The sequence below is a fragment of the Mobula birostris genome, chromosome 9, assembly GCF_030028105.1.
Source record: "Mobula birostris isolate sMobBir1 chromosome 9, sMobBir1.hap1, whole genome shotgun sequence".
NCBI lineage: Eukaryota > Metazoa > Chordata > Chondrichthyes > Myliobatiformes > Myliobatidae > Mobula > Mobula birostris.
The window spans coordinates 15,919,293-15,991,381 of NC_092378.1; the positions used below are offsets into that span (position 1 = coordinate 15,919,293).

Consider the following 72,089-nt stretch of genomic DNA (forward strand, 5'->3'; position numbering starts at 1 on the left):
TCATGGTCTGAGTCAACGTTCCCACCCCCCCAATCTCTGGTTCTGGATATTAATTGCTTATTTATTTAAATTTTTTTCTTTATTTGCAAAAGTTTGTCTGGTGCAGTCTGGTAGCCTGGTTGAACACCCTAACTGGGGAGCCTTTCGTTGATTCTGTTATGTCTATTTTTCTATAGATTTGAGTATGCCCACAGAAAATGAATCTCAGGCTGAATATCGTTTCATGTGTGTACTTTGATAATAAATTTACTTTACATTTTGCCCTCGTAGATAACTTTATAGTATTTGTTACAGCTGTGATGTTTATTGTGGCCAGTGCTCTGTAGCTCTGTACGGTATAAATTGAAATGTGGTTATCTGGATGGGTTTAGAGAGGCACTGGTATAGCTTGGATTGACTATTATTATCTGCCATCTTACTGATCTGCTATCAGTTGTTGAAAGGCCTGGTTAGCCTGAATGTGGAGAGTCTGTCCCTGTAGTGGGGGGGGGGGGTCTTGAGACCAGAACACAGTCCCAGACTAGTGGGATGCATATTTAAAACGGAGACGAGGAGGAATGGCCTAATTCTGCTGCTATATCTTAAGGTCTTATCTTCCTCTTCCCAAAAGATCAAGTCAGGAGTAGTCCACTGCGATAGTCTTGTGACATTGAGGATTTTTTTTTAAAAAAAAAAGCTAAACAATTACTCTGAATATAATGCAACAATACCTTTGAAAATGTTGAAGAGACATAACGGGGGTGGTGGTCGTGGTGACAGTTTTACTTTATTCATTGTCTAATCATTTTAGGAGACAAGAAACGAGTAGAAATTGTGCACCCTTTATCCGAAAACCTCCAAAATCTTAATTTGTTTTTGAACGCTGACATGATGCCACAAACGGAAAATTCCACAAAGCGCTGGGAAATCTCACCACAAACAATTGAGAAGGGGCAATTGTTAGTTTTCACCAGTGATCATAGCGAATTTCGTTAATGTTAATCACAAAGGGTCTCGGTTCGGAATGTCGACTGTTCACTCTTTTCCATAGATGCTACCTGGCCTGCTGAGTTCCTCCAGCATTTTGTGTGCATTACCTTCATTATATTAATGGAATGCAATAATTACTGTTAGGTGCAGGTGTGTAAAACAAAGACTGAACTGCTTACATGTCGGTAAATTCAGAGTCGCGAATGATGGCGATGCCAAACGTATACTGACTGTCCACCTGGGCGCCCGAGGTCGTGATAGTTTACCTTTCCGCTGGTTCAATGTACATATTGTTTCATGCACAGAACTATGGCATGTATTAAATAAAACTACCTTCAGGGTATATGTACCATATAAGCTGTAAATGTAATATAAATAGATTTTGTGTTTGGCTGGGTCCCATCCTTAACCTATCTCATTATATACTCAAAATCATAAAAATCAGGGCACTTCCGGCCCCAAGCATTTCAGATAAGGGATGTTCAACCTGTATACACCTCCAACTTTTCAATTTCTCACGGCACAAAGTTTGCTCCTGCTTCGAGGGCATGGTATGTGACTGACGGACGGTCACGCCCAAAGCGAATGAGAAGCGACTAGGATTTGATCAATGTTGCGTCTGTCTAAAGTCCAGTGGGTTGCAGAGCGTTCTAGCAGAACTGAATCAGTAAATCCCAATCTCGCAGTGAGTGTTGGTCAACTTCAAAGTATTTTACAATTGGTATATTAGAAAAGCTTATTGTGACATTCTGGAGTTTGTTAGTTAAATTAGTTATATTCCTCTTGGGCAGTCTCTTGGGATTGTGGATCTGTTTTCGCTTTGCTGTCAAGACGAGCGGTAAATCACTAGGAAGGTGGTGCTGATCATGGAGGAGGACAGGAGTATAGAGTTCTTCGATCGCGCACCCAGGGCTTCTGTGTGTCTTTGGATGTTTGGGTTTGACGCTCTCAATTCCATCCCGGATATTCCTCCCGACTTTGAACTTTGTCTTAACACAAAATTAAGAGCTTGTGAGATAATTGTAGAATGTCGGCACTGCGTGTGTGTGTGTGTTGGTGGGTCTAATGCGGGATTGTAGGTTGAATTTGGAGTCACTGCATACTTCTCCGTGGGAGGTGGTTTCCGCGGGTCTCTTCCTGCCCCCGAGATCTCACCGGCGGCTGGACGCTACGGAATCCCACCTCCCGCGGTCGGCACCGACATTCCCGCACCGGCTCACTGCGGACTCTCGCGATACTCTCCACTTCTTTAGAAATATTAACTTCTATGAATTTCTCTGCCACAGAGTTGGTTTTCGGTTGAACGGTACAGATGAGACGCCTTTACCAAAGGGTGGAGTCATTGTTGGGTGGTATGCGGTTGGATTTGGGAGGAAGATTCTGAAACAGCTCGGTTCGACGTGGTGCAAGTCCAGCGAGGGATGGCGTGTTGCTGAGTTGGGGCCGTGCCCGCAAAAATACCATAATTCAGACCGCATGCTGGAAGGCGTAACTAAAGCGCATGAGACACCTACCATGCTCAGTGTTTAGCAAATGTTCTGTGCACTGGGTCCAGCCAACGCTCGGGTTTTATTGGAAGTCATTTACAAATACCACAGCAGGCTTCATCTCGCAGCGTCGACGTTTTATCTACTGTGATTTAAAGGTACATGTTGGAAAGGCACCTATTGAGGATGGTGCTTGGGTTTGGACAATTGTTTAAGTAAGTGCTCAAGCGATTATCTCTTTGCTCAGAAATATGTGACCGTAGCATCCGCTGCTGCTGCTAAATCAACGTTACATTTTAAAGATAGGTCGAACAACTGTCCCCATTTCTGAAATTATGTTTTTAACATCTTTGGAGTTTAGACGCCAGATTAATTATCCTGAAGCTTGCTCTCATCTGCTTTTGTAAAGCTAGACCAGCCTTTCGTCTGAGAAGCGTGAGGCACTTGTTTCCATGTGAGTACAGTACAGAACATTTTGCCAATATACTGTATGTAACACAGAATGAAGTGGAAAAAGTACTGGATATAGTGTACTGTACTGACACTACAATAAATATTAGCAACTATTTGTATTGGATGGAGAAGAGTACATTCAAGAAGTCTACGAAAGGATGAACCGTTTTCCTTGCATCTTGGAGCAAGCTGAACAGGAGCAGTGCTATTTATTTACGCTTATTTCGAAATCGGTCAGTTTTGGTGACATATCTGCAACCACAAAATCACATCAAAGCTACTTCCCAACATTCATACTTACATTAATAACCTTGACTTGGCTTTAGTAGGGCATGGAAATTTGTCTGTTGCAATGAGCATCCTTCTAGATTTGAAACAAGATGACAGTAAAGATTTCTGCTGAAGAGTCTCAAATAAGTCTTCCTCCAATACCAAAACCATAGCCCAACTTGTAAAAAAGAAAAGTTCAAAAGTTCACGCCAGACATAAACTTGAAGATACCATATTTCACATTAAAAAGTTTAAATATGAAAATTCAACATAATGTTTTCCGGAAGTGGAATTTCAAGTAGATTTGAAAGTGTATAACAGTTTGTAAAAAGAAGTTATTGCATGTGATTGTAGTTGCGTATTGCCCTAGAGAAGCTGCTGGAGTATGAACTGCCGCAGACCTGCTAGTGAGGGCCTGTCCACAGTGTTATTCACAAGGGTCTTTAGGACGTGGATGTGCTGATCATGAAGAATAGTTATTCCAGTTCTGGATGGTATGTCATTTGGAGCTGAATTTGCTGGATGTAGTGTTCGCATTTGTCTGTTGTCCTCCGTAGTACAGTACTGGAGATTACCGATTTAGTGGTTGTGATGTAACTGACCTTGGCAGGTAACTACAACACAGTGCAGTTTATAGATGGAAGGACAGCCAATTTGCAAGCTGTTTCGTTCTGGAAGGTGTCGGACTTTGGAGTTTTATTCGAACTACAATTTTTCAGGAAGTTGGCAAGTAATCCAGTGTGATTGCCAGTCAAATAGTCTTCGAGCAGCTCATGTTGTCACAATATCGAGATGACTAGACTTGTTAAATTCCTGGTGAATAGGGAACACAAGACGATGATTGAATACTGTGTCATGGTCTGAATTACAAGGTGGGGGGGATATAAAAATCCTATCGGAGGCAGCTGGTGTTTGGAACTTGCATTGTCAGGACCTTGCAGTACCTAGGCATAGTGTGCACAATGCATGGAATTGAACTTGGAAACTGAAGAACCTTTTCTCATGATTGTCTGCCAAGTCTTTTTGTGGTATATCTGCCAGGTTGCTTGAAGGAGCCCATGACGTTAATCTTTGACATGGTGTTTGCAGCAGTGTCCAAGGAGTTAACAAAATCTCCATGACCAAGCAGGTGAATTGGTAGCCTACCTGCTGCTGTTGACAAACTGATGTTACCGTATAAAGAGTGTTTGATTGTTCTCGCAACACACATCAAAGTTGCTGGTGAACGCAGCAGGCCAGGCAGCATCTCCAGGAAGAGGTACAGTCGACGTTTTGGGCCGAGACCCTTCGTCAGGACTAACTGAGGGAAGAGTGAGTAAGAGATTTGAAAGTGGGAAGGGGAGGGGGAGATCCAAAATGATAGGAGAAGACAGGAGGGGGAGGGATGGAGCCAAGAGCTGGACAGGTGATTGGCAAAAGGGATACGAGAGGATCATGGGACAGGAGGTCCGGGAAGAAAGACAAGGGCGGGGGGAACCCAGAGGATGGGCAAGGGGTATATTCAGAGGAACAGAGGGAGAAAAAGGAGAGTGAGAGAAAGAATGTGTGTATAAAAATAAATAACAGATGGGGTACGAGGGGGAGATGGGGCATCTCTCACTCTTCCCTCAGTTAGTCCTGATGAAGGGTCTCGGCCTGAAACGTCGACTGCACCTCTTCCTACAGATGCTGCCTGGCCTGCTGCGTTCACCAACAACTTTGAAGTTTGTTTCTTAATCTTACCAAACTGCAAATTACTGAGTAACTTGTAAATTATTTCACTGAACTTTGCTTTGTCAATTCAGTAAAGTGCTGTATTTTTGCATCTTCATTTATCCATCAGATTTTCAACATTCTTAAAACTATTATAAGAAAAAGTGAAAAGAGAGTTGCTGAGAAGACTAAATTAACTAGTGAACGAAAACTGCAGAAGGAGATGTCTGTAAGTCCAATTAGATTATAAGTGGAAATAATAGTCTAAATTATTTACCTAAGTAAATAATTCATTTCTGGTAATACTTTATTATAAGTTTTATAAAATAAACTTCTTATAAAATAGACTTTTTCCTGTTGAAATACATTAAATTTTAATGTCATATTGTTGGGAGTGTGTGTTTACTGTATCATTTTTAACATTATTTCTGTTTGTCACTAAAAATAGTAGGCCTGTAACAATTAGTAATTAATATTGCACCTAGAGTCATCCCAGGCTTCAGTTGACAGTTGTGAAATCAGATCCACATTTTCAGAATAAATTTAGTATTGAAACAAAAATCATATCTTTTTATGCCAGAGTCAGCTAAAGACTGACAATGAATATTGCGTCAAGTAAATTTTGTGGTTACTTTTGCAATATATTTATCAAAATTTCATACAGTGAGTAATGACTATATCTACCAACATAAAATACACATTTCTGACTTATTATAAAACACAAGGGATTCTGCAGATGCTGGAAATCTTGAGCAACATTCTCAAAAATTGCTGGGGGATCTCAGCAGGTCAAGCATTCACCTGACTTGCTGAGTTTCCCCAGCATTCTGTGTGTGTTGTTCCTGACTTACTGAGCTTGTTTGTTGCACTTTTTCAGATTCTCAATGGTATGATTCAGTATTTGAATACTGAACTTTAAATTTTAACACATTCACAGAATCCTATCAGACTGTACAAAAGACCGATAAAATCGCAGGGACAGTTGAGAGTTGCAGGTAAAGTTGAATTTTATGAATTTTAAATTTCATGCAAGTTTTTCAACGTGACCTTACCTGCAGAAATCAGTTCATTGTTGTCTTTGAGACTAATTAAAGTGCTTGCATTTTTCATATTCTTATAAAAATATCAGGATTGGCTCTTTAGATTAACTACACTTGCAATAATAATCAACAACTAATGGGAGATTTACTCTATTTGAAATACTGAGATGGCGCTCAGTACTCACTGTCGGAGAGCTGATCAGAGCTCGAAGTTTTCGGATGACTCAGAGTCGGACCGTGGTCGGGTATGGCAGGGAGAGTTTTTCTTCCTTCTCCCATCTGCCTGAGATGTGGGACATTTGAGAGACTTTGAACTTTTACTGTGCTCATGGACTTCTTCATCAAGTTATGGTATTGTTGCACTGTTGTAACTATATGTTATAATTATGTGGTTTTGTTAGTTTTTTTCAGTCTTGGTCTGTCCTGTGTTTTTGTGATATCACACCGGAGGAAATATTGTATCATTTCTTAATGCATGCATTACTAAATGACAATAAAAGAGGACTGCGTGTCTTCATAATCACAATCTAAAATAATGTGCTATTTTAAGAATTCATTACACAAAAGCTATCTAGGTAAGTACAGTACTGTGCAAAAAGTCTTAGGCACATATATATAGCTAAGGTAAAGACTGTAGTAATTTTATATATTGCACATAAACATGTCTTATTTGAGTGATGATGAACCTGATTCTCATATAGGTTTCTTTTGTGGACTGAGAGCGGGAAAGGGTCAGGGAGAGGGAAATTATTGTTGGGAAAAGTGGAAGGCACAGGAAGCAGAGCAGGAGGCACCAGAGAGACCTTCTGTAATGATCAATAAACCAATTGTGTGGAATCAAATGACCTTACCTGGCGTCTCAAGGCTGGGTGTGTCTCCATCCTCGCCAGCCATTTTCCCCCCCCCCCCCCCAAATTCCAGCACCCCTTCTCTACTACCTGTCCCAAGCATAATATTTTACCTGCAAATGCTGGCTTTTAAATTAAGCCTCTAATTCATGACTACATCCAGCAATCTTGGGCAACAATACAGGCAATGGGATAGTTCAGCTATCAGCAGCCGCTAACACCATCCAAGTACTCAAGTCAAAGGCAAGTTTATTGTCATATGCACACATACAATGCAAAACACAGTTGCAGCAGCATCACAGGCACATAAAATCAAAAAAAATATAAATTAAACATTTTTATTATTGAACTATATATACTATATACAACCTTGAGATTCGTCTTCTTGCAGGCAGCCACAAAACAATGAAACACAATAGAACCCATTAAGAAAAACCCACACAACAAAGACCGTCAAACACATAATGTGCGGATAAAAAGGAACAAATTGTGCAAGCAATAAAAAGTCAACAAATTAGATAGATACTTTATTGATCCCAAAGGTAATTACAGTGTCACAGAAATTACACCCAGAATATTAACCGCTGAGCCCACAAAAGTTGCATGGGGCCAGTTCTGCTCTGTGCCAAGTTTGTGAATCCACCCCAATTTGTACACAAGCAAAAGTAGAAGAATCCCCTGAAGTTGAGCATCGGAACTAACCCTGTGCAGAACCTGCCCTCCACACACAGCTCACACTGACAATTTGAAACACATCCACAACACTTCCTGTGTTGTTCCCTCAGATACCCAACCACAGGCAACTGAGGTGTATCAGTGCTGACCTACCTCTCTCCCCTTCTCTCCAGTACAAACTGTGCGTTACAGCACTTTTCCTAGTCCAAGACAAGGCTGTGACAAGCCATACAAATCCTGTTTGGAGGCAATGGTTCTTTCTGTACTTGTACTCTTTCAATCAAAAAGTGCCGGTTGTGACAGATTTAGTGGCTAGAAGTAGAAGTTAACTATTTTCTACATGCACATGAGACTACAAATAAGGAGGGAAATGGACAGTTGACATATCAAGTTGAGATCCTTTGTTCGACCCAAAATGTTAACTGTGCATTTCCCTCCATAGGTGTTCCCTGGCTCGCTGAGTGCCTCCAGCACTTCATGTTGTTCTAGAAACTAACACCTGCAGTCTTTTCTGTGTACGTATCAAATCAGGCTTGCCATTTGCTGCGGTCCTTGCTGCCTTGCTTTGTTTCCTGGTACCCCAGAGGCTCCAATATAAAATTCTAATGCCTATGTCCAAATCGATTTGGAGTTGCAGAGAGGTTAGAGGGGTTTTGAAATTTTATTAACACTCATGGAATGCTGCTGGCCTGGTATTCACTGCTAGATGAGTGGTTGAAGCAGGAAGCCTCATTGCATTTCAAAGGTACTTGGGTGAGTAGTTAATATTTTGCAACCAAGAATAATGCAGGCTGTGAGCTTGGAGTGGGAACTGGGCTTGGGAGCTTCTTTACAGCCAGAATGGTTTTCTAATGAGTCAAAAACTTGAAAATTTAATATAAAATAAAACATTTTAATGTTGTGGCAAGTATGAAAATTCACCAAGAAAAATATTCCAGTGCAATTCTGGGCAGAATTACCAATTCATTGCTAAGGAAAATGGGCAGAATTGCAACATTTTTAATTCCTCTGGAGATTGTGGGAATAAAAGGTATGCTTCCAAGTAGGAATAAGAAACACAGATCTTGTTTTTTTCCACAACTTTTTAAATATAAAAAACACATGTTTTAGATGACTTATTGGCTACATCAAAGCATCCTCCTAGTGGTGTTCCAGAAAGCAGAACCAACATGCACACGACCATCCCACATCTTCCAAAAATCAACTCTGCTGTTGTTCAAGAGAATGACGTAAAAGAGCAGCAAGTGCCAATTTCTCATATTGCTGACTACTTTATGGCGAGGAAGAAAACTCTTAAATTGAATGGATTTCATTGGCAGAGGGAATATGTTCCCATACCCAGCAATCTGCCATTGGCAATAAGGTAAGAAATTTCATCTCTTATACTGAATCTGAAAATAGATCAGAGTTCTCAATGTTTTGCTTTCAGGGATGTTTAAATATTTACCTTACTAGCCTTTGTATCTAAAACCAGAAATTATTTTTAATTCTGTTATCTTTCAACATTAAAGTTCATTACTTTTTTCACATTTGCCTTCATTTGATTTCAATAATTAATGCACAGTGCTCTTATTGTGTTTAGCTTATGTACTGGTAAGTGTAAATTTAGGCCCTGAAAATATAAGAACTTTTATTAATAATTTAACATACTCAATTGGATTATAGTTTTTGATATTAGCTTGGTTAATCAACAAATTAAAGGCAATCACTAAATTTATAGTGAAAAGTAATGTTTATTGAACAGTCTTTTTCCTGGCAGCACTGTGAGGCAGCAGCAGGCAAGCCTGTTGTCATGGTCTTACAGCCGCATTTCAGATCTTGGGTGCTGTCCATGTGAAATTTCTCCATTTACTTTCAACTTTGACATTCTTCCCGCAAGTCCTTAGTTTTCCCTTTAGTGCATCTGTTTCCTCGCACATCCCAAAGACCTATTGGCAGGTTATTTGGTCACTGAGTTGTTCCTGTTTTAGATGGATGGATGAGAACTGAGGAGAGAAGATGTGGGGAAGAATAAATGAGAGCACGTAGGATTAAAGTGTAGTGCAGCCTCCTTTGTTGTAAGGAAATTTGAGATATTAAGCTTAAGGATTTGATATATCATCGCAGCTGTAACAAGGCCAACATCTGAAGTACCAGAAGACAAAAAAAGCTGTTTTTAAAGTAATATAAGAAACACAAAGCTTGAAAATAAACTTTGATTTTTTAAAAAACATTCATCAGCATATAGAAACATAGAAAATAGGTGCAGGAGAAGGCCCTTCGGCCCTTCGAGCCTGCACCGCCATTTATTATGATCATGGCTGATCATCCAACTCAGAACACCGCCCCAGCCTTCCCTCCATACCCCCTGATCCCCGTAGCCACAAGGGCCATATCTAACTCCCTCTTAAATATAGCCAATGAACTGGCCTCAACTGTTTCCTGTGGCAGAGAATTCCACAGATTCACCACTCTCTGTGTGAAGAAGCTTTTCCTAATCTCAGTCCTAAAAGGCTTCCCCCTTATCCTCAAACTGTGACCCCTCGTTCTGGACTTCCCCAACATCGGGAACCATCCCCCTGCATCTAGCCTGTCCAATCCCTTTAGGATTTTATAGGTTTCAATCAGATCCCCCCTCAATCTTCTAAATTCCAACGAGTACAAGCCTAGTTCATCCAGTCTTTCTTCTTATGAAAGTCCTGCCATCCCAGGAATCAATCTGTTGAACCTTCTTTGTACTCCTTCTATGGCAAGGATGTCATTCCTCAGATTAGGGGACCAAAACTGCACACAATACTCCAGGTGTGGTCTCACCAAGGCCTTGTACAACTGCAGTAGTACCTCCCTGCTCCTGTACTTGAATCCTCTCGCTATAAATGCCAGCATACCATTCGCCTTTTTCACTGCCTGCTGTACCTGCATGCCCACTTTCAATGACCGGTGTATAGTGACACCCAGGTCTTGTTGCACCTCCCCTTTTCCTTATCGGCCACCATTCAGATAATAATCTGTTTTCCTATTTTTGCCACCAAAGTGGATAACTTCACATTTATCCACATTAAATTGCATCTGCCATGAATTTTCCCACTCACCCAACCTATCCAAGTCACCCTGCATCCTCTTAGCATCCTCCTCACAGCTAACACTGCCACCCAGCTTCGTGTCATCCGCAAACTTGGAGATGCTGCATTTAATTCCCTCATCCAAGTCATTAATATATATTGTAAACAACTGGGGTCCCAGCACTGAGCCTTGCGGTACCCCACTAGTCACCGCCTGCCATTCTGAAAAGGTCCCGTTTATTCCCACTCTTTGCTTCCTGTCTGCTAACCAATTCTCTATCCACATCAATACCTTACCCCCAATACTGTGTGCTTTAAGTTTGCACACTAATCTCCTGTGTGGGACCTTGTCAAAAGCCTCTTGAAAATCCAAATATACCACATCCACTGGTTCTCCCCTATCCCTCTACTAGTTACATCCTCAAAAAATTCTATGAGATTCATCAGACATGATTTTCCTTTCACAAATCCATGCTGACTTTGTCCGATGATTTCACCGCTTTCCAAATGTACTGTTATCACATCTTTGATAACTGACTCCAGCAGTTCCCCACCACTGACGTTAGGTTAACTGGTCTATAATTCCCCGGTTTCTCTCTCCCTCCTTTTTTAAAAAGTAGGGTTACATTAGCCACCCTCCAATCCTCAAGAACTAGTCCAGAATCTAACGAGTTTTGAAAAATTATCACTAATGCATCCACTATTTCTTGGGCTACTTTCTTAAGCACTCTGGGATGCAGACCATCTGGCCTTGGGGATTTATCTGCCTTTAATCCCTTCAATTTACCTAACACCACTTCCCTACTAACATGTATTTCGCTCAGTTCCTCCATCTCACTGGACCCTCTGTCCCCTACTATTTCTGGAAGATTATTTATGTCCTTATTTATATAGTTTAAAAAAATTATTGCAGTGACCAAAATATTAGAAATCCATTAAGAGATGTGTTTCTTTCAAAACATGGGGGGGGGTGGGGTTAGGTGGGTGGCTTTGTGTGTGTAGTATGACACCAGAATTTGTCAAATGTGAATTTCACAATATACAATATTTTCACATTTTGTTTCAGGGGTTACAGGACTGGGAATCGTGATAATATGACGCATAAAGAAAAATGTATAGGAAATAGAAAAGGAAGAAAATCTGGTCTTTCAGAAACCTGCACAACAAGGTTTGCATGTTTCGACTTTGCTCTTTTCATAACAAAAATACAGCACAATGTACTAAGGTACATTTGTATGTAAATAAAATAAAATCCTAACTGTTTTACTTTTAAATACTGGAAGAAAAATAGTTGAGTCTAAATCTGCAAGAAGATCTGTTTCTATTTTTTTTTAGAAAAAATATGCAAAGTTCTGCAGAAGGATCAGCAGGTACAGATTCAAATAATACTGGCTTGGACAGCAGTGAAGCTGAGGACAGCCCGCCTTTGAGACAATACAATGGACCATTAATAACCAAGTTCCAAACAGTATGTGATGACAGAGTTTTTAAGAAAATTTTACTGTGAATATTATATGTTTCTGCTGGTGTTGTGGTTTATCCCAATGCATAATTTATAATAAGTAAATGTAGATGTTCCCTTTACCACAGTTTAGTGAGCAGAGCAGTATTTGGTAAACACAGTCTCACATAAGTTGACTCTTGCACCTATTTTTGTTTTGTTGTACTTGGTTATGCAGCCCCAAATAAATAAATATCCACATACAAATTAATCAAGAAGGAAAAAAAAGACAATGCATTTTCTGACAGATTAAAATACTAAACCACTTGGTGCATGTTGATCTGCGAACTAAATTTACTGAATTCATATTATAGATTCTAATATGGCCTGTTGCAAATTGCAGCATAGTGCAGATTTACAATGATCCAGCTGAGCGGATGATTGAAATATATTACCGAAGAAAACAGCATAAGGTATGAGCAGGCCATTTCCCCATTCAAACATCTGATAAAATTGCAGGTGGTTATCTATTTCAATTGCACATTGCTGTAGTATCTATATGTCCGTTCATCATGCTATTATCTAAAAATCTGATTAGTCTTCAACATATCCATTGTACAATCACCACAAACGTATGGAAAATCAAACAGATTTCATTTTATTTCTGTCCTAAATTCTAAGCAGGAATCCGTGTTCGGAGAATGTTCCTGCCAAGCCCTTTAAGAATTTTACAAGTTTAAGTGTGAACTTCTCCAATTTTTCTAAACATCAGGGAATGTAGATCCTGCCAACTTGATCTTAATTCCAAGGTCAATTCTCCCAGTCCCAGAAAGAGATTGGACAACGTCAACTGTGCCAGCTTTGAAGAGTATTTTCTTCCTTGGGTTAAAACTGAACGGCATATCTGGTTTCAACCCAGGACCCTATAAAAGGCATTTAAAACTCCTATTTTGTTTAAATTCTCTTGTAATAAAGACATTTGCTTTACTAACTGTTTGTCACACTTGCAAGTCAATTTTGTCAAAATGTGTAGCCATTGGGATGAGTTGCAGTGCAATAAAGTTGCAGTGAAATCAAAGCAAAAAGTATCAAATACTGGTCTTAAGGTGTTGTACTTAAATGCACGCAGCATAAGGAATAAGGTGGATGATCTTGTTGTACAGCTACAGATTGGCAGGTATGATACTGTGGCCATCATTGAGATCTGGCTAAAGGATGCATGTCTCTGGGAGCTGAACGTCCAAGGATACACGGTGTATTGGAAGGATAGGAAGGTAGGCAGAGGGGGAGGCGTGGCTTTATTGGTAAGAAATGATATTAAATCATTAGAAAGAGGTGATATAGGATCGGAAGGTGCAGAATCTTTATGGGTTGAGCTGAGAAATAGCAGGGGTAAAAGGACCCTGATGGCAGTTATTTATAGGCCTCCAAACAGCTGCAGGGATGTGGACTACAAATTACAACTGGAAATAGAAAAGGCTTGTCAGAAGGGCAGTGTTATGATAATTGTGGGGGATTTTAACATGCGAGTAGATTGGAAAAATCAGGTCAGCACTGGATCTCGAGAGAGAGAATTTGTAGAATGTCTGCGAGATGGCTTTTTAGAACAGCTTGTTGTTGAGCCCACTAGGGGATCGGCTGTACTGGATTGGGTATTGTGTAATGAACCGGAGGTGATTGGAGAGATTGAGGTGAAGGAACCCTTAGGAGGCAGTGATCATAACATGATTGAGTTCACTGTGAAATTAGAAAAAGAGAAGCTGAAATCTGATGTGTCGGTGTTTCAGTGGAGTAAAGGAAATTACAGTGGCATGAGAGAGGAACTGGCCAAAGTTGACTGGAAAGAGGCACTGGCGGGAAAGATGGCAGAGCAGCAGTGGCTGGAGTTTATGCGAGAAACGAGGAATGTGCAAGACAGGTATATTCCAAAAAAGAAGAAATTTTCGAGTGGAAAAAGGATGCAACCATGGTTGACAAGAGAAGTCAAAGCCAAAGTTAAAGCAAAAGAGGGGGCATACAAGGAAGCAAAAATTAGTGGGAAGACAGAGGATTGGGAAGTTTTTAAAACCTTACAAAAGGAAACCAAGAAGGTCATTAAGAGAGAGAAGATTAACTATGAAAGGAAACTAGCAAATAATATCAAAGAGGATACTAAAAGCTTTTTCAAGTATATAAAGAGTAAAAGACAGGTGAGAGTAGATATAGGACCGATAGAAAATGATACTGGAGAAATTGTAATGGGAGATGAGGAGATGGCAGAGGAACTGAACAAGTATTTTGCATCAGTCTTCACTGAGGAAGACAGCAGGATACTGGGCACTCAAGGGTGGCAGGGAAGAGAAGTGTGCGCAGTCACAATTACCACAGAGAAAGTACTCAGGAAGCTGAATAGGCTAAAGGTCGATAAATCTCCTGGACCAGATGGAATGCACCCTCGTGTTCTGAAGGAAGTAGCTGTGGAGATTGCGGAGGCATTAGCAATGATCCTTCAAAAGTCGATAGATTCTGGCATGGTTCCGGAAGACTGGAAGATTGCAAATGTCACTCCGCTATTTAAGAAGGGGGCAAGGAAGCAAAAAGGAAATTATAGACCTGTTAGCTTGACATCGGTGGTTGGGAAGTTGTTGGAGTCGATTGTCAAGGATGAGATTACAGAGTACCTGGAGGCATATGACAAGATAGGCAGAACTCAGCATGGATTCCTTAAAGGAAAATCCTGCCTGTCAAACCTATTACAATTTTTTGAGGAAATTACCAGTAGGCTAGACAAGGGAGATGCAGTGGATGTTGTATATTTGGATTTTCAGAAGGCCTTTGACAAGGTGCCACACATGAGGCTACTTAACAAGATAAGAGCCCATGGAATTACAGGAAAGTTACATACATGGGTAGAGCTTTGGCTGATTGGCAGGAAACAGAGAGTGGGAATAAAGGGATCCTATTCTGGTTGGCTGCCGGTTACCAGTGGTGTTCCACAGGGATCAGTGTTGGGGCCACTTCTTTTTACATTGTACATCAACGATTTGGATTATGGAATAGGTGGCTTTGTGGCTAAGTTTGCTGATGATACGAAGATAGGTGGAGGGGCCGGTAGTGCTGAGGAAACGGAGAGTCTGCAGAGAGACTTGGATAGATTGGAAGAATGGGCAGAGAAGTGGCAAATGAAGTACAATGTTGGAAAGTTTATGGTTATGCACTTTGGCAGAAAAAATAAACGGGCAGACTATTATTTAAATGGGGAAAGAATTCGAAGTTCTGAGATGCAATGGGACTTGGGATTCCCTTAAAGTTAACCTCCAGGTTGAGTCAGTAGTGAAGAAGGCGAATGCAATGTTGGCATTCATTTCTAGAGGAATAGAGTATAGGAGCAGGGATATGACGTTGAGGGTCTATAAGGCGCTGGTGAGACCTCACTTGGAGTACTGTGGGCAGTTTTGGTCTCCTTATTTAAGAAAGGATGTGCTGACGTTGGAGAGGGTACAGAGAAGATTCACTAGAATGATTCCGGGAATGAGAGGGTTAACATATGAGGAACGTTTGTCCGCTCTTGGACTGTATTCCTTGGAGTTTAGAAGAATGAGGGGAGACCTCATAGAAACATTTTGAATGTTAAAAGGCATGGACAGAGTGGATGTGGCAAAGTTGTTTCCCATGATGGGGGAGTCCAGTACGAGAGGGCATGACTTCAGGATTGAAGGGCGCCCTTTCAGAACAGAAATGCGAAGAAATTTTTTTAGTCAGAGGGTGGTGAGTCTATGGAATTTGTTGCCACGGGCAGCAGTGGAGGCCAAGTCATTGGGTGTATTTAAGGCAGAGATTGATAGGTATCTGAGTAGCCAGGGCATCGAAAGTTATGGTGAGAAGGCAGGGCAGTGGGACTAAATAGGATAAAATGGATCAGCTCATGATAAAATGGCGGAGCAGACTCGATGGGCCGAATGGCCTACTTCTGCTCCTTTGTCTTATGGTCTAATTTTCTGTGATTTCTCTCCCAGAACATCCAGATATTTGTGTATATAAACATCCGCCATTTTCCCACCATTCTGATTTAAAGCGTCCACTTTACTTTTTTTTTCAACATTGCTCTCTATTATACTCACTGTGTTACAATTTTTTTATCCAGTCAATTAATCTATTTTTATACTTTCTTACCCCTTGGTTTAGTTTTCCAGCTGGTTTTATATCATTAACATGTTGGACGTGTTATACCAGGTTCTATCAGCTAAGTAAAAGGTTATATAACTAGCCAAGGTCCATGTGCTGATATTATTGGTAGCCCACTAGTTATAGTTTGCCTCCCTGAAAATGACACCCATTCTTGTTATGCATAAACTACTATTAATGTTACTTTAAGACTCATGAGCCCTAATCTGTAGTAACCTCATGTACTGTCGTCCATTACCTGCTTTTAAATATTTAAATACTGTATTATGTCCACTGATACTTCTCATACCTATCCGACTCTGTGTTAAATGGCTCTTCATATTCATCAAAGATGATTTCTCTTTCATAAATCCTTGTTGGGTTTACCCAGTCGTATCTATTTTTACAAGTGCTCTGTTAATTAACAATTCTACACTCTAATCCAAGACTACTTTCATAATATATTCTGCTCATTTTAGCAAAAAAAAAGTGTCGACACTAGAAATCCAAAACACAAACACAAAATGTTAAGAGCACTTGGTAGCTCAAATGTCATCCAGGGGAATTTATCTTTCAAGTCAAGAGCCCTTCATCAAAAATGGAAATGTGGGAAAACAAGCTCTTTAGGTTGTAGAGAAGAGTGACTGGAATATTCATGATGGTTTCAAACCAAAGTAATGAAGCAATTTCTTCCTTAAAAACTGTTGCTAGGAGACCATAAGACCATAAGATATAGGAGCAGAAGTAGGCCATTTGGCCCATTGAGTCTGCTCCGCCATTCAATCATGGGCTGATCCAATTCTTCCAGTCATCCCCACTCCCCTGCCTTCACCCCAAACCCTTTGATGCCCTGGATAATCAAGAACCTATCTATCTCTGCCTTAAATACACCCAATGACTTGGCCACCACTGCCACTCGTGGCAACGAATTCCACTGATTTACCACCCTCTGACTAAAGTAATTTCTCCGCATCTCAGTTCTAAATGGACATCCTTCAATCCTCTTGCCCTAGAATCCCCTACCATGGGAAATAACTTTGCCACATCTAATCTGTTCAGGCCTTTAAACATTTGGAATGTTTCTTTGAGATACCCCCTCATTCTCCTGAACTCCAGGGAATACAGCCCAAGAACTGACAGACGTTCCTCATACGGTAACCTGTTCATTCCTGGAGTCATTCTCGTGAATCTTCTTTGAACCCTCTCCAACGTCAGTACATCCTTTCTAAAATAAGGAGCCCAAAACTGCACACAATACTCTAACTGTGGTCTCACAAATGCCTTATAGAGCCTCAACATCACATCCCTGCTCTTATATTCTATACCTCTAAAAATGAATGCCAACATTGCATTTGCCTTCTTCACAACTGACTCAACCTTTCAGGTATCCTGCACAAGGACTCCCAAGTCCCTTTGCATCTCTGCATTTTGAATTCTCTCCCCATCTAGATAATAGTCTGCCCATTTATTTCTTCCACCAAAATGCATGACCATACACTTTCCAACAATGCAGAATAATCTGCAATAGCTCCAAAAAATGTAGTGCGCCATCAGATCAGAAAGTCTTTCAATCTGTTGAGTCTGTGCTGACCGTCAAGCACCCATCTACCCTCATCCCACTTAATTCTCTGCAAACTTCCTCCAGATTCTATCACTCACCACAGACTAGGAGAGTTTACAGTGTTTAATTATCACACTAACCTGCAAAGTTCAAAGTAGGTTTTACTATTAGAGTACATGTATGTCACCATATGCAACTCTGAGATTCATTTTCCTGTGGGCATACTCAGCAAATCTACAGAATAGTAACTGTAACAGAATTAATGAAAGACCAACCAGAGTGCAGAAGACAACAAACTGTGCAAATGCAAATATAAATAAATAGCAATAAATAACGAGAACATGAGATAAAGTGTCCTTAAAGTGAGATCATTGTTTGTGGGAAACATCTCAATGATGGGGCAAGTGAGTGTAGTTATTCCCTTTTGTTGAAGAGTCTGATGGTTGAGGGGTAGTAACTGTTCTTGAACCTGGTGGTGTGAGTCCTGAGGCTCTTGTACCTTCTACCTGATGGCAGCAATGAGAAAAGAGCACGGCTTGGGTGGTGGGATCGCTGATGGAGGATGCTGCTTTCCTACGATGGCATTTCATGTAGATGTGCTCAATGGTTGGGAGGGCTTTACCCATGATATACTGTGCTGAGTCCACTACCTTTCCGTTCAAAGGCACTGGTGTTTCCATACCAGGCTGTGATGTAGCCAGTCAGTACATATTCCACTGCACATCTATAGAAGTTTGTCAAAGTTTTTGAAGTCATGCTGAATCTCTGCAGACTACTAAGGAAGTAGAGGCACTGCTGTGCTTTCTTTGCAATTACACCTGCATGCTGGGTCCAGGACTGATCCTCTGAAATAGTGACACCCAGGAATTTAAAGTTGCTGACCCTCTCCACCTCTGATCCTCCGATGAGGACTGACTCATGGACCCCCAATTTCCCTCTCCTAACGTCTACAGTCACTTCCTTGGTCTTGCTGACATTGAGTGAGAGATTGTTGTTATGACACTGCTCAGCCAAAATGTAAGTCTCCCTCCTGTACTCCACATTATGGGATGTGGAAGGAAAGCACTCGGAAGAAACCTACGTGGTGATGAGGAGAATGACCAAGCTCCACGCGAAGGGCGGGATTGAAACTGGTTCACCGCAGATGTGTAATAGCACCTTGACTAGCTACACCCCTGTGGTGCCAAGTGTTGATTATCTGAATACTAAGTCTTGAGCACTGCAGACCACCATGATAAAAGTTGAGGCATCACTTGTCAACTTTCCATTGAGCGTTGTCAGAGCAAAGTAGGAGGGCAAGCATACGGATCAGAGTGGGATGGACGATTAAAGTGAAAGGGAATTGGAAACTTGGGGCCACCCCTGGGGAGTGAACATGGGTACTCTGCAAAGTAGTCCCCAAGCTGTGTTTGGTGTCTCCATTAGAGTGAGGGCAATGTCAAGGGCATTGAAGCTAATATGCTAAAAAGGAAGAAGTGCAGGTGAATTGCTGCCTCACTTGGAAGGACTTGACCTCCGCATGGTAGTAAAGGAAGTGACACGTAAAAGGGCAGATGTAGTGCTTCCTGTGTTTACATGGGAATCAGCTGTGAGAAGGGGAGTGTTGGTGGAAGTGGAAGAATGGATCGGGCATCACAAGAAGGAGGAATCCGTTTGGAATGTTGACAGGAAAGGGGAACACATTTGTAGTTAAATTTTGTAGAAGATTAATATTGTAATGGTGAGATTGAAAGTGAGGATAGGGGATCCTCTATGCTTGTCTGTTGGGTGGAGAATGAACGAGAGTGGAAGTGCAGGAGGTAGAGGAAGTGCAGGTGAAGAGCCCTGACCGATCAGTAGAGAGGAAACCATGGGCAAGAAAAAAGAAAGACAGCTTAATGCATTGGTGTGGGAAGTATCAATAGAGCAGAAAACATTGGTTTGCACACTGCTGGGGATTCTGTTCTTTCCACCCTCCCCGCAGTCTCTAAAATCGTTCTTGTCCATTTTTGATGTTTCTCTTTGTGAATTGCTGAGTGGTTCTCATATCATCTTTTTCTATTTGCCATTTCCAATGGTCTTGTGTTTTGCAGTTTTTCTCCCAGCTCTTTACCAGTTGGCTTGTATACGTTGCCCTCTAATCCTACTCCTTACTAAAATCTCGGGAATTCTGTAAAGTCCTCTGTTCTTGCTTTTCTTGGCAAAATAATATTTAAAGGAAGAAAAGGCTGCAATTTGAGAAGGGTGACAAGTCCTTTGATTTTCTGGCCATAACCCGTATTTTGATCTTGTTTCTGGTAATTGCAATTTTACACCCTGTTTTGAGATTAAATAAAAATCACAGTGGAATTTGGATTATTCCCACACTGCACATAACACTGTAGAGGAAACATCTGGATGTTACTTTAATACATCATTTTTAAAAAAGGTAGATTATTTACAATTACCCACTCATCTGAACTGTTGGAATTTTGGCTTGCTCATGCATTGCTGTACTTGCAGTCCCAACGTTCTTTTATGCCAAGTTACTTTAAATAAGCTGTCGCCCCATCAGTTATGAACCTCAACTTTGGCTGGTGTGTAAAACCAATGATAATTGTTCAGCTGCCTGTTGGGTAACAAATTATTGTTTAGGGGGGCAAGAATGTAAAGGAGCTAGTGAAGTACAATGAATAATGGACTGTGACCCCCCCCCCCCCCGAATACTAATGAGAATTTTGAAATCCATTGCAATACATTTGCTAGGCTAGGAGGAAATAGCACGGGAATGGCACTGCAATTGGATAGTTCTTTCAAAGCAGCCATTGTAGATGTGATACACTGAGCTGCCTCATTCAGGTTCTCAGATTCCTTGAAACAAAGCAAGCTAGCTTATTTAAAGCCAAGTTTATTTCATGTTCAGAAGTACATGTATGCACGGATGCAATGAAAAAAGTACTTGCAGTAACATTGGAGGCACGTAGCACTATAGAAGCAGCAGTCACAATAAAAAAAAACAAATTGTACACAATTTTTAGAAGAAACACCACAATTAGAATAAAAAAAGTCAATTTTATTGCAAAGTAGTCATAGTGTTGCGAATCTGTGGTGATTAGGGTTTTGCCTATTGCTTCAAGAATAGAAAGGTTGAAAGGAAGAATCTAGTTGTGTGGGACATAAGATTTCTGTGTACCACCTGCCTGATGGTAGCTCCCATTAGCTTCCAAGCCTTTTCGGGTTCTTAGTGGAATTTGTCTATTCTTGCTTTAACTTTATGACCTCTTAATATTCTCTGTGAACAAATTCTGTTGTAATATATTTCATTGATCTGGCTTTAATGATCTCATGTGGGAGACTGGTCTAGATTTCACTAGCTCTTAATTTCACTGATGTCTGAGCTCAGATTTGAACATTGCACCCCTTTGTTCAAGACTGTCACACTGGAGGATGTAATTTTCCTCCATCTACCTTATCATCTTGACCACTTTAATTACACCACTTATTCATCTTCTCCATGCAAATACCGGAAAGTTACCAAGGGTAAGGATCTTAACACTAATCAGATCCGAACTAGAACTATATGCTACTTGCTCTCATTGCTACACAGAGAAGCTTTTAATTCCCAGATTTAATATTGGGGTTGCTGCTCCTACAAGTGTCATATTTTGCAAAGTCAAATCACTTGCTTTATTTATAAGCTTGTCTTTTATTCTGTTATTACAACCTTGCTCAAGCTTCACTCTTTTTTAACAAAGCAGGCAAGAACAAAGATGGCAGCAAGGTTCCAGGGAGGACTTGGGTACGCAGTGGATGGTGGCAGGAGTTTAAATGTGAAGAGTGTAAAAAGTGCTAACATTGCAAATAGCTCATCAGACTCTGTTGCAAGAATGAAGTGGACAAAAAGCTTTGTGAGAAAAGCTGTTAATAGGCAGCAAAGACCTTCGGCAACTTCACTTGCAGAGAAAGGAAATACCAGGTGAAGTGAAGTTGCTGTTACAATGTATTTCCATTTTAATGTATCAGAGGGCTCCACTTCAGTGTTAAGAAAAGCCATTAATTCTAATGTTGTTCTCCACTTTAATCCATTAATACCATAGCATGGTCATGTAACAATAGCTCTGCTTTTCCATTGGAAATCATTGAATGCTTTTAGGGCAGGAGTCCATAATCATCTCTCTCCTAGAGCAGTTCACTAGTTCCATAAATATATATTCTTTTCAAAGCCTCAATGGAACCTTCCTCACCCACTTTACAAGCAGTGGATTCCTGATTCTAACCACACACTGAATTCTTTTTAAAAAAAAAAATTCTCTTTATTGCACTCTGAATTTAATTCATTTTTATATTGTTTACCTGTGATCTCTAGTCCAAGACCATCCGCTAGTGGGGAGCCTTCCATTATCTACTCAGTCCCTGCCTCTCGCCAGTTTATGTATTTTTATTCAATCTTCTCTCATGCTTCTCTAAAGAAGGCAGTCCTAGCCTGGAATCTATCCGTATAACATCACCCCAGGAACTATTCTTGAATATTTTCTCTGGACCCTTTGTAATATCTTCACAGTTTTTTCAGACAGAGGCAACTAGAGTTGAACACTATATTTCCCTTGAGGCTGAATCACTGTTTTATAAAGGTTTAGCATGACTTCCATGATGTATACTCTGTTTCTTTGTTGATTTAAGTTCAGAATTGTGTGTCCCTTATCAGCTGCTTTATCAACCTACCCTGCCACATTCGATGCTTGTGCACCCATATCCCTGGTCCCTCTGCTTCTGCACTCATTGTAGAACAATATCCTTTATTCTATATTATTCCTTCTCATTCTTCCTATTAAGTAGCATCACCTTGTACCACGTTGATGAGATGCTATAACTGTGCGAGAAAAGGTTCTTGAGTATAGTTTTGGTTGCTGACACACTTGATGTGAACCCATTTTCAATTTGTAATAAATGTATGGTTACTGAATTCCAATCATGATTGATGCATTCACTGTTGTTGCAATACACCGTTACTCCTCTTTGCAGAACTCCTTTCGACAACAGCATGATTTGTGCTGAATCAGCTCGCCTACCTACCCATTTGATCCCCGTGGCTAGACAATCCTTTTGTATCAAAGTTCAAAGTAAATTTTGTTATCCAAGTACATGTATGTCACCCACATACGACCCCGATATTCTTTTTCCTACAGCAACTCTATAGAATAGTAACTATAACAAGATTCAAAGAAAGATCAACCAGAGTGCAGAAGACAACAAACTGTGCAAATACAGATATAAATAAATAGCAATAAAGAATGAGAACATGAAATAAAAAGTCCTTAAAGTGAGATCATTGGTTGTTGGAACATTTCAATGATGGGGCAAGTGAGTGTACTTATTCCCTTTTGTTCAAGAGCCTGATGGTTGAGGGATAGTAGCTGTTCTTAAACCTGGTGGTGTGAGTCCTGAGGCTCTTGTACCTTCTACCTGAAGGCAGCAATGAGAAAAGAGCATGTCCTGCGTGGTGAAGATCTACCACGATGGACACTGCTTTCCTCCTGTTTCGGGTAGATGTGTTCAATGGTTGGGAGGGCTTTACCTGTGATGCCCTGGACTGAATCCACTACCTTTTGTAGGATTTTCCGTTCAAAGGCATTGGTGTTCCCGTACATTGCTGTGATGCAGCCAGGCAATACACTCTCCAATACACATCTATAGACATTTTTGATGTCATGCTGAATCTCCGCAGACCCCTAAGAAAGTAGAGGCGCTGCGTGCTTTCTTTGCAATTACATTGACGTGCAGGTTCCAGGCCAGGTCCTCTGAAATAGTAACACCCAGGAGTTTTAAGTGTACTGACCCTCTCCACCTCTTCTCTTCCAGTGTGGTCCTGCAGGATACATCAAAGTCCAGCCTCGCTGTCATGACTGTCATGGTTATCAAAGCTCGTTCATGTCTGCTTTTGTAATTGGAAAGCCAGAAGCAGCTTCTTCTGTGTTGTCGCACTGTTGCAAGGAATGCACTTACTCACCCAAGGATATAATTCAGTGGAGCTCTACAGAGCTGCTGACTGAAAATGAGCATGATCTGGGCCATTAGGCGCAGCAGAAGGACACCACTGTTCCCAGGCACCATAGTCCACAGAGCAGAACTGAAAAACTAACCAGAGTAAACATTAACTACAGACTAAATACTTAAAAGCCAATTGGAAAAAGTAAACAAAGTCCTACAAGTTGTTAGATTATTATGATTTTTTATTTGCTCTTCCATTACTACAACTTGAATCTACTTTTCCTTTCATTATTCCTTTCTGTATCTCTCAATATTTCTCGTATTTTCCTCCTTTCGACAGCACACACTGTCAAAATGGAAAACCAACATAAAAGGCTAAGGGATGTTAGAAATGAGTTCTTGCTTTATTAATCAAACTTATAAAAGGTTATTCGGTGTGTTAAGCTTTCTCATTTCACTTCCTATTCTTGATTGATAGTGCTCACCAGTAACCCAAACTCAAAGACAGTATTTATAACTTCAGAAGCTCCAAGAAGCATCTTTTGCCTGAAGAGATTAGATCTATATCTCAAAGAATATGAAATATTGAACACAACACACTGCCTGTGTTATTTTGATTTATTTATTGAAATCCGACTCAGAATGTCCTTTGAGCCGCGCCACCCAGCGACCTCCCAATTAAACCTAGCATCATCATGGGATGATTTACAATGACCAATTAACCTACTAGCCTGCACACCTTTGGAGTGTGGGAGGAAACTGGAGCACCCATATACTCTATGGCAAGGATGTGCAAACTCCTTACAGACGACGTCGGAATCGAACTCCAAACTCTGACGCCCCGAGCTGCAATAGTGTCCTGCTAACCACAATGCTATCATGGCGCCAATTTGAAATCATTGCTCAAAGATTTAGCGTTTGTAGCACAGTTAGTTGCTGACGGACTCACTCAGTGAATTGATTGATCTATAAGCATATATTAGAATTTTGATATTTTTGATGATAGTTGCTACTCAGAATGTACAGTAGACCACGCTGACCTCCAACACCAATCCACCATCTGGCAGCTACAGTTACTTGATTCCAGCTAAAGCCAGAGAATTGCCAGTTTCCTCTGGAGACTGCTGTGATCTATATTTATCTCCCTCCCCAAAATGCTGGCCACTCAATATCATTATCAGGAACGATTGTATCAATTTCCACACATGCACAAGTTCACCATCACCATTCTCAACCCTTCTTCTGTCTCTAAGTAACACACACAAAATGCTGCGTTCACCAGCATTTTGTGTGTGTTACTTGAATTTCCAGCGTCTGCAGATTTCCTTGTGTTTCTGTCTCTAAGTTGTCATTTAGATTGGCTTACCTTCATTACTGGATGAGTAGATATTTTCCATCATCTAAAATTGGAAAAGCGAAGTCAATGTCCTGCATAAACCTTGTCATCAGCTCCATGATTCTCCTTGGCAAATGCCTGAGGCTGACTGTCTTGATGTCACAGTGTATCCGGAGGGAGCTTCTCAGGATCCACACACACACATCTCTGCTAAGCTACTCATTTCCAGATCCTCCCCATACTTCGATTCCCCTCACTTTGGCTCTGCCAAAGTTCTTATAATACCGCTGCTAGCTTAATTCTTGCAACACACATCAAAGTTGCTGGTGAACGCAGCAGGCCAGGCAGCATCTCCAGGAAGAGGTACAGTCAATGTTTCAGGCCGAGACCCTTCGTCAGGACTAAATGAAGGAAGAGCTATTAAGAGATTTGAAAGTGGGAGGGTGAGGGGGAGATCCAAAATGATAGGACAGGAGGGGGAGGGTTGGAGCCAAGAGCTGGACAGGTGATTGGCAAAAGGGGTATGAGAGGATCATGGGACAGGAGGAGGAGTTTAATTCTTGGTTGTTCCAGTGCACACCTGGTTGGTATTCCTCATTTCAGCATCCTTAAACTGGAGATAGGTGGTGGAGTGGAGATACATCTCTACCAAAGGAGGTGTAAGGCGCTCCTTCACTCCGCTAACCTGCAGGTCACCCGTGGGCAAGGTGTAACACCTGTTCATCCTCCAATCAGGGTCACTTGAAGCCATGGGAGCAGGTGGTGGATGGTTGTATGAGCAGTCGGTGTATATCACAAGTCCTGATTATGCGACCACTGACGCCAGGTCACCCATCTTATAAAGACACTGCCCAGAAGAATGCAATGGCAAACCACGTCGGCAAAAAAAAAAATTGCCATAGGACCATGATTGTCTACATCATACGACATGGCATATATGATGATGAAGAATCTGGAGATGATCCAAAATTGTACTGCCTGTATCAAATTTCGTTCACTCATTACACTAAGCCAGTATGACTATTTTGACTCTCTGTTAAGCAATATCTCATTTTAAAAATAAACATTTAATACAATCTCTGTTTTCTGCCCCATTATCACCCTCTGAAATATCTACATTTCTCCAAATCATGAAGGTCAAAACTGAATAAATGTGGAGAAGCTTGTTCCAATGGTAGAAGAGGTAAAAACAAAAGAACAGAGTGAAGGAGTCAAGTCACAGAAAAGTATTTGTCTTTACACAGCACGTGGTTAGGACTTGGAGTGCACTGTTAGGGTTAGTGGTGGGGACAGACCCAACTGTGACAATCACTGGGGAGCTGGATCAATACCTGAAAGGAAAGAATTCACCATAAAATGGGGCCAGCTTAATTATTTTGTAAACGCTCTTCCATGTTTTAACTTTTCTGCAGTTCAAGCCTGATTTTGATTTTAAAAGCCTGTCTGTATAATCGACCTTCCCTCATTTCCTTTCCTACATTGTTCTTACAATCTTCATTATGAAGTGTGGGGACCAAATAAATCTCTCCCTCTGCAGTCCAAATTTTTCTGGAGATGACCTATCAACCTTGCCATCTTGGGGACAGTTTGCCACCTGCCTCAGCTTCCCACTATTGAATACTTCATTGAGAATTTTAAACATCTGCGAGTGCAGGAAATATTTAAAAAAACAGAAAATGTCAGATCTCCTTCCTCAGGCTTCCTTTGTCCCCTCTTCTGTTCTGACAAAGGATACCTAACCTGAAACATTGATCGTTTCTTTCTCCACAGATACCGCCTGCCGTGCTAAGTATTTCCAGCACTTTCTGATACCTGAAATGTTTTTATTCTTTCACTAAGAGAAAAAGATACACAAAGGAGTGCAGGGGGAAAATCAGCATCTAAAATGGCTGTTTGTGTGCTGATTACCGAAGAGGTTGAAGGGCGCAGTTGTAAGGGTCTTTGCCCCACTGACCCCCCCCCCCCACTGCCTAGGGTGAATAACCGTCACCCTGCCAAACAATGCAATTGCTTTGGTGCGGATAAGGTGTTAGTCGCCCAATGATCAGCCACAACACAAATATGAAACAATATACAAAGTGCGAGTAAAAAATTATACTTTATAGCAAATTTTTGGTGTTGGGTTAGTAGAAACAACTACAAGAAAAGGCGCCACATAAGTAATTTATCAGTCTTGTGCACATAATATTTTAATATGTTGGAGCTCACGCCTCCGATTCCATTCACAACGTCCTTCTGAGACTCCGGCCGCCCTCTGAACCCCCAAGGTCCAGTGTCTGCTGCCCTGGAACCGCCATCCATTCCTTACATGTCCGTCCTCTCAGCTCGCCTCCCGAAAAAGCCCGTGCTGCTCAACTCAGCACACATATACAAGATAACAGAACGTGACTTCCATTGGCTAACAAATGAATACAGTTTCCATTATCTCCCTGTATAACCCAAACATTGCAGTTACAGAGAACCCCTTGCTCAGCAGTTAACAGTACAAGAAGTCATTTTAATATAACACTTCAGAGAAGCCATTTTGGTAATAAGCGATTAACAGTTAACAGTCCACCTAGTATACTGAGAGCCCTACACAGTGATTACAGGGCAGGCATACCTATTGTCAGGGAGTCATGACTTAGTCCTGGGGATTGCAAACAGGTGATTTTAAAATAAATTAATTAAATAAATCTGAAGTGAAATGACTAATTTAAGTAATGGCAGCCAATAAGCTACTAGATTGGAATCTGGACCACTAATTATTCCCTTTTTTCATTTGGCCTATATGTAACTCTAGACCAAGGGTTCCCAACCTTTTTTATATCATGGAGCCTTGCCAGTAATTGAGGGATCCATGGAGCCCATGTTGGGAACTCGTGCTCTAGCCACATGCCAGCCTGGTTAATTCAGACTTGCCTGACACATTAAGGTTAATAAATGCTGTTCCATGAATGAATAGATTGAAAACAAAGTGTTCACTATTTTATATGGAGAAAGCAAAATGTAAAATCATCTCCAGTATAAATAATACTTCTTGTAAATATTTAAAATGTATCCTTAAAGTGTTTTTACATTTTGAAGGACTGAACTGGAACAAGACTGCTGTGCAAATGGATTTACCTTGGACTTGGAGCTCAAGCACAGACCTGTAAGTCCGGCTGCAAACTGTAATGTACCTACGGGCTCGGACATGTTGTGCTTTGATGATAACTGTGTTCACAATTTAGAAAATGTCAATGGGGAGAAAAGAGATGATCCAGCTGCAGAGTTAATATCTAAAACGACTTTCCAGAACCCAGACGGTCACAATTTCTTTCCTGTGACTCCAAATTGTGAGAGATATGAAGGAAAAATGAAACAAGTAATTAAAGAGCCTGTCAGTAAACATCAACAGATTAAAGCAAGCTCCTCTGTAGTAACCAGTTTAAGCAAATCATCTGTGAAGTCACGTTCAAATAAAATATCTGGGAAAACAGCTTGCTGCAGTGCAGTCAGCAAATACTCTGATAAAGATTCCAAAGTTAGTTCTGGTGCGAGTGAAGATGGTGGAAGTGAAGAGCACACTTTTGACCTGAATCAGATTTTGCAAGAGAGGGGGGCCAGCATATGCGCCAACACTCGAGTGCTCTTGAAGTGTGGTGTGGGACACCATAATCAGAAGCAACCTTTAAAGTCTTCGCTGAAGAAGTCACTTGACTGGCGTGCTCATTCTCAAACAACAACTGTACATCTCCCCAAGACTGGAGAGCAGTGGAGTGCTCCTTGTGTAAATCAGACTTTAGACAGAAGCATGAAAGCTTGTTTACGAACTAGACTTGAACCACTCCATCGATCATTAAACCAAACCGCACAAGATTTTGTATGCTCAGTCCCTGAGGAATCCACAGAGTTTTGTACAAAGTTCGGTTACGATCAGAAGCAGTACAGGAAGCTAAGACAACATTGCCATCAACCTTCTAATCATTGTCGTGGAAATGTCTGCAATCTGGGATTGCAGACTGCAACACAGCAGAGATTGGAGCGATTATGTTACTATGGCACAGTGGAGCAAGGATTCGGCAGGGATAGGGACATGAATGCAAATGCAAATACGCATTCTAATCAATTTTGTCAGAGGGAAAACCACACGTTTCAGCCCAACGACGAACCACAGCATTTACAATTCCCTCAGCCGCGAGATTTAATATGGTGTAAAAGTCCCTCAGCAAAACGTACGGTTGAACTATATAGTTCTCATGGTGACGAAGTTCCGAAAATAACCATGACGTGTCCTACTCCAATCCCATGCAGAACGCCATCTTAGCGAGAGGCAATCTAGAAGTTTGTCAGTTTTTCAGCTGATGTCTGTACATTGGCAGGTAACTGCAGGAGAGTTTATTTAACAAAGATGGGATTGGGAGGGGAGACTGCAGAAGGTACAGTGACGAGGAACTGATGAAGAGATGCTAGTGTTCATTGTCCTCTCCCTGTTTATTCTCCGACTCCAAGCTACACCCTATGGAAGTCACTTTCCAGTCGAAAGGTAGGAGTGGCACGGTAGTGTAGTGGTTAGCACAACACTTTACGGTACAGGTGACCTAGGTTCAATTCCCACCACTGCCTGTACAAAGTGCGTACATTCTCCCCGTGACCTTCGGTGCTCCAGTTTCCTTCCACAGTCCAAAGACTTGTCAGTTGCTAGGTTAATTTGTCATTGTAAATTGTCCCATGATTAGGGTTGAATCAGTGGATTGCTGGGAGTTGCAGCTCGAAGGCCCAGGAGGGCCTATTCCATGCTGATCTCAATAAATATATAAATAAATACAAATTTAAAAAATCAAAACATGTGGAAATCCTCTCCAAAGACAGTGTTTACTCTATAACATTCTGAACAATAAATTTAATGCACTTCATAAAAAGAAAGATTCCTATATAAAAATTTGATAATTGTTTTATAGACAATTCCCATAACATTCACCTGAACAGGCAGTTCTAAACATGCTTCCCCTGCTCTGTACTGTTAGCCTAGTAATACATCCTAAGAAGTGCCTTACAATGGGAAGTCATGGAAGTTGAGGACAAGCAGCCATAAGAGTGAGCAAGAATTTGGCCAGTCCACTTGACTGTCCTGTCAAAATGCATCTGTCCTTTCAGTAGCAGGGACTGTGAATCATACAAAGGACTTATCCACACAGAACCATTGTGGAAGCAAATCAATCTTAATCCCAAGAGACTGTCAGAAAGGTGGAAGACCGGAAAGTTTCAATGAATATGTAACTTTTCATTTAGCTGAGAACTTCCCTTTTAAGCCATGATCTGTTGGTCCAAGTTAACACACAGTTTTGCTCTGATTTTGAACATAATGGTCTCTCAATTCTTCATGCTTGTGATAGAAGTTATGTGGGACCATGCTTGGGCCATTCCCCACTTTAATCATTCTTAAAAATTTTATTCTTAATAATACCGGCTGGAGGTGCTTTCTCCCCATTCAAGAGGCATCCCAAAACTGCCTGTCCAAAAATTTGTTTTTAATTGGTGCAAGAACTAACTCAGCGTTCATAGTTCATGAATTAGACTCTCATTTCTTATTAGACAGGCCTTAAGAGTCATTGAGCATAGAAACAGGCCGCTCATCCCACTAAGTCTGTGATATCACACACTCTATTCTCCCCACATTCACATCAACTCTCCCAAGTTTCTACCACTCATCTACACAGCAAGGGCAATTTGCAGTGGCCATTTAAGGGGGTGTGTGATGAAACTAGAGCACCAGGTTGCAAGATTTCATTAAAAAATTAATTTCAAGTACAACTGGATTTGAATAAATTGTAATGAATGCTTCCAGTCTGAAGCAAAGTTTAAAGTTCTTTAAGCATAAGTTGTGTGACTGTGAATGTTGGTATTCCACACAAAAAATTTAACATTTTTTAACATTAACATTTTAACATTTTTTCTTATGTTTATATTTCAAAAAATGTTAAAAATGTTAAATTCTTAGTTTGGAACAAATTTCCCAATAATTCAGTATTTTATATTGCATTTGACATATTTGAATGAAATCACCTTTGCTACACCTTCTGTACAGATGATTTGTTGATTTAGGCACAAAATGACTCAAACATATCTTTCACACGTAAGGCAGTATGTAAATATTTCTCAATAGGTTTCAATAGGTACATATAACATCAGGGAAATGTATACAATATACGTACTGAAATTCTTTTTCTTATGTGATTTATTTAGAATGCTGATATTTAACTGCTAGTTCATGGTAACCATGTAAAATAAATTTTACAAGGAAAGTGCTGTATCAAGTTGAAATGCCTGACTAACATATACATTTTGGCAGATACCAACTTGGCAAGGAACCGGTTTTTGAAATTCTACATCTATCGAACCAACCTGAATTCGTAGGTTATATGAATGTATTTTGTGCTTCTGTGTCATTATTTCAGGCATTATAACAACTACTTAAATAAAATTTTCAAATGTTTGGCTGTTTTATCCTGGATAAAGATAATTTTAAAGCATTTATATCATTGCTGAAGTTCTAAATCTGCTTAATTGGCAGTAATACAATGATTATGGGTATCCATATTGACTGACATAACTGTTTGTATGGTTTTGAGGTTGCAGTTGTGATCCTATCCCTTTTGATCTGACCTATTACATTCTTTATTTTATAATACTTGCATATAATGCATTGGTTCATTCTGAACTTATAAAGCTGGGATGCATATATACCTGGCATTTCCTGCATGAATATCTTCTCCCTCCGGGAGAAGGCTCAGGAGCTTGAAGACTCGTACAGCCAGACTTGAGAACAGCTTCTTTCCAACTGTGATAAGACTGCTGATCTGGGCTGTACCCTCCAAATATCTGGACCTGCCTCTCGTTTTTTTTGCACTACCTTACGTTCCATTTTTCTATTTTCTATTTATGATTTATAATTTAAAATTTTAATATTGACTAATTTTTACTATTTTTAATATTTAATATTTGTAATCCAGGGAGAGGGAAGCGCAAAATCAAATATCGCTGTGATGATTGTATGTTCTAGTATCAATTGTTTGGTGACAGGAAAGTAAGTGTACTAAGAATTCTTTTAGAGGGTTTTGATTGGTTCTGCTTCTTTTAGAGACAGAGTGATCTGGTGCTGCAGTGATTTGGAGCTAAGATTACTAGGAATATCTTCTGGCTCTTGCTGCAGGGCTCCTTGTGATTGAAGAGGATGGGTATTAAAGCAGTTCAGGTCTCAGACATTTTCATGCTTGTTTTCTGGCCCTGATCCACTCCAGAGATGGGTTGTACTTGTGTGAAACCAGCTGTTGTTTCCTGCTGGTACTTCACTTACATCCTGCCACTACGGGTCAAACTCTGCACGATGGGGTTCAGAAAGAACATCACCAGCTCTGTGTGGCCATCCTTGACGGATGAGATATGGAGAGCCCTGAGCCAAGTGAATGATCTGAAAGATTGTATTTATCCTCCAGCTCAGAATCCAATTGATGAGTTTGCTTCATTGAATATTCAATGAATATCCTTGATGTATCTGACATTTATATTTGGGTGCTTGCCCCAGAATTCTGATGCATATTTACCTTCAGATATTGAGTTTGTATTTTGCAACCTTTTTACTCCTGTGTTTGTATTTACATAGAACATTGAACAGTAGAGCGCAGGAACAGGCTTGCCGGCCCACAGTGTTGTGTTGAGCCAGGTAAAAAGCAAATCAAAAACACCTAAGCACTCATCCCTCCTACCTACATAATATTCCTATCCCTCCATCTTCCTCACATCCATGTGCCTATGTAAACATCTCTCAAAAGCCTCTAATGTATTTGCCTCGACAGCTATACCAGGCAGTGCATTCACCACTCCGAGTAAAAAAAACCTGACTCCTCACATCCCCCTTGAACTTACCCTTCTCACCTTCAATGCATGCCCTGTGGAACCCTGGGAAACAGATACTCCCTGTCTACTCTATTTATACCCGTCATAATCTTATAAACCTCCATCAGATCTCCCCGCAACCTCTGCCGCTCCATTGGAATATGCCCAATATTGATTCAATTCAATGTCAGATGTAAAGAGGGCCATTGTGATAGTTGTGATAACATCACTACATTTTAAGCAAATTGTAAATCAGTGTGATATATTGTTACTATCTTTTTAGTGCCAGGGTTTCAAGGTCAAATTTAGCAGCAAAGCCAAAGCATTAAAAAAAAGAATCAGAATCAGGTTTAATATCACCAGCACATGTCATGAAATTTGTTAACTTTGCTTCAGCAGTACGATATAGAGAAAAAAACTGAATTACATTAAGTAAAGGCATCCGTTAATCTTGCGAGACCATGGATCTGCGCCTGGAAAGTCTTCACTCTCCAGGGTGCAGGCCTGGGCAAGGTTGTATGGAAGACCAGCAGTTGCCCATGCTGCAAGTCTCCCCTCTTCACGACACCAATGTTGTCCGAGGAAAGGGCATTAGGACCCATACAGTTTGGCACTAGTGTTGTCGCAGAGCAATGTGTGGTTAAGTGCCTTGCTCAAGGACACAACACGTTCCCTCGGCTGGGGCTGGAACTCACGACCTTCAGGTAGCTAGTCCAATGCCTTAACCGCTTGACCATGTGCCCACACATTAAGTATATATATATAAAATAGTTAAGATAAGTAGTGTAAAAACAGAAATTGAAAAGATTAAAAATTCAGAAAATTTAAAGAAATAACAGTACCATCATACCACAACTTTAAAAAAAAGCATAAACCGTTTGAGGAACACAGTGAACCAGGTAGCATCCAAGTGAAGGGTCTCAGCCCAAAATGTCAACTGTCCGCTTGTGTCCATAGATGCTGCCTGACCTGCTGAGTTCTTCCAGCAATTCGTTTTTTTTTACTCCAGATTCCAGCGTCTGCAGCCTCTTTTGACTTCTCCAGGCAACTGGTAAATGCTGTCCCGAATCATTTTCAGCTGTGGTGGGGTTTTGCCACTTGTAAATATTTAATCATTTCTTTGTCTTAGGTCTCAGTCAGCATAGCTACTTGTGGAATATTGTGTGGCAAAGTTCCTGAGAGAAGTCAATGAGTGTTAGAATTCAGGAACATATGTGATTTTATTAACCAAGAAGGGGGGAAAAAAAGTAACAGCTAGCAACGGAAATGTCACTGTGCATAATGCATCCTAATTAGCAGCTTCTGTGGATACTTTTGGTTATTTTTGAGCAATTACTATCTTTATATAAAATTTACCTGTATGTGTTAAAAATGAAAACTTTTAACTTCATTTCCAATGACTCCTGTGTGGCATTGTTTCCAGTTTTCTATTTCTGTAACTGTGTGCTGTACATACTGCAATATCTCATGGAAGAATGTATTTTCCTTTAATTGACTGGTTACAACTCAGGTGAACCTTTGGTTTTTCTTGTACTATATAAACTGAATACACCCAGCAGGAGGGATTGACTCTTGCTTGTTTAACACGTGCTGACAATGTGGCATAAAGTACGAGCTTTTCTCCTGAATGTTACCATGGTTATCAGTAATGTCGGATTTTATCCTCAGCTCTTATCCTTTCTTGTGATGGTGATTGACGTTCACTTTTTCATCCAGCACACTGAAGTCAGCTGGAGTAGCTCTGCCACCACCATGCCATAAGTAAGCTGACAGCAGCTGGAAATTCTGGTTGACTGCACAGTTGTTTGGGGAAAATTACTGAGCTTTTTATTAGAGAAGCCTTTCTGTTCACTAGTTGATATTTTCCATTAAATGTTTCAGGATTTATACTCCTTCCTAAAGGTAAGTCTGTAAATTTTGCTTTCAATTTAGCTCATATACACACAAATTTGGTGTCACAATACATCATCACATTTCTCCGTGTAGTGTATGGTTTCTGACTGTTCGCCAAATACCATTTTCCCCCTTCATAAGTCCCAAAGGCAATCATTCTTTTAGTGAAACTGAATCGCACAGTAATCAATTACATTCGAATGGACACTTGGAAATCAGACACAAAAATATTAAGTTTTTAAAAAAATCATCTATCATGAGGGAATTCAATTGGAATTTCTATTTTTGAAAGTTGCAAGAAAAATAGATCAGGTCTACAGTGAACGGGAAGGAATTTCAGAAAACTAGATTCTAGAAGTGTAAAATATAAACACAATGTGCTGGAAACACTCAGCAGGTCAGGCAGCAGCTGTGGAAAGAGAAGCAGACATTACACTTCAAGTCCAACACTCTTCATCAGAACGGGAAAGAGAGGAAAACAAAACAAGAACACGAGGAAATCTGCAGATGCTGGAATTTCAAGCAACACACATAGAAATTGCTGGTGAACGCAGCAGGCCAGGTAGCATCTATGGGAAGTGGTACAGTCGACGTTTTGGGCCGAGACCCTTTGTCAGGACTAACTGAAAGAAGAGATAGTAAGAGATTTGAAAGTGGGAGGGGGAGGGGGAGGGATCCAAAATGATAGGAGAAGACAGGAGGGGTAGGGATGGAGCCAAGAGCTGGAAAGTTGATTGGCAAAAGGGATATGAGAGGATCATGGGACGGGAGGCCTAGGGAGAAAGAAAGGGGGAGGGGGAAGCCCAGAGGGTGGGCAAGGAGTATAGTGAGAGGGACAGAGGGAGAAAAAGGAGAGAGAGAGAGAAAAATTTATGATAATAAAAGATAAATAACGGATGGGGTATGAAGGAGAGGTGGGGCATTAACGGAAGTTAGAGAAGTCAATGTTCATGCCATCAGGTTGAAAAGTTGTTGCGGAGGGGGAGGGAATTGAAAAGATAAAATGACTATCTCTGACAGAGTGAGGCCAAGGTTGCCACAGAGCAGGGGTTCCCAACTTTTTTAATGCCACCGACTCCCATGATTAAGCAGGTTGGGAATGCCTGCCATAGAGGGTCAGATGTTGATGAAGTAATCTGGTTGGTGGGTTAATGAGAGAATTTAGAGAGAAATAACTTGAACAAACATTAAAAAATATGACCTGGGCAGGGTTGGAGAGAAAAAAAACACACAGGAATTGAAAAGGTGTAAAATACAAAATTGTGAAAAACCTAAGGAGATCAGTCCATGCTAATGAAAAGCTTTAAAGCTGAGGCATATTACAGATGGATACTCTCTGGTACAATTGGCCAGTCTTGGTACAAGCAGAAACGCAGGGTTACCTGAACTGTGAATTTAAAACAAGTCCAGAAGACTGCACAGAGACGTGATATACTGTTCCTCAAGCTTACATTGGGTCTCAGTATAACTTTGCCAGTGGCTACAGATGGATGGGTTAGAGTGGAGTGAGATTAAAGGACAAGTGACGATGGATCTTTGAGTTGAATTATTAACACCCTTTCTCTTTTCACAGATGCTACTTCACTACTGAGTTTCCCAGCACTTCATTATGTGGGACAGCAGGTTGAGCAGATTAGTCAGAATTATAGGTGTTCATTCTTTAGTGTCTGTTGTTGTAACAATCTTGAAGTTTAACTGAAATACTAACCGCTCAGTGGTTCAATGGAAGCTCCAGTTTGTTTCTCTATAGATTTGATCTGACTTGCTAAGTATCTCCAGCACTTTCAGACTTCTTTTCTTTTAGTTTTCTATTATCTACAGTATTTTGATGTCCTATTTTGCCTGATAAGTTAATTAATAATAGTGCACAAGGTGTAACCAACTTTGAAAATGCTTGAAAATATAATTAGGCGGACTATTCTCTTTAACTCTCTTGGTAAGGAATATTTGCTTATTTATTCTAATTACATTGTGCAATGGCATATGTTTTAGCTTTTTTACAAGAACATGCAGTGTTAATGGTTGGCAGAAGACCACAAAATAAATAAATTTGGTGTCTGTACAAAAAACAAAGCACAGTTGGACAAAAAGTCCATTTTTTCCTCCCTAGTACATTCATTTCAATAGTACAGTTGTCTTCCATTTGAAATAAATGTTGTAATGACTGGGTAGACAGGTGTAATTTACTAGCTTGGAACCCTGGAATGTATATAGCATTTGACATAAATATTTCACCTCAGGGCTAAACTTTGACTTCAAAGAGAAATGTATATGATAATTTAAAGCACTTAAAAAGAAACAAAAGCTAGAGGTTCCTTTTTCTATATTTTCATGTTTTCTCATCCATATATTGTAGACAAAGTGAATCAAGGGAATTCTCAGAATATTTAATAGAATAGTTAATAGTATGTCTTCAACTGATAAATTGCTCTTTTGACAATGTTGTTGACTTGTGTTTGAAACATTTATTAAGACTACCCAGCAGAGAGGCAATTAGTTGGGATTCTGTGCTATGGTCTTTGCATTTGCAAGCATCAGTGCTAACATCGACCTCCTGCAATCTTCTATCAACCTGCAGTGGCACATTCCTTAAATACTTGTAAACTGGGCCAGATTCACAAGGGCTCTGGACTAAAACTTGCTTTAAGCAAGTGAACAAAACTAACAAACGAAAAGGAGCTTTAAGCAATGGTAAAATTAATTTTGAATCAACAGAATGTTATAGAGGTAAATTTCAACTACTTCCATAAAATTGGCATTAGGCCTAGAGTTTTACATTGTGATTTGTCACACCAGAATGCTCCCTGAAGTACAATAATGCCACATTGACTATGATAGCTTTTTGTTGCTGTGCAACTAACTAAACTGGAGCTGGCCACCATAAATATTCATATTGAGTTTTAGACTGATTGCAGGGGCATTGGTATGAAATTTGTAAAACTCGTAGGCAGAGGCTACCATATGAATAATCTGCTTAATTTTATCAGGATTTGTAAAGCATAACCATGTTCCCCAAAGGGACTGCTGTGGGCTGTCTGGTGTCATTTTTTAAAATTTTTGCACAAACAAGAGTGGCTGACATATTCATTTCTGCCACAAAAGGCTTGCTATTATCTGGTATATCCAGTTACACTTGGTTTATTGGGTGGTACATTGGTGCTCCCTCACAGTTCCAGTGTGACCCCAATCTCAGATACTGTCTGTGTAAGGTGTGTGTGTTCTCCCTTTCACTCGGGGATCTGGTTTGCTTCATTTCCTAAAGGTGTGCAGGTCATTTGATCAATAAGACCATGAGATGAGGGAACGGAATTAGACCAATTGGCCTGTCGATTCTGCTTGGCTGTTTCAACATGACTGAGCCATTTTCCCTCTCAGCCCCAACCTCCTGCCTTCTCCCTGTATCCCAAGAATCTATCAACCTCTGCCTTAAATATAGCCAATGGCTAGGCCTCCACAGCCGCCTGTGGCAATGAATTTCACAGATTCAACACCCTCTGGCTAAAGAAATTACTCTTCATCTTCGTTCTAAAAGGACCCTCTCTTTTCTGAGGCTGTGTCCTCTTGTTTTAGACTCTCCCACTTATAGGAAGCATCCCCTTCACATCCAATCTATCAAGGCCTTTCAATATTTGTAGGTTTCGATGAGATCATCACTCATTCTTCTGAATTCCAGTGAGTAGAGATCCAGAGACATCAAACACTCCTCATTTGGCAAGTTGTTCATTCCTAGAATCATTTTCGTGAACCTCCTCTACAGTGTCAGCACATCCTTTCTTCAATAAGGGGCCCAAGACTGCTCACAGTATAAGTGAGGCCTCGCCAGTGCTTTATAAAGCCTCAGCATTACATCCTTACTTTTATATTCTAGTTCTCTTGAAACGAATGCTAACATTGCATTTACTTTCCTCACCACAGACTCAAATGGACCTTTAGTGAATCCTGCATGAGGACTTCCAAGTCCCTTTGCTACTCAGAATTTTGAGTTTTCTCTCCATTTATAAAATAGTCTATGCTTTTATTTCTTCTACCAAAGAGCATGACCATACACGTCCCGACAGTGTGTTCCATCTGCCACTTCTAATTTGTCTAAGTCTTTCTGTAGCCTCACTCCTCCCTTAAAACTACCTGCTCCTCCACCTATCTTTCTATCGTCTGTAAACTTGGCTGCAAAGCCATCAATTCCATCATCCAAATCATTGACATATAACATAAAAGGAAATGGTCCCAACACAGACCCCTGTGGAACAGCACTAGTCAGTAGTAGTCAGGCAAAAAAAGCTCCCATTATTCCCATTCATTGTCTCCTGCCAATTAGCCAATGCTCTATCCATGCTAATATCATACCTGTAATACCATAGGCTTTTAACTTGTTATGCAGTCTCGTGTGTGCACCTTGTCAAGGCCTTCTGAAAATCCAAGAACACATTGGTATCTGTAGGTAGTTTCTATTGCCTGGTAGAATATTAATGGGAATGTGCAGAGAAGAAAAAGGGAGTGGTGTAAATTGGTGCTTGATGATTTGAATGGATTTAACTAAAGAGATAGTTTTTGTCCTTTATGACTCTCTAATTCTTTGTATCCTTACAACTGTTTTTGAACAAGTTGTTACATCTACTCTTTTTCAGTCAATTCATTCGTGTCTAGAAAGCATTAGAAGATTATGGGAGACTTCCTTCAGACCAATACAGTTAATCTAATCCAGAATTTATACAAATAGACACAAATCTAGACACGCAACAGTGTATACAAATATACACATTCTGGACTCTGCATTTAACTTGTGGACAAGTCCAAACATAACAATTTATGGTTAAATGAATACATTGAACTATACACCTAGATCACAGACATTTCTATACAAAGAAAACTCACACACTGAGCAATGCACAATTCTAATTGTGTAGTTGTATGAACATACAACTATATATAGATCATAAAGATATTATGCCAATTATTTGAACACAGTAAAGTGCAGGAAAATTTACTCATAGACACAAATCTACTACAAACTGGCGCCGAGTGGATTTGGAGAGGTCACGAATGGCTCCTTCAGCAGTGAGATTTAGATCCGGAGCACTTCGCTGGTGGCAGGGCTGGGTCCTAGTGCGAGGTTTAGACAACTTAAACGCTAGCCCTGATAGTCTGTGGGCTTCTCTCCGCAACGCTAAGGCTGTGAGAAGGCCCTGGGCTGCTGTGCTTCGTGCCTGTGAACTTTGCAGCAATTTGCACCGCTAATATGATGAACTGAGTACTGAGGCTTTGGGCCTCACTCCAGGCTGCTCCAGGAATTTGGATCGAGGACTCAAACGGGATTGAAATGTTGTTGTTGCTTGCTTCTATTGCTCATATGATTTATTTTGTTTTTTCCTTCTCTTTCTCCGTGGGCACCGGGTGTTCTTATTTTTTAAATTTGGTTCTTTTCGGTTTCTTGCTTTGCGACTGCCTGTAATCAAACAAATCTCAAGGTTGTATAATTTATACATACTTTGATAATAAATGCACTTTGAAACTTTAAAATCTGCTGAGCTGCATATTTCTACACCCACATTGCTGTATGGAAATTGTAGGTATTCAACTATATAAAATATATATTCACAGCTGCAAAATAGTCTATATAGGAAAATCACAGACACTTAATTGCTTTGATAAATCTTCATATCAGTTTCTGATCAGCATCTATCTGCCTCTAGAGGTTTACAAAAGCATGAGGGGCATAGATGAGGTGAATGGTCATAGTTTTTATCCCCCCCAGGGTTGGGGAGTCAAAACTTGACAGCACAGGTTTAAGGTGAGAGGGGAAATATTTAAAAGAGGATTTGAGGGGCATTTTTCCCCGCATAGAGGGATACCTGACAGGAAGTAGTAGAGGTGGGTATAATTACAGTGTTTTAAAGCTCTTTGGACTGGTGCACGGATGGGAAGGGTTTAAAACTTTAGAGCTGGGATTCCTAACCTGGGCTCCATGGACCCTTTGATTAATGGTAAGGCTCCATGGCATAAACAAAAGTTGGGAACCCCTGGTTTAGAGGGACAGGAATGGTTTTGAAGGTTGGGGCCAAATGTAAGGAAATGGGACTGGATTGAGTGGACAGCATGGCTGGCATTGGGTGAGTTCAACCAAAGGGCCTGTTCATTGCTGTATGACAATGACTAACTTCCAACCATTAAACAACCTAGGATTCCATGGAGTGCCCTAATTAGACTGATAAAAGATATTCATTTATTATTCCTAATCATCTCCACACTTCCTGATCCTACCGGTTTCTTATCTATGTAACTACAGAAGATATTTGACTCTCCTTCCGATAGCTGCTTTTGTCTTCCAGTTCGTGCTCTTTCTCGTTTTATTCTCCTTTCTGTCCCTGCTCTCATTCAGCCTGATTCTCACTGGAGTTCTACACAAAATTTTCTTTCATCACTGTGTATCTCTTTTGTCTTCTCTGCTTTTCCTGAAGCATTTGCCCTCCAGAGGTCACCCATCATACAGTTACAATTTTGCCTCCTAAGATTTGATTCTACTTCCTGCTTGCCGTGTCCACATCAATTCCAACCCTCGACCTATTTAAAAGTTCACCTTTGGATTTAGACCATTAGACACAGGAGCAGGGTAAGGCCTGTCAAATCTGCTCCACCATTCCATCATGGCTGATTTATTATCCCTCTCAACCCATTCTCTTGCCTTGTCCCTGTAACCTTTAGCACCCTGACTAATCATCAACTTGTCAACCTCTGCTTTAAATAAACCCAATTAGTCCTCCACAGCTGTGTGTGTCAATGAATTCCATCGACTCAGCATCCTCTGGCTATAGAAATTCCTCCTCATCTCTTTTCTGTATTCTGAGGCTGTTCTCCACAATAGGAAGCATCCTCTCCACATCCACTCTATCTAGGCCTTTCAATACTCGATAGGTTTCAATGAGATCCCTCCTCCTTCTTCTAAACTCTGGTAAGTACAAGCCCAGAGCCATCAAATGCTCCTCATACATTAACCCTTTAATTACTGGGACCATTCTCATGAATCTCCTCTGGACCCTCTCCAACGTCAGCAGAACTATTTTTAGATAAGAAGCCCTAAAAATAACTCACATTACTCCAAGGGTGGTCTGACCAATGCCTTAAGGACTCAGCATTACATCCTTGCTTTTATATTCTATTTCTCCTTGCATCTTCCTTAAGATCTAAGCCTTCTGATCTGATGATCTCTGCTTCCTAATTGTTCTCCTATTAATAACTGATTCACATATCCCAAATCATCCCTGTGAAATAAATTCAATGAAGCCCAGTTCCTTGTTAGGTTTGAAACATATTGATCAAGTTCCCTTGACCATGTTTCAGAACGACCACCCACTAACCCTTACCATTTTATTTTAATATTCCATACAATATTAGAGCTATTGAAATCACTGATAAGCACTACAGCTTTTACACATTTGTATAATCTCCCTGATTTACTCCTAGAAACCTCTCATATGGCTTGGTAGCCCATCGAATATATTTCATATCTGATAGTTCCCTCCTTGCTTCTCAACACTAACCAAGTATGTACTTTCACAAGGCCATTCTCCACCTTAGTACTTACTAACTCTGTCTCCTTTTTATCCTTCCCTATACTTTTAGACCAGCTTATAACCTGCAGTTAAGTGCCCAATCTTATCCTTGAAGAGCCCTGTTTTAAATTTTCACCACCACATCGTAATCCTACTTACTTAAGCTTACGAACCATCAATTTTATTCACTATATTTCATGTATTTACATGCATTTTAAATCTATTGCATCCCTCACTCTCTCCCTTCAAACACTTTACCATTTCCTTCTCTTTTCCTAACCAGCACTCCCATTTTATGCCCCTCATGTTGCTACATGCTGACATCCGTGTCAATTAAATTTAAACTTTTCCCAGCTTCATTCTTGAATCCCTCTGGTCAAACATTGGTTCCAGTTCCCTAAAATAAGATCATAGGATTTAGAAGCAGAATTAGGCCAGTCAGCCCATCGAGTCTTCTCTGTCATTCCATCCTGGCTGATTTATTATCCCTCTCAGCCCCATTCCCTTGCCTTCTCTCCGTAACCTTTGAATCAAGAACCGATCAACCTCTGCTTTAAATACACCCAATGACTTGGCATGCACAGCCGTCTGCAGCAGTGAATTCCACAGATCCGCCACTGACTTCTCATCTCTGTTCTAAAGGGATGACTTGTACTCTGAAGCTGTGCCCCCTAGTCCTGGACTCTGCCACCATTTGAAAAACCTTCTCCACATTCACTCTATCTAGGCCTTTCAGTATTTGACAGGTTTCAATGAGATCCCCCTCATTCTTCTAAACTTCCAGTGAGAACAGGCCCAGTTGTTAACCCCTTTATTCCTGGAATCATTCTTGTGAGCCTCCTCTGGACCCTGTCCAATGCCAGTACATTATTCCTCAGATATGCTACCTGTGCCACCTGTCCTCCTTGAGCAGATCTCACCTGATTTCAGTTGAGATGCCAACTGATATGAATCTCATATATCCAGTATTCAGTTAGATAATGATCTTCCCATTTATTTTCTTGCCAGTACATTGTACTGGGTTTAATCCAGAAATTAATTCATGAAGTTCTATTTTTTAGCTTTCTCTCCAGCTCTGAAAGTTGATTGCAGGGAATCCTGTCCTCATGTTGCTGGTGTCAATACGTAGCACAAATACAATATGCCACTTATTAGTGCACGTCTGACCTTTATTGAGTTCTTGCTATTTATTAATGCATGAGGCAGTAATCTACACTAAATTAAATGATCAATAATAGACATTTGTAAGACATTTGAGGTTTTGAGTCGTAGGCTGGTCTTGAAGGGAAATCCAAGGTGAGCTGGCCAATTGGGTTGGTGTTAGGTGTTAGGAGGAAGAGGGTAATGATAGAGCAATGCCTGGAGTTCATGGAGTAATACAACACGGCAAGATGCCTTTGGCCCACTGGTCCATACCAACCCAGATACCCCATTTTGCTTTTCTGATTGCAAGTCTTTGACCAGTGATGTACTGCAGGGATGGATAAGGATGTGGAGAACAGAGTCGGTAAGTTATGGGGAAAGGTTGAGCTTGTTTCCCTGGATGAAGGGCACTGAGAGGTAACTATATACTGTATATAATATAGAAATTATACGCAGTATGAAATAAAACTTTGAGAGGCACAGCTAGTTAGTCAGGATCTTATCCCCATGTCAGGGGTATCAAAAACAAGAGATGTAGGGTGATGGAAAGAAATTTTAAAGTGCACTCACACCACCAGGTTCCAAAATCACCAGGTTTTTTTTGAGGATGTGACCAAACACATTGATGAAGGTAGAGCTGTAGATGTGGTGTATATGGATTTCAGCAAGGCATATTGAGAAAGTAAGGAAGCATGGGATCCAGGGGACATTGCATTTTCTGCATGGAGGCTGGTGACCAGTGGTGTGCTTCAGGGATCTGTTCTGGGACCCTTACTCTTTGAGATTTTTATAAATGACCTGTATGAGGAAGTGGAGGGATGGGTTAGTAAATCTGATGATGAAACAAAAGTTGGGGGTGTTGTGAATAGTGTGGAGGGCTGTCAGAGGTTACAGCAGGACACTGATAGGATGCAAAACTGGGCTGAGAAGTGGCAGATGGAGTTCAATCCAGATAAGTGTGAGGTTGTTCATTTTGGTAGGTCAAATATGATGGCAGAACATAGCATTGATGGCAAGACTCTTGGCAGTGTGGAGGATCAGAGGGATCTTGGGGTCCGAGTCCATAGGGCACTCAAAGCTGCTACGCAAGTTGACTCTGTGATTAAGAAGGCATACAGTGCATTGGCCTTCGACAATCATGGGATTGAGTTTAAGAGCCAAGAGGTAATGTTGCAGCTATGTAAGATCCTGGTCAGACCCCACTTGGAGTACTGTGCTCAATTCTGGTCGCCTCACTACAGGAAGGATGTGGAAACCATAGAAAGGGTGCAGGGGAGATTTACAAGGATGTTGCCTGGATTTGGGAGCATGCCTTATGAGAATAGGTTGAGTGAACTCGGCCTTTTCTCCTTGGAGTGACGGAGGATGAGAGGTGACCTGATAGAGGTGTACAAGATAATGAGAGGCATTGATCGTGTGGATAGTCAGAGGCTTTTTCCCAGGGCTGAAATGGCTAGCACGAGAGGGCATAGTTTTAAGGTGCTTGGAAGAAGGTACAGAGGAGATGTCAGGGGTAAGTTTTTTATGCAGAGAGTGGTGAGTGTGTGGAATGGGCTGCTGGCGGTGATGGTGAAGGTGCAAGTGATCGGGTCTTTTAAGAGAGTCCCAGGTGGACACATGGAGCTTAGAAAAATAGAGGGCTATGGGTAAGCCTAGATAGTTCTAAGTTAAGGACATGTTCAGCACAACTTTGTGGGCTGAAGGGCCCGTATTGTGCTGTAGGTTTTCTATGTTTCTATATTTCTAAAAGCTGTTACTACCCCTCAACCATCAGGCTCTTGAATAAAAGAGGATAACTACATTCACTTGGTCCATCATTGAAATGTTCCCAGAACCAAATTTCTCAATTTAAGGACTCTATCACATTATCTCATGTTCTCATTATTTATTGCTGTTTGTTTATATTATTTATTTACACAGTTTGTTGTCTTCTGCACTGGTTGATCTTTTGTTGATCCTGTTATAGTTACTATTCTATAGATTTTCTGAGTATGCCCACAGGAAAATTAATCTCAGAATTGAATATGGTAACATTTATGTATTTTGATAATAAAATTTACTTTGAACTTTGAGGGAAATTTTTTTGTACAGATAATGGATGATAAGCCAGGGGAGGTGATTGATTTCAGATATAATGACTGTTTAAGAGACATTTGGATAGGTTCTTAAATAGACAAGGAATAGAGGGGTGAGATCTAATGGTTAAAAAGGTCAGCATGGAGATAGTGGGCTGAAGGGCCCACTTCTGTGATGTGTGACTCTGACTTCAATCTCTTCTAATGGGAAGTCATTGTTTAGGCTGCACAAGATGGACAACCACCACATGGAATTGCCTTCAACTACTAAAACACATTACCACAGATAATAGTCGCACCACTGTTGTGTTTTTGTTTTGATCAATATTTGTTTCAATTTTGCTAGCGGTCCTTCACCATAACCAGCATCATTAAAATCAACAGCTCTTACCTTGTATCTGGCATTCAGTCCATTTTTCCATGTTTGCTTGGATCTGGGTGGGCCCAGTGAAATCCAGGTTGAACACTGATGTATAAGCTACTGTAAATGGCAATATTGAGAACGTCCTGCTTCTCTTTGTCGTTGAACAGTACAAGACTGATAAAGTGGTGATCACCTGCATTTTGTGAGTGGAATTATGCAGCCTCATTGATAACTTACTAAACTAGCTCCTTGTTTTAATTAGTACCTGCAAACTAATCTTCCTGTTTTTGGCATTCTGTTAATGATATCCATATTCAAAATATGCTACAGGTGATGGATTATTGAAATAAAAGCAGAAAATGCTGGAGAGATAATAAATCTCAATAATTCTCCAAGCCCCTGCGCCCCCCCCCCTGACTCAGGGACCAACAGGCTCCTCACTCACCATCAAAGAGAAAGGTGGGGGGGGGGAGAGAGAATCACTCAAGTTCACCCCACCTGCTGTCTCAATGTTTCACTCTCCTGTGACATTTCAGTCGACAACATTGGCGAGGTTGTCCGCAAGACCACTCCCTGAAGGCGCACGTCTTCCAGGCCGTTCGGTCGCACGCTGAGTCTGAGAATCCAGTGGAGAACCGCAGTATGAGCTGAAGCTGTAGATCACGAACTCTGACAGGACTCCAGTCACCTTGAAAGGAAAAGGAAGACAAAAGAAGAATAAGCTGTTTTGCTGATGAAGAAGTCACCTAGGTTTGCAAAATCCTCTGGCATCATCTTTTCTAACCCGAAAGAAAATAGAACTTCCAATGTTGCAGATATGCAGAGATTCAAAAAAAAACTTTATTGACATTCTAACCGTACATCAGCTCTGCAGGGCAGAGTGAGACAGCGTTTCCCAGGAGCAGTGCAATCATAACATAACAAACGCAACACTAAATAATAAACATAACAATAAATAGTAAAACACATGTCAGTTAAAATCAAGTTATAAGTGTCCAGTGCAAGTTAAAAGTGTCCAAAGCAGAGTCAGGTGGAGCAGCTATTTAGCAGTCTGACTGCCTGTGGGAGGAAGCTGTTTAGTAGCCTTGTGGTTTTAGTTTTGATGCTCCTGTAACATTTGTCTGATGGCAGAAGTACAAACAGTTCATGGAGAGGGTGTGAGGGGTCTTTAATGATGTACCGTGTCTTCTGGAGGCATCGACTCTGAAAGAGGTCTTGGACAGAAGGTAGGGAGACCCAATAACCTTCTCTGCTCCCCTAACCACACTCTGCAAGGCTTTTTTGTCGACAGCACTGCAGCTGGAGTACCAGGTTGTGATGCAAAAGGTCAGCACGCTCTCAACCACACCTCTGTAGAATGTAGTTAAGATGCTTGTTTAAGCTTCCTCAGAAAGTGCAATCTCTGCTGGGCCCGTTTCACAATCCCAGTGGTGTTCCTGGACCAGGTGAGATTGTTCGAGATCTGCACCCCAACGAACTTGATGTTTTCCACTCTCTCCACTGTGCAGCCGCTGATGCTGAGGGGTGTGTGCTCAGGCTGAGACCGTCTCAAATAACTTCCTTCAGAAATTCTCCTCAGGTGCTGCCTGACCTCCTAATAACTCTCAGCGTTCTCTTTTATTTTGGATGGACAAAGTCATTGTAAATATTTCTGATGAAAATCTCCTCTGCAAATAATTAGCTGCACTTTTTGCTGATAAACCAATAAACCATTCAATACAAAATTTGCTGGCAATTAAAAATGATAAAAATATCATGTAATAGCATTTATGCCATAAGACACCGGTGCAGAATTGGGTTGTTCAGCCCATCAAGACTGGTCTGCCATTCCATCAAAGCTGATTTATTATCCCCCTCAATCCCATTCTCCTGGCTTCCATCTGTAGCATTTGGCATCCTGACTGATTACAACCTATTGACCTCTGCTTTAAATAAACCCAGTGACTTCGTTATACCCAATACATTTAATTGGTTAGTATTTTGTGTGCTCATTCTATTTTGTTTATCAATAACTATTTGTCTCAGAATTCTTGATGCTTGTGCATTCTGAGTATGTGCAAATTGCAGAATTTTCCAGCTGATAAACTTTGCCTCAACAGCCTTTGAAGACTCCATCTCCATATTGAGTGAGGATTTAAGTTTCCCTGTGACACTTCCAAAGAGCTTTGAAAGAAACTGGAGACTGATTCATTATTTCATCAAAGTCTGACATTTACTTGTATTAATTAACACCCAAAATCCAAGCAGTAGCACACGAGAATAGTGTAGATGCCTGTGTGGGATGATATCATTGTGGTTTATTTATTAATAATTGGAAAATAAAAGGATTATTTTGCCGTGAATGAACTGTTTATTTTTCTTACAAGTCATTTAAGAGTACACACATGCTTTATTTATCTCAGAGGCAATTTCTCCCCTGAAATTCAGAGGCTGCAATTATTGGAAGATCTTGAGCAAACTTTAATTTGTGGAAGTTTGTGTACATTATTGTACAAAATTATAGCCTCAGTAATAGTTTCTGTCATTCCTGTTATCACTGCTCCTGCCCTCCTGATGGGGCCTGTCAAGAAGGCTGGGAAATTCAGCCTTGGATTTCCTTTCAATTGGAAACAAGTCTTCTATAAGAAAGATCTTCCTTAATAATTTTCAAGAAGTTATTCAGATCTCTGTTATTTAATGTTCCCTCTCATATTAGAAATATTTTGGTTAAGCATGAACAACACGAAAGCTTAGCTAATTTTTAAGCTGTAAAACTTGTGATGCAAGAGGAAACATAATGGTTGCCAATTGCAGTTAAATTCCAATAGATCTTCGGCTCTTCCCAATCCCTGACAATATCGGGACACACTGGCAATGTCTGAAATATTAAATTTATAACTACCCTGGGAGAAGCTGACTTGGAGCCCTGGAATGACCAAGACTTGAGGTCAAGGTCCTGAGAGCTGGTGAGTGGGAGATCAGAAACTGTGAGAACAGAAGGGATGGAGTCCAGAGACTCTGCAAGTGGAGCAGGCCAGCCAATCCAGCCCATCGTGCTAAAGACCTTTTAACATAACCACCACTATCTAGTGATCAAAAATTTAAAAAGGACCAATTGCAAATTTTCAATTTTTCCTATGTTCCTGGCTAAAGCTTCGTTGAAGTAGCCAAAGCAGGGCTGAAAATCTTTATCACAAACTACTGATAGTAACCTCCATTCAAAGCCCCAAATAGTCCTTCCAGGTGAAGCAACACTTCACTTGCGAATCTATTGTGTCCAACCCTACTGATGCGGTCTCCTCTACATTGGTGAGGCCCGTCGTAAATTGCGGTCGGCTTCATCGAACATCTCCGCACCATCTGCTACCAGTGGGACTTCCTGGTAGCATTTTAACTCTGGTTCCTATTCCTGCTCTGACATGCTGATCCATGGTCACCTGTTGTGTCAAGATGAGGCCACCCTCAGGGTGAAGGAGCAGCACCTTATATTCCATCTGGGTACCTTCCAACCTGATGGTAAGAATATTGATTTCTCCTGCTGGTGAACAAAATTTCCCCCTTCTTCTCTTCCCCACTCTGTCCTTGTACTTCTTCTCACCTGCCTATTTCTTCCCCCTGGGTCCCCTCACCCTTCCTTTTCTCCTATTATCCACTTTCTTCTCCTATCAGATTCTTTCTTCTCCTGCCTTTGACCTTTCTCACCCACCTGGCTTCACCTTTCATCTTTCACCTCCCAGCTAGCCTCTTTCCCCTCCCCCCCACCTTTAAATTCAGGCTTCTTCTCCTTCCTTCTCAGTCCCAAAGCAGGGTCTTGGCTCGAAACTGTTTATACATTTCCATACTTGCATTCTGACCTGCTGCATTCCTCCAGCATTTCGTGTGTGTTGCTCTTGATAGTAATTCTTTGCTCACCAAAAATTTTGAGGGGATGTTGTGTAACGATTTATTCATTCTGGTGATCAATGAAAAATAAAAGACGTATATATATTATGTTTGTGAAATAAGTATTTTACAAATTAATAAAGTCTTATGAAAACAACAGGTGTGGTTTGATTACTTAATAGCATTTTGTCACAATTAAATTAATTATTGGATTGTTTCATCTTCGGTTCCTGGTCACTGTGTTGAGAGGAGAATATTGCAGGAGGGAAATGGTCAGGGGAAGCAAAGTTTTTGGAGGGTGGGTGTGGTTTTGGGCTGGAAGGGGATTGGGCAAAAATTCCAAGCTTGCAGTTGGGCTTGGTGGGAGTGGGGTGTTCAGTCATGTCTGATGACCTTGCCTTCTACCATGTAAACAATCCAGAACACGTTACAACATATGAAGGGCCCGTTCAATGGCTCCATTTAATATAAGAGAATGAGTACAGCATACACCCTGAAATTCTTACTCTTCACAGACATCCTCAAAACTGAAGAAAAACCCCAAAGAATGAATGACAGGAAAACATTAGAACCCCAAAGCCCTCCCCCCCATGCACAAGCTGCAGCAAAGCATCAACCCTCCCATCCCCCCCCATCTGCCTCAGCAAAAGCATCAGTTCCCCACCACCAGCAATGCAAGCAACAGCAAAGTCCCCGAAGAGATCACGATCTAGAGTCCATTAAAAAGCCTCTATCCAAACTTCCCTTAAATGTTGAAATCGAGCTTGTATGCACCACTTGCGCTGACAGCTCATTCCACATTCTCACAACCTCTGAGTAAAGAAGTTTCCCCTCCTGTTCCCCTTAAACTTTTCATCTTTCACCCTTAACCCATGGCCTCCGGTTTAAGAAATGTTTTTCAATGGAAAAGTAATTCCACGGACCTTGGTAGCTTGTTTCATAGAATTTCTAGTCCAAAATATCTTAATCTATTTGGCCAGAGTCTGGCATCCATGTCTATGGTTTCATTAACCTAGCACAAGGTGCTATACAACAGCAGATCTGCCTGGCTCTCTTTTGAACGAATGCATTCAATCCCACTTACAAAATACCCATACACAGCCCAACAGATGGGCATTCAGGCATTAATTATATATTGTCCATCACATTCAGCTCACAACATGACCACTAGGTGGCGGTACTTCACTTTTGAAGTTGCAATTGTTTTGCTGTATCTGAAGATTTTACAGTCTTTTAGAATATTTTCAGAAAAATTACGATATTATCCATATAACTTAATTACCAATTATATCTTTTTCAGATTTTTAAAAAACTTATTTGATCAGTGCATTATTGATTGAGTTGAGGGCGCTTCTGTGTTGATCATACAATTACGCCATTTTGTTCTTACGAGGATGTAGTCGAGCTGTTTCCTGTAGGTGGAGGCTCTGTTTTCGTATGTCCACAGAGGATCTTCATAGCAGTCATAGGGTCCATTCTCACGTACGGATGCGAGATGTGGACACTCACCAAGATTATGTGAATTTAACCAATTTCCCCTGGGATTAATAAAGTATGACTATGACTATGAAAGTCTCTAGATGGTTGCTATACACAAATGATGGCTCTTGATGGCTCTTGATGTGAGTTGGCAACAGCACATGACGAACATCGAGCTCTATAACAACCTACTGATGCTCTCCGCTAAAATCGGGGCGAGAAGACTGCAACTAGTGGGACACTGTCTACGCCACCCCGAGCTACCTGCCGGCCCAGTCATCATATGGGAGCCCAAGCACGGGAGGATGAACCCTGGGCGCCCTCCCAAGACTATGGTCAACATGCTCCTAGAAGACAGCGGCGCGGCTAATGTAGATGAACTGAACACACTGATGAGGGAGAGGGAGAAGTGGAGAGTCCGTCATCGTGCTCGACGCGGCCCCCTAGGCCTGAGTCGACGTAGTAGTAGTAGTAATAGCATTATTGATTAGGCAGCACTTAAGATTGATTGCAAATTAAATCTCTATGCTTGGTTTGGTAGTCAATACATGGTATTATTTCAAAATGTTAAATAGCACTTTGGAAGAAGAATTGATAGTAACAAAGACATGGAGTGTGCTCCTTTGAATGAAGGATTACATAGTCCAACACAATGTAACTTAGTTACGTCACTACTGACTGAGATATCTGAGGTGTAGCGGTCATGGAGACCAGGTTTAGTGTGCAGCAGGCACTGAGCAAGAAGCCTCAATATTACTGGTCCGTGCCAAGTGCGTAATGTTCACTGCACAGTGACCACTCCAGTATTTGATTGGCTAAATATCAGCAAAGGCTGTGGGCCTGCTCCAGCGGCTCCAGGCTTTGTGCCTGTGAGCTGCACGGCATTTTAATCCACTATGTGATGGACTGAGGCTGACGCCGTGGGTGTGCTCTGGGCTTCGTGTAAGCAAGCTCCGCGACATTTCGCTCTGCTGTGTGATGGACTGAGGCTGAGGCGCATCGGGTGTTTGTGTTTTTTTTGGTAGGTTCTTTCTGGTTTCTTGTTTTGTGGCTGCCTGTAAGGACACAAATCTCAAGGTTGACAATAAATGTACTTTGAACTTTCGCACTGAGTATCCCTTCCATTATATTGAATTGCACTGCCACTGTGCTAAGTCAGAATAACTTTGCAGCTCACAACTGGGCAACAAGGCTTTACACAATGTCACAAAAGAATATAGTATATTTCACCATAACCTGTAAGCTCTTGGCACAACCAATCCCTCCCTATACCATTATAATCAAACTATGGTGTCAACCCTGATTCAGTATCTGTAAGTGGAAATGAAGACGAGCCTGGTAAAATTGTAACACATTATGCATGCATGATAAAGCACTGAGATAGTATGCTAATGGCAAAACTAGGTGATCGCACAGTCGCCAGATCAGAAAAGATCTGCAATCCTATCCTGTCCATTCAGAAACCATGGTGGGCAATTCAGAATCGAATCAGATTTAATGTCACTGGCATATGTTGTGAAATATGCTGAAGGTTTTGCCATGGGCCTCACAGTCCTCTGACCTGAACATCACTGAGAATCTGTGGATAGACCTCAAAAGAGCAGTGCATGCAAGACGGGCCAAGAATCTCACAGAACTAGAAGCCTTTTGCAAGGAGGAATGGGCGAAAATCCCCCAAACAAGAACTGAAAGACTTTTAGCTGTTCCTCTTTTACTCGCTTAGCTATTCACAGTAAAAGAAATTTTGACGGGGGGTACCCAAACTTTTGCATACCACTGTATATATATATAATAGTTAAATTAAATAAGTAGTGCAAGAATAGAAATAAAAAAATTGTGAGATAGTGTTCATGGGTTCAATTTCCAATCAGAATCAGATGGCAGAGGGGAAGAAGCTGTTCCTGAGTCGTTGATTAGCAATATAAATCAGGTCATGGCATTTTGCATGTTAAACACTAACTTTTGAAAGCTTTCTCAGTGGATATTATTTGCTTGTGTCTGTTCCAGAAGAAAATCAATGCTGGTGGTAATCATAAATACCAGTTTGAGGAAAGTGCAGTCTCTTTATTTTTAGATAACTTGCAAAGAAAAAGTTACACTTTTAGAACTCTGTTCTTAAACCATTACCAAAGAAAGAACTCTCCAGTTAGCAAGAGGAAATCTGGACATCTGATAGGTTAAATCAAGGTTGCCATTTGGAGAACAGATCTCGTTTTTCTTTTTCCTGTCTGTTAATGGAACTGCTGAGTGTGACTTTCTGGGAAACGGTTCCTAGCTGCTGGTAGGCCGACAGACATAGTGCCTGATCCTGCTGATTCGGTACAGTATGGCAGAGCTAACCTTGCTGCTATGAAAGAGGTCAGCACAACAGAGTGAAGAGCCCAACACTGGCTGTGGAAACTTGACCCTCAGTGCTAAACTTAACTCAGCCAACGCAACAGAACATAATAAACTTTTTAATCTGCACATATGTTCTCAGCAACTGTAGAAAAATACAGTTTTAGTTCAAGAATATATTAACTCTTAAGCTTAACAATCACATTCAATCACATACAGGAATACTTACAAACTGGACCAGGATTCTATTTTCAAAACAACTGTCTTTTTCTTTCAAATACTCAAGGTTTAAAAATTATCCCTAATTTTTCTCCCTCTCTCCAACCACACCAACGAGCCTTCTCATCTTAAAGATCCGTAGATTAGTGCAGCAAATATTGCAATTTCCTTCAGTCAACCTTGACTTATAAACTTAGCAATTAATTTATATGAAAGTATTCACCCAGAGCAGTTGCTATTCCATGTGCCAAGTCACATGGGATGACACGTTGCATACTGACCCACAGAGAAGAAATTAAACCATCAGAAATGGTTGCAATTTAGTGATAAATTGGAAATCCCAGGTGTTGCTTAAGTTGCAAAAGCTTAACCTTAGAAGACTATTATTTTACATGGCTCATTATAAGAAAATATGTGACACAATAATCAATAGTTAATACACATCACCTGCAGACCCTGTTGCAATGAATTATTAATCCTCACTGGCAATGGGAGAAACAAGGAGGCGTACGTCATACGGGCCTTGTGCTCGCTTTGCCGTTCAATATTTTCACGGCTGATCTTTTACCTCAGCGCCATTTCCCTGCACTCAACTCATTTAATATTCTATCAAAGTTCAAAGTAAATTTATATATATGTCGCCATATACAACCCTGAGATCCATTTTCTTGCAGGCATACTCAATAAATCTCTAGCATAATAAACAGAACTGAATCAATGAAAGACTGTTCCGACTTGGCCTTTCAACCAACCTGCAAAAAGACAACAAACTGTCCAAATACAAAAAGAAAGAAATAATAAATAAACAATAAATATTGTGAACGTGAGGTGAAGAATCCTTGAAAGTGAGTCCATTGGTTGTGGGAACATTTCAATGATGGGGCGAGTGAAGTTGAATGAAGTTATCCCCTCTGGTTCAAGAGCCTGATGGTCGAGGGGCAATAGCTGTTCCTGAACCTGTTGTTGTGAGTTGTGGCATTGCTGTGTCTTCTTTCTGATGGCAGCAGCGAGAAGAAGTTATGTCCTGGGTGGTGGGGATCTTTGATGATGGATGCTGTTTTCCTGTGACAGCATTTCATGTGGATGTGCTCAGTGGTGGGGAGGCCTTTTCCTGTGATGGACTGGGCCGTATCCATTACTTTTTATAGGATTTTCCATTCAAAGTGATTGGTGTTTCCATACCAGGCTGTGATGCATCCATTTCTCTTCTGGATATTTTCAGCAATTAAACTTCTACAACCTCTCAGATAACAATTCCAAATATTTACAACCTCTTTGAGAAGAAATGTCTTCCTCTCTCGGTCCTGACTGAACTGATCACTTATTTTGACTCTGTGACCCCAATTCTAGTTATTCCAGTGAAGAGAAACACCAACTCCACACCCAGCCTGCCAGGCTCCCCCCCACCCCCCGGGTAAATTTGTTGCATTTCAATCAGATTGACAGACAGTACTCTCCTGTTCACAACCATTTCATATGTTACTCCAAAAACGTAGATCTGCATATGACTGCAGACCATAAGGCCATTAGATTTAGAAGAATTATATTAAATATTTAGGATTAGGCCATTTAGCCCATCGAGTCTGCTCCACCATTTCATCTTGGCTGATCCATTTCCCCCTTAACCCCAACCTCCTGCCGTCTTCCTGTATCCCTTCATGCCCTGACTAATCAAGAATCTATCAACCTCTGGCTTAAATATACCTAATGACTTGGCCTCCACAGCCAACTGTGGCACCAAATTCCACATGTTCACCAGTCCCTGGCTAAAGAAATTCCTCCTTCTCTCCATTCTGAATGGACTTCCCTCTATTCTGAGCTTATGTCCTCCGGTCTTAGACTTCACCACCATAGGAAACATCCTCTCCACATCTACTCTATCGAGGCCTTTCCACGTTCGATAGGTTTCAATTACAATTAATGCTGGAAACATGGTGACACATTGTCGGGTTGGACCGTGTTGGTTGTTGACGTAAATGACACATTTCACTGTATGTTTCAATGTACATGTGCCATATAAAGCGAACATTTACCTTATAAAGGTAAGATAAAGGTGAGTGCTCTGGTGTCCTCCCACAGTCCAAAGACATACCGGTTGGTAGGTTAATTGGTCATATTCTTGTGAGCCGGATGGTGGTGTAGTGGCATCAGCACTGGGCTTCAAGGCAGATGGTCCTGAGTTCAAATCCAGCCGGGTCCCATCCTGGACAGCAGCAGTATCTGTGTATCTATGTCTGTATCTTGTCATGAAAACCTTATGTACCCTATGAAGAGTCAACAAAAACACCAAATTCCCGTGATTAGGCTAGGGTTAAATCAGGGGATTACTGGTTGGCATCTATTCTGTGCTGTATCTCAATAATTGAAATCAATAAATGAATAATCATGTATTCAATTGGATTTACAACCAAAAATAGGTATAGAGCCACGTCAAGAGAAATTAGAGTAGATGGCTGTCTAGGTAGATTTCATAAGTGGCCCTATGGTGAAGAGAGGCTGAGAACAGTTATCAGACATGGGGTCAGAGCTGATGAACTCTGTTTCTCTTTTCACAGATGTTGCCTGACCTGTCAGGTGGTTTCTCTTTTTAATACCAGTATCCACATTTTAAAACTATCTTCAATTCACTGACACTTGTGCTGGTTGACTTGCTGAGTGTCTGCAACAGTTTTTGTTTGTGTGTCAGATCCTGGGCTGGGTTGTCACTTGTAAACTCTTGCTGACTCACAGGGATTTCCTTTCAATTGGCTCTCACCTGACAGTTCACCTCCACCGCAGCCACAGGAAAAACAATCTTTCACCCATTGTGATCTCATTGGCTCATTGTCCTGTTCCCTTTAAGCTGACTTTTGTCCAGTTTCCTGCACTCTCCAGTAATGTCAATGTCTTCCACTGCGACTATATTAATGTTCCAGGCATTAACAAGTAGGAGATTGCTCCCCAGTATAAGGTGTTGCGGAAGTGATCTCTCTCTCCCTTGCTAATGAGAGAGAGCCTGACTGAGATATGGAAGGACTGGGTTTTGGTCTGTAGTTTTTTTGGACTCTAGATCAAAGTCTCTTTGGGAGTTTTGTTATTGCTTGCATGGTGGTGGGAGGGGTTGTCAGTTCTTTTGCTGGGGCAAATGGGGGAGGGCAAGGGTCAATGCTTTTTCTGCTGGTTGTACGTGGAGGGGGCTTTGGGGTTCAGATATTTCTGTCATTCATTCTTTCAGATTTTTTTCTGTTTTGTGCATGTCTGCAAAGAGTAGGAATTTCAGGTTGTATACTCTATGCATTCTCTGCTATTAAATTGAACCATTGAAGTCTGCTTGCCCATTTGTGTCTAAGCTTTAGCCATGTTTAAATCTAAGGCTTCTAAAAATGGTTTTTCTGAGTTAGCTGTTGGGACTGGATTCTAATAGCTATTCTACACTTCTACATTCCCATCGTCTCCTTTTAGAAATGGCTGATTTAATTGCATGCCTGGCTCCTACTGAATAATACTGAACACTTATAGTTACTGTCGCCCAGCCTGTCACTGGGTACTGAATCTAGATGGGACAGCTGATCTATGAATGACAGCGCCACTGATCTGAAGCTAACTGTCAGCCCATCAACAGAAACTGGAAGAGCTGAACGCACGGGAATGATTTCATTCTTAATAAACAGCTGCCAATTGCCAACCATACAGAGAGAAATTGGGTTATGGATTGATGGTCCGGGCTTCAAAAATACTCTTGACAGGTCTGCTTAATGCTGCATCCCTTCAGAAACATTCAGTAACCAACTTTGCTAAATTATTAGATTGTTTAAAACTTAAAATTAGCATTTTCTTTATTTTAAATCAATTACTGTTGATCTAAATTTGAACTTCCAGCTCAGTACAATGTATCACAGTGGAGTGCATTCCATCTGACAAAGCCAAAGCAAATTTATTAACCAAGTATTTATATGTTCCCCATATGCAGCCTGGAGATTCATTTTATTGCAGCTATTTGCAGGAAAATAAAGAAATATAATAGATTTTATGAATACTATATTTAAATAATCTGTTACTAGGGCGTGGCCAAGTGGTTAAGGTGTTCGTCTAGTGATCTGAAGGTCGCTAGTTCGAGCCTTGGCTGAGGCAGCGTGTTGTGTCCTTGAGCAAGGCACTTAACCACACATTGCTCTGCAACGACACCGGTGCCAAGCTATATGAGTCCTAGTTCCCTTCCCTTGGACAACATCGGTGGCGTGGAGAGGGGAGACTTGCAACATGGACAACTGCCGGTTTTCCATACAACCTTGCCCAGGCCTGCGCCCTGGAAAGCCTTCCAAGGCGCGAATCCATGGTCTCACGAGACTAATGGATGCCTATAATAATACTATCATACGCTAATAAAAAGTTCATACTAATTGACAATCTCTACAACTACAATGATGAAGTGAAGTAATTTGGGCAAGTATTTGAAAGTGCATACAATAATTAGCTTCCATGCTTGGCTCCAATAGTTCCCACGTGACTCTTAGATGAGCCTGACATTCTGAGGTCTCTGTTGGCCAGGGTCAACCATGGATGTTGCATCCTTGCTGTCCAGGTACGCAAAGCCAGGGCAGTACGGTATGGAGAGTAAGCTGTTGCCCATGTAGCAAGATCTCCCTCTTTGCACATCTGATGAACCCAGAGGAACAGCAGAAGCAGATAGAGTTTGGAACCAGCAGCGTCGCAGGAGTTGCCAGTCAGCATTGAACTCAGTGTAGGGCAGCCTTAGGGACTCCAGCTCCAGATTTTCCCCTGGGATTTACTCCCAAAGCTTTCACCATGAGTGGGTGTAGCCGCAAGGCAGTGGAGGTTTGAGATCAGAGTTTCCCTTCTCCTAGATCAGCTCCAACCATGGCTGTCGAGCCCCATCTTTGCCCCTTCTCTTGCCAGTAGAATTAGTTCTGCTGGGCTTAGTAGCTAAGCCCACGTGAAGGCTAGGAGCTAGAGAGGCTATTTGAGGTGCGTGCTTTTGGGAGCATTTAACATGTAGTGGGTGCTTATCCCCACTATCTTCTGTGGCTTTGACAACCTCAAGGAACCATCCTGAAATTAGTTTTTAATTTCAATATTAGACATCATATTTCTGTTTCTTTAAAAAGTATTTTTGATGAAATAGGAGGAAGGGTTAGCCACTCTGACTTTGTGCCTGTTCCATCATTTAATCACCACTGAACTGATTGTAAACTCAACTCTACCTTCTTGTGTAGCCTGAGAATCCTTTTAACCCCTTGCTGATCCAGAATCCAACTACCTCTGCCTTAAAATATTCTAAGACTTTGCTTTATCTGTTTGTTGTCAGAGGCAAATCAATATCTCTGCTGCTTAGATAAGTTAAATTCATTCCAGGAGTAGATTTTCCTGTTTTTGCAGCTCAGATGTCAGGATGGGCCTTGGGAAGGGAGGGTCAGTATGATTAGCTGCAAGGTGATGGAGGAAGGGATGAACGCCCGGTCGTGAACAGGTTAGAGCAGTGATTGGTGGCTTGTGATTGGATTGTAGAGTTATTGGAACTGCAAGGGGTTAGGGAGTTGTGGGAGAGTGAGGGACAGCTATCTGAGGAGGGAAATACTTAATTTGGAGCATGATGTAGTTTCCTGCATCATGGTACATGTCCTGTTGGTGTTTAATTGTCCAAGACAGCTCTATCCTTAGTTGGATACTAAAGAATTAGAATCCAGATCCAAGCACATCCTTGCAACAGTGCATCAGACACAGAGAGGGCCAGAAGGAAACAAAACAGAATTTGCATTGCATTTTGTAAATCTACCTTTTATCAAATGATCATCTCTTCTAGAAATGTTATTGCACAACACACAAAAAAAAACTTGTGTGAAACTATTGAATTTCTAGGCCTGGGTTCTCCAGATTGCACTGAGAACAAATAAGCTTGGTGTTAGTTTTAGCAAGCTTTGGCTGAGTGATGGGGAACAGCAGAACATTCAACCACTGGCCTTGGTGAAGGGCGTGCAAGGATAAACTGGCTGTGACTACCGCTTGTACCCAGTCAGTTGACTACAGTGGAGCACTGCCAAAGGCAATGGCCAAGAATATCCTGACCTTTTGACTAGAGGAGAAAGTGTAACAGCTGGACCTACAATGGACACCTAATGGGGAAGTATTCATTCACTCTTATTTTCAGGCTTAAAAATAAGCATGAAGGTGAAAATTAACTACATCAGATTTTAGTGCTCTGCACTTGAAATAAAGTATAGTTTTAATCATTATTCCATGTGGCTCTGGACACCTCAGCAGATGGAGTGAGAAATATTTATCTCTGGAACACTTGCCTATTCTCCAACTAAGGTTCGGCAGGCAAGCCAGTATCCACTGGTTTTCGGGCCCATATATAGCAGAACGAAGACCCTCATCCTCGACCTCGAATGATAGCCACGACGAACTAGGTGGGTGGTCTGGTGGAGGTAAGTCTCTACTGTAAAGTGCTTCTTCCCTCTGTTAGCCTGCAGGTCACTGCTGGGCAAGGTGTGACACCTACATAGCCCCCCCAGATCCCCAATCAGGGTCACGTGAAGCCTTGGGAACAGGTGGTGGATGGTCGTATTAGCAGTTGGTGCATATCACAAGTCCTGGTCATGTGAACAATGACACCAGGTGGGCAACCGCTGAAGAGTATTGGGAATATCAATAACCGTGGCGCTTCTGTTCCTGACGAACTTAACGTATTCTACGCAAGATTCAAACAGAAGAGGAGCATCCCGCTCCCTCCGGATGAACTGGACCTGGTGGCATCGAGATTCATCGTCACCGAGGAGGACGTTAGAAGGGCCTTCCTGAAGATAAATCCAAGGAAGGCGACGGGCCCAGATGGCGTCCCGGGACGGGTTCTCCGGGCCTGTGCAAGTGAGCTAGCTGGAGTGTTTGCTGACATCTTCAACTGCTCCTTGCTTCAGTCTAAGATCCCCTCGTGTTTTAAGAAGGCAACGATAATCTCAGTGCTGAAGAAGAGCAAGGTGGCATGCCTGAATGACTATTGACCTGTGGCTCTGACATCAATTGCTATGAAGTGCTTCGAGAGATTGGTTATGGCACACATCAACCACAGCCCACCGGTCAACCTCGACGCTTTGCAATTCACCTACCGGAGCAACAGGTCAACGACAGATGCCATCTCTCTGGCCCTACATTCCTCCTTAGAACACCTGGAGACTAAAGATGCATACGTAAGGCTCCTTTTCATTGACTATAGCTCTGCCTTTAATACCATCATTCCAAATAAACTGATTCCTAAACTCCGGAACCTGGGCCTTAGCACTCAGATCTGCAGCTGGATCTTCAACTTCCTCACAGACAGGACCCAGGCTGTAAAAATAGGGGACAAACTCTCCTCTACAATCACTCTGAGCACCGGTGCCCCACAAGGCTGTGTACTCAGCCCCCTGCTGTACTCACTGTACTCCCATGATTGTGTAGCTAAGTTTCCATCAAACTCCATATGTAAGTTTGCTGATGACACAATTGTAGGCCGTATCTCGGGTAATGATGAGTTTGAGTACAGAGAGGAAATTAAGAACCTGGTGGCATGGTGTGAAGACAATAACCTATCCCTCAACGTCAGCAAGACGAAGGAATTGGTTGTTGACTTCAGAAGGAGTAGCAGACCGCATGATGGAATTTACATTGGTGGTGCGCAAGTGGAACAGGTCAAAAGCTCTAAGTTCCTTGGGGTCAATATCACAAATGACCTGACTTGGTCCAACCAAGCAGAGTCCACTGCCAAGAAGGCCCACCAGCGCCTTTACTTCCTGAGGAAACTAAAGAAATTTGGCCTGTCTCTAAAACCCTCACTAATTTTTATAGATACACCATAGAAAGCATTCTTCTAGGGTGCATCACAGCCTGGTATGGAAGTTGTCCTGTCCAAGACCGAGAGAAGCTGCAGAAGATCGTGAACACAGCCCAGCACATCGCACAAACCAATCTTCCGTCCTTGGACTGACCTTACACCACACGCTGTCGAAGCAGTGCTGCCAGGATAATCAAGGTCACGACCCCCCCAGCCAACACACTCTTCATCCCTCTTCCCTCCGGGAGAAGGCTCGGGAGCTTGAAGACTTGTACAGCCAGATTTGGGAACAGCTTCTTTCCAACTGTGATAAGACTGCTGAATGGATCCTGACCCGGATCTGGGCCGTACCCTCCAAATATCCGGACCTGCCTTTCGGTTTTTTTGCACTACCTTACTTTCCATTTTTCTATTTTCTGTTTATGATTTATAATTTAAATTTTCAGTATTTACTAATTTTTACAATGTTTAATATTCTTAATATTTAATACTTGTAATCCAGGAAGCGGGAAGTGCAGAATCAAATATCGCTGTGATGATTGTACGTTCTAGTATCAATTGTTTGGCGACAATAAAGTATAAAGTATTGATAATGGCTGGGGTCACCCGTCTGGTAAAGACACTGTCCAGAAAATGGCAATGGCAAACCACTTCTGTAGAAAAATTTACCAAGGACATTCACGGTCATGGAACAACCACGATTGTCTATGTCATACAACATGGCACATAATGAACAAACAATATAATTAGGGTAAATGTTCTGATTTCAGCACGGAGTCTTATCTATGGCTGCTGCTCGTTTCCACAGAGGTCTTTCTTGACATGTGTGGTGGTAGTGAGGTCCTGCTGAGGACTGTTGTGTTATGATTATTTAAATTTTTTGCCATAATGATCACGATCTATATCATTTGAAAATCATTTCAGAATTGTGTTTTCACTTGAATGGGATATGAAGGCTGATAACAATATTTCATTGGCCATAAATGCTGACTATTGTCCACAGTTCTGATTGGATTCCCCACTACCCGAGCTTAGGACCTAAGGTCTGTAACTTACAGGAATGCTCCCTTCTCACTGCTTCCATTGAGGAGGCTGTACAAGATCCTTAGATCCCACATCACCAGATTCAGGAACAGTTATTACCCTTTAACCGCCAATGTAGATAACTTCATTTACTTCAACTCTAAACTGATTCCATAACCTATGGACTCACTTTCAAGGACTCTACAACCCATGTTTGTCAGCATTATTTATTTAGATTAGATTATGAGGACATGCAGTCCTCTTTTATTGTCATTTAATAATGCATGCATTAAGAAATGATACAATGCTTTTCCAGAATGATATGACAGAAACACATGACAAACCAAGACTGAAAAACTGACAAAAACCACATAATTATAACATATAGTTACAACAGTGCAAAGCAATACTGTAATTTGATAAGAACAGACCATGGGCACGGTACAGTCCCATCACCTCACGCAGACGGTAAACCTCCACCGCTGCAAACTTGCCGATGCAGCATCCTGGAAGCACCCGATCACAGCCCGACTCCGAGTCCGTCCGAAAACTTCGATGCACCGAGCACCATCTCCACTGAGCACTTTGACCCCAGCCCCGGCAACAGGCAATAGGCAAGGCTGAGGATTTGGGGCCTTCCCCTCCGGAGATTCTCGATCGCGCAGCAGCAGCGGCAGCGAAGCAGGCATTTCGGAAGTTTCTCCAGATGTTCCTCCGTGCTTCTTCACGTCCGTCTCTATCAAATCAGGATTGTGCACGGCGTCCTATTTCATAGGTACGATATCAATTCGGAACGGCCGCGTGTGCTGCGTCGCGCCACCATCTTCTCCTCCCTCCTTTATTTATTATTGGTTGCATTTTTGTGTTTGCACAGTTTGTCTTTTGCACGTTGGTTGTTTCTCAGTCTTCGCTTGTTTGGAGTTTTTTCATTGATTCTATTGTATTTTTTTATTTTACTGTGAAAGCCTGCAAGGAAGTGAATCTCAGCATAATATGGTTACTAGTCCCTGAGCAGTCCTACATTGGGTTCAAAGCTGACCTGCAAACCCCGCGATGCTTCTGGTGCCAAACTGTATCGGTCTTTGCCATTGCTTCGGATTCATGTGCTGTGTGGAAAGGAGGAGGGTGCTGCATGTTTCCCATCTCATACTGCCCTGGCTTGTGTATCGACCTCAACAGCTAGGACACACCATCCACGGTCGACCTGACCAATGGAGGCCATCATATGTACTTTGCTCACATAAATTTACTTTGAACTTTGAATCTTGCATAACCAAATGCAAAAATGGTCGTTCCTCTCCAGCTTCAAAATAGTGCAGGTGGTGAAGCAACTTTGGGGTTATCGGCTCATGATCTGTGGACCACCCTGGGGAGGGGAGATAGACAAAGGTATGCATTCAAGCACTTTGTGGAGTTGTAGGAGAGACCGAGACGTTGAAAATCAGCTTGAGGCATAGTGGGACTGCAACTGGCTGACAGGAGGGCCAAGAGCTGGAATGGGCCCAGGATGATGGTGGTGAGCCCGAAGGAGAGCTGAAGTGAGGGCCTGTGTGGTTGGCTAAGTTGCAAAGGATAAAATCTAAATGTGAACTTATTTGCAGGTGGAAGCGGAAAAGCCACTTGCGCTTCCACAGGAGCTGGCCTAGCATACATAATGTGAAACCACTGCCTGCACTATTTATGACCCAACATACAAAGGACTTCCAAATGTACATTGAATATCTTTGGCAGCCATGCATGTGCCCACAATTTTATGTTGTTGCGCATAACATAACTGCATTGTATGTTAGACTTTCTGGATCACTGTCCTTCAATGTCACGTTCATGGTCTGAGTCTGAGGCCTCTGTCGGTCAGCGTTGACCATGGATATTTTAATCTAGCTGTCTAGATACACAGGACTGGCCAGTACGATATGGAGAACAAGCTGTTGCATATGTATCAAACTTCCCTCCTTCATGCATCTGATGAATCTGAAGGCGTGGCAGAGACCGATACATTTCGGTACCAGCAGCATCACAGGAGTTGCCAGTCAGCATTGAACTCAATGTAGGACTGCCTCAGGGACTCCAGCTCCGGATTTTTCTCTCGGAGCCTTCCCCATGAGCAGGTACAGCCGCAAAGGAGCAAAGGTTTGAGACTAGAGTTTTCCTCACTCGCTTTGACCGAGAGAACAAGGAGGTTACCCTCAAAGTGGATCTCCCACCTGGTGAACTGCCTCTCTCACTTTCCACCTCCGATGTTGGCACTGCCCTGAACAGGGTGAATGTATGGAAGGCAGCTGGTCCGGATGGAATACCTGGCCGTGTGCTCAGAGTCTGTGCAGGGCAGTTGGCCAGGGTCTTCATGGACATTTTTAATCTGTCCCTGGCCCAGGCAGTTGTCCCCACAAGCTTCAAGATCACCACCATCGTGCCAGTGCCGAAGCATTCCACTGCCATGGGCCTGAATGACTTCTGCCCAGTTGCACTCACCCCCATCATTGCAAAGTGCTTTGAGAGACTGGTTCTATCACATCTGAAATCCTGTCTGCCCACTACCCTGGACCCCCATCAATTTGCCTATCGCACCAACAGGTGAACAGAGGACGCCATCTCCACGGCACTTCGCTCTGCCCTGACCCACCGGGACAGTCCCAACTCTTACGTCAGAATGCTGTTCATCGACTCTAGTTCGGCATTCAATACTGTGATCCCCTCCAAGCTGATCACCAAACTTCGCCAGCTTGGTATCAGCTCATCCCCCTGCAATTGGACTTTCTGACTAACAGACCTCAATCAGTTAAGTTAGACAACCTCTCTTCCTCCACTCTCACCCTGAACACCGGCGTGCCTCAAGGCTGTGTGCTGAGCCCTCTTCTGTACTCCCTGTTCCTGTACATGGTTCTAACTCCATTATCAAGTTCGTAGATGCAACCACAGTAGTTGGCCTGATCAGAGGGGATGACGAGACGGCCTACAGGGACGAGGTCCAGCACCTGGCTGCGTGGTGTGCCGACAGCAACCTGGCCCTTAACACCCAGAAGACCAAGGAGATCATTGTGGACTTCAGGCATGCTAGGAGCCACACTCATGTCCCCATCTACATCAACTGAGCTGTAGTGGAGCATGTATCAAGCTTCAAACTCCTTGGTGTCCACATTTCTGAGGGTCTCACCTGGTCCCTGAACTCCTCCATCCTGATCAAAAAGGCACAACAGCGCCTTTATTTCCTGCGGAGCATCAAGAAAGCTCACCTCTGTCCAAGGATACTGACAGACTTTTACCGCTGTACCATTGAGAGCATACTCACCAATTGCATCTTAGTCTGGAATGGCAATTGTCCGGTATCGGACTGCAAAGCATTCCAGCAAAACTGTCCAGTGGATTATCGGCACCCAATTGCCCCACTGAGAACATCTAATATAAACGCTGCCTGGGCAGGATGAAAAGCTTTATCAAGGATGCATCTCACCCTAACCATGGACTTTTTACTCTCCTCCCATCTGCTCCTGCACCAGCAGGCACAGGAAGAGCTTCTTCCCTGAGGCTGTGACCCTGCTGAACCTCACATCACAGTGCTAAGCAGTATTGCACCCATATTGTACTGTCTCAGTACTTTTATATTTGTGTGCTGTAGCACTTACTTTTTATTCGCAGTTATTTTGTAAGTAACACTATTGAAGGGGAGGAGAAGATGGCGACGCGATGCAGCGTGCCGCCGCTTCAAATTGATATCGTATTTGTTAAATAGGGGCCGTGCACAATCCTGATTTGATGGAGATGGACGTGAGAAGCATGGAGAAACATCTGGAAAAACTTCTGAAATGCCTGCTTCACTGCCGCTGCTACTGTGCGATCGAGAATCTCTGGAGGGGAAGGCCCCAGATCCTCGGCTTTGCCTATTGCCTGTTGCTGGGTCAGGGTCGGCAGAGATGGTGCTCGGTGTCAGAGGGTTGGTCGGAGGCTCGAAGTTTTTGGACGGACTCAGAGTCGGATTGTGGTTGGGTGCTTCCAGGATGCTGCATCGGCAAGTTTGCAGCGCTGGAAGCTCATGGCAGGGGGAGTTTCTCCCTTCAACCATCTACGTGAGATGATGGGACTTTCGAGAGAATTTGAGACTTTTTTTTTACCGTGCCCATGGTCTGTTCTTTATCAAATTATGGTATTGCTTTGCACTGTTGTAACTATATGTTATAATTATGTGTTTTTTGTCAGTTTTTTTTTAGTCTTAGTTTGTCTTGTGTTTCTGTGATATCATTCTGGAGGAACAAATTGTATCATTTCTTAATGCATGCATTACTAAATGACAATAAAAGAGGACTGTGTGTCCTCATAATCTAATCTAATCTAATCTTTGCATTTCTGGTCAGATGCTAACTGCATTTCATTGGCTTTGTATCTGTACTTGGCACAATGATAATAAAGTTGAATCTAATCTGATCTAATCTAATCTTCTCCTATATGAACTGCCAACCATGGCGGACGAGCCCTGTCTGCCCGAAGCAACTGGTTTTAAGGCGCCAGTAGCCCGCCTTTGCCCCTTCACCTGTCAGGGGAAACGGTTCCACTTGGCTTAGTAGCTAAGCCGCACATGAAAGCCAGGAGCTGGAAACTGGTTGTCAGAGGCGAGTGAGACGCACGCCATTGGGAGCATTTAATAGGTAGTGGGAGCTTGTCCACATTACTACCCCTGGCTATAACAACGTTAAGGAGCCATTCATGGTTACAAGCTTAGATATCAACATCACATGGTAATATAGTACAGTGAGGGAATCTGAGCAAGCCAATGAATGGAGCCAGTAAAAAGATTGTGTATGTAGATAAGTTCACTTTTCTGGTTATTGCAGAGGTCTCCACAATTGGACTTCGGTGGGCAATGCTACTGGTGAAGGCCAACATTCCACAGTGAAATGTGTGGGACATCGGGAAGGTTCCCATAGATCACACCCTCACCGGCTGAGCACCGCATTGGTACAGGGCTCTGTGCAAACCATCTTTCCCAGAGTACTAGGCTTGATCAAATCTGACACCATTTTCTGAACCCATGTATGATACAATACTAAGTAACACTTGCAGTTTGTCTTAAACCATAAGAAATAAAAACTAGAATAAACGATTTAGTTCCTTGGGACAGTTCAGTCATTTGTTAACTGAATCAATTTTCTTCAAGTTCATATTTTCACTGTCTCACCATAACTGTTGAATCTCCTCCCTAATTAAAATTCTTCCTCACTCAGCTTTGAGTATCTTCAAGGATACAGTTTCCACTGCGATCTGGGCAAGAAATTCCAAGCACTTACAACACTTTGAAAGAAGTATTTTTTGTCTTGTCAATATGAAATAGGCACCCCTTTATTCTGGGACATGAGCACTGGTTCTTGACTCTTACAGAAGAGGAAACATCCTCCCAGCATTTACTTGGTCAAGACTGAAGAATCTTATATGTTCCAATTCTTCTAAAATCCAATGAATCCAGACCCAATTTATCCAACTTTCCCACATAAGCTATTCTCGTTGTACTTGGAGATCATTCTCATCTGCCTTCCCTGAACTAATTTCATCATCGTCATCACTATGTCGCAACCATAGATTCGGCAGCGCAGCAGATACAGCAATGGCACTTGTGAATATGCATGTGTCAGCTAATTGTTATTTCAGTGTGATGGTATTTAACTCTATTATTTTTGTCATAGCACTTGTTGGGACTTGAGCAAAGCACAGCAATGTTTTGCTGTCTGCTTGCATTCGGCCTTGCCTGAGAAATTGGACAGTTGAGTGAACTGACTCTGGAGGCGAGCAGTATTTGTGTTATATTTAGTCATTCCTTTCAGCTGCACTATAGTCTTTGTTTTCCATTTGAGAGCTTTAGTTAATGGCCCTGTTTGGCCCAGCATTTATTGTTTTCTTTTCCCTCTAACTCCGTTCATATAAAAGACTGTGAACTATCGACCTGCTTCAGTGTCTCCCGCTCCGCACGTGGGCCATATCCGAACATGGTGACCCATCATGTGCCGTGTTGTACAACGTGGGTGATCATGATCTTTCTGTGACCGTGATTATTCTTGGCAAATTTTTCTACAGAAGTGGTTTGCCGTTGCCTTTTTCTGGGCAGCGTCTTTATAAGATGGGTGACCCCAGCCATTACCAATACTCTTCAGAAATTGTCTGCCTGGTGTCGGTTGTCACATAACCAGGACTTGTGATATGCACCAGCTGCTCAAAGAACCATCCACCACCTGCTCCAGTGGCTTCACGTGACCCAGATCAGGGGGCTAGGCAGGTGCTACACCTTGCCCAAGGGTGACCTGCAGGTTAGCACAGGGAAGGAGCATCTTACACCTCCTTTGGTAGAGACGTATCTCCACCCGCATCATCCCAAACTAATTTATCTTTCCTTAAATAAGAAGACCAACTCTGTACAAAATACTCTAAACATGCTCTCACTTATACCTGTAGAGTCCTGCTTTTACACTCCAACCAGCTTGAAATAAAAACCAGCTTTCAATTAGTCTTCCCAATTACTTGCTGTAGTTACGTGCATTTCATTTATCTGGATCACTCAGTCTCATCAATCCTACAGTAATAAAGACATTTCATTTATTCTTCAGAGTGATTAAGACAATGAAGTGGAACTTTTTATTTATCTGGATCATTTATATGCACTAAGATATTATGGAATTATAAATGCTGCCTCTTGGCAAGAACCATATTATATGTTATCATCTCCATAGATTTTTGCAGTTCACAATTAAATTCTAAACAGAATACCACTAATCATTTCCTTGCCAAGTGTGCATGTGATTAATAATGGGAAAAATTGGCTTCACCAACTGAATTTTCAGTTGCACCTTATTATGAATACAATAAATTTCTCGTCCTCTTTGTGGAAAGCATGTAATGATATTTGTGTCATTAAATGTACAGCCTTGACTCAAATACCTTTGCGATACAAAGAGAAATCTCAGCAATTTCTCTTCTCAAAGAGATGCCTATTCAACAATTCATGTTTTGAGAGATTCAAGGAGAGAAAGAGAAAAGCAGAACAAATTACATGTAATCTATCAGTGGGAATGGCCAAGTGTTTAAATGGATGTTCTTGTTATGTTTATACACAAGTGGCCACTTTATCAAGTACACCTGTACACCTGCTCATTAATGCAAATATCTAATCAGCCAATCATATGGCAACAGCTCAAAGCATAAAAGCATGTAGACATGGTCAAGAGGTTCAGTTATTGTTCAGACCAACATCAGAATAGGAATGAAATGTGATCTAAGTGACTTTAACCTTGGAATGATTGTTGGTGTCAGATGGGGTGGTTGGAGTATCTCAGAAACTGATGATCACCTAGGATTTTCACGCACAACGGTATCTAGAGTTTACAGAGAATGATGTAAAAAAAATCCAAAGGCAGTTCTGTGGGTGAAAATGCCTTGTTAATGAGAGAGTTAGAGGAGAACGTTCAGAGTGGTTCAAGCTGACAGTAAGAAGACTGTAACTCAAATAACAATTGATTACAATGGTGGTGTGCAGAACAGTATTTCGGAATGCACAACATGTTGAACCTTGAAGTGGATGGGTAACAGCAGCGGACGATCACAATGGGTTCCACTCCTGTGGCCAATTTATTAGGTACGCTCTGAAGCCTCTCTTGATCAGAGTCCGCAAGGGATGTTGCATCCTGGCTGTTTAGTTATGCAAGCCAGGGCAGTACAATATGGAGAGCAAGCTCTTGCCCATGTAGCAAGCTCCCCATCTCCATGCATTTGATGAATCCAAAGGAATGGCAGAGACCGATACTGTGTGGCACCAGCAGCATTGCAGGAGCTGTCAGTCAGCATTGAACTCAACATAGACCTGCCTTGGCAAATCTAGCTCCGGAATTTTCCCTGGGGGTTTACACCTGAAGCCTTCCCCATGAGTGGGTATAGCTGCAAGGCAGCGGAGGTTTGAGATCAGAGTTTTTCTTCTCCTAGATGAGCTGTCAACCATGGTTGGTAAGCCTCATCTGCCTGGAATGACTTGTTTTAAGGTGCCAGTAACCTGCCTTTCCCCCTTCTCCTATCAGTAGAAATGGTTTCCCTGGGCTTAGTTATTAAGCCACCCGTAGCTGGATTTGGTTGTCTGAGGCTATTTGAGGTGCACACCATTGGGAGCATTTAATAGGTAGTGGGAGTCTATCCCCACTGTCACCCCAGCTATAATAACCTTAAGGAAGCATTTAAGTGGCCACTGAGCATATATACAGAAGATTGAAAAGCCACATATATATGGCTAGGATGCCTAAGACTCTTGCATGGTGCTGTATTTGTCAATGTGGTGTGGAGAACGAGTTGGTAAATCTTGTGGGAGCAAAGGAATTTGGGAATGGCAAGGGCGGAGCACCGCAGGAGGGGTATGGGACAGGTGGCAGAGGAGTACCAGAAGCGGGCGTTGGCAAGTGCACAGACAGACACAACCCTGTGCACAAGACAAGGTCATTTCATTCCAAACATCGTCGTCGTGGCTATCCCTCGAGGTCTAGGATGATGGTCGTTCTGTTGATCTACTTATGGGCTCTCAAGTGGCTTATGAGTCCAATCTTGGCTTTGAAAGTTCTTCCGCATTCAGGACAGGTAGTTCCAGATGGCAGATTGGGCTTTGGTTGTTGCTGCCTCCCTTTCCATTTTCTTCTCTTTTCTTCTAATTCTGCACATCTGTTGGCTTCGAAAGTTGCTGTTCCTTCTCAGATGATGGCTTACCAGAGTTTCCTGTCCTTGGTATTGGTTTCCCAATTGTTGATGTCGATGTTACATTTCTTCATGTTGGATTTAAGATGTCTTTGAATCTCTTCTGTTGTCCGCCTCTTTTACGTTTGCCTTCTTTAAGCTGGGAGTAGAAGATTTGTTTCGGCAGACGTTCGTCTTTCATCCGAACAATATGACCACTCCATCTTAGTTGGTTCTTGATGACGTAGGCTTCAATGCTTGCTGTTTTTGCTTCATTTAGCACACTGACGTTGGTTCTTCTATCTTCCCAGCTGATATTTAAGATGTTTTGAAGACAGCATTGATGGAACTTTTCAAGTGTCTTCAGATGTCGTCGGTATGTTGTCCAGGTTTCAGATGCATACAGGAGAGTGGGATTACCACTGCTTTGTACCCTAACATTTTGGTGTCTTTTTGGATGTCACGATCATGAAAGACTCTTGTTTGGAGACGTCCGAAAGCTGTTCCAGTGCATTTAAGACGATGTTGGATCTCGTCATTAAGGTCGACATTGGAGGAGAGGTGACTTCCAAGATACGGAAAGTGGTCTATGTTTTGCAGGGTTGTTTCACCAAGTTGAAATGATGATTCCATCCGATTTGTTTCAATTGGTGATGGTTGATAGATGATCTGAGTCTTCTTGGAATTGATAGTAAGTCCAAGTTTCGTGTATGCACGGTTGAAGGCCGTCAGAATCTGTTGTAGGTGGTTTTCTGAAAGAGCTGCAACACCGTTGTCATCTGCGTATTGGAACTCGATGAGGAAACTCGTGGATGTCTTCGTTTTGGATTTGAGACGGGCAAGATTGAAAAATCTGCCATCTGTTCTGTAGACAATTTCGATTCCTGCGGGTAG

The 72,089-nt window shown here is 41.7% G+C and overlaps 1 protein-coding gene across 8 annotated transcripts; it reads left to right on the plus strand.

The window, feature by feature from the left end:
• Window positions 1–1,453: 1,453 nt before the first annotated feature.
• On the plus strand, window positions 1,454–31,329 carry LOC140202552 (uncharacterized). 8 transcript variants are annotated; one of them, XM_072267536.1, is made up of 11 exons: window positions 1,579–1,654; window positions 2,256–2,614; window positions 5,002–5,100; window positions 5,809–5,866; window positions 8,545–8,797; window positions 11,542–11,643; window positions 11,811–11,943; window positions 12,291–12,389; window positions 21,334–21,554; window positions 27,969–28,035; window positions 31,216–31,329. In XM_072267536.1, exons 2-11 carry the CDS (start codon window positions 2,471–2,473, stop codon window positions 31,243–31,245), a joined length of 1,206 nt encoding a protein of 401 aa, XP_072123637.1. In that variant the 5' UTR covers window positions 1,579–1,654; window positions 2,256–2,470; the 3' UTR covers window positions 31,246–31,329. The 8 variants fall into 8 exon arrangements, with proteins under 8 accessions (XP_072123631.1, XP_072123637.1, XP_072123630.1 ...); XM_072267529.1 differs by having other exon boundaries at window positions 27,969–31,304; XM_072267530.1 differs by lacking the exon at window positions 2,256–2,614 and having other exon boundaries at window positions 1,454–1,654; window positions 27,969–31,304.
• Window positions 31,330–72,089: the final 40,760 nt, after the last annotated feature.

Excerpts from the sequence above, each read along its gene's own strand:
- LOC140202552 (XM_072267529.1), top strand. The coding sequence starts at position 2,471 with ATGAGACACCTACCATGCTCAGTGTTTAGCAAATGTTCTGTGCACTGG. Across the intron at positions 5,101-5,808 it reads AACTGCAGAAGGAGATGTCT|AATCCTATCAGACTGTACAA; the intron begins GTAAGTCCAATT and ends ACACATTCACAG. Across the intron at positions 11,644-11,810 it reads TCAGAAACCTGCACAACAAG|AAAAAATATGCAAAGTTCTG; the intron begins GTTTGCATGTTT and ends ATTTTTTTTTAG.